This window comes from Cervus canadensis, chromosome 9, assembly GCF_019320065.1.
Source record: "Cervus canadensis isolate Bull #8, Minnesota chromosome 9, ASM1932006v1, whole genome shotgun sequence".
Taxonomy (NCBI): Eukaryota; Metazoa; Chordata; class Mammalia; order Artiodactyla; family Cervidae; genus Cervus; species Cervus canadensis.
Genome location: NC_057394.1, coordinates 26468481 through 26540569, shown reverse-complemented (window position 1 = coordinate 26540569; position 72089 = coordinate 26468481).

The window sequence follows — 72089 nt, the reverse complement described above, 5'->3', positions numbered from 1 at the left end:
CACTCAAGTCATTGACCAAATTCAGTGCCTGGAAGTGTAGGACTAAGGTCCCCATTTGTTTCTTACTGTCAGCCAGGGACTGTCCTGTATCATTTAGAAGATTCCTGTATTTCTTGGCATGTGGTCCCCTCTATCTGCTAAGCCAAATATGTTCATTCCTCTCTATCTCACTTTGCTTCAAATCTTTCTTGCTTCCTTTTTAACTACCAGTCAGGAAAATCTCTGCTTTATAAGGTTCATGTGATCAGATTAGGTCCATCTGGATACTCAAATCATGAATTGATTTCTTATGATAGGCATAATCTCTACCCACACTTAAGGAGAAGTAGGTCATGCTAGGGTAGTGAATACTCGTGACTATTAGAATTCTTCCTACCATATATCTTATGTGCAGAAATATGTATATCTGAACATATGCTCTCAAAGGGAAAAGAGACACTCATGGAGAATTTTCTTTCAATCTTCATGTTGATAGAACAATGCAGTATAGTATTGCTGTTTGGTTGCTAAGTCCTGTCCAACTCTTGGCAGCCCCATGGACTGGAGCCCTCCAGGCTCCTGCATTCAAGGGATTTTTCCAGGCAAGAATACTGGAGTGGATTGCTACTTCTTTCTCCACTATAGTATATCTAATCGAAGATAGTGGGAATAAAATCATACCTTTAGGTATTTCTCATGATAGTTATTATGTCAATGTCAACTAGTATAAAAATATAATGGGCAAGGTTCTACTCATTATTTTAATCTAGAAAGTTAATGAATTCCTGATAGACACACACATACACATACAAACTAAGGCAAATTATAGTGTAAACCAGATATATCTTTTCTCTGAAGCTGCATTAGTTCTAGCAGATTGAAATAATATATGTAACATGCTTTCCAAAAAAAAAAAAAGAAATGCCTGATGCCTTCTTTTACCTGTGTGCACTGAACTATTTTTTATATTTGGTTGGCTTAACACTGGGACAGCAGTTTCTATGGAATGTTTCTGCTTTCCTTTTCCGTTAGAAAATGCTATTGAAGTCTATACATCTGTTGTGTCACACCTGAGTTTGCTTGAGTTATGACTGAGAATATTTTTCTAAAGCAGTTCACATATGTCATATTTTATAAATCCTCAGTTCCAGAAAACTGAACGGCTTTGCACTCCATGGAACATAACATTTTATTATTAAGTCTCTTACAATACTTGAAAACAATTTTGGAATAGTATCAAGCTTGGATTTATCTTTGTTTTTCCTTATTACAAAATAATACATATTTACTTAAATATTATTACACTTTAAATATCTAGTTCGTCTCCATATAATACACTCTTTTTATATAGTATATGCCAAATTAACTCCAGTGAGTTCACTTATCATTTAGTTTTACATTCTATTTATTCATTCAAAACAATTAACTGATTCATTAATGTAAATTAAGAAAGGCTTCCTTGACAGCTCAGTTGGTAAAGAATCCACCTGCAATTCAGGAGACCCTGGTTCTGTTCCTGGTTTGGGAAGATTCCCTGGAGAAGTGATAGGTTACCCACTCCAGCATTCTTAGGCTTCCCTTGTGGCTCAGCTGGTAAAGAATATGCCTGCAATGTGGGAGACCTGGGTTTGATCCCTGGGTTGGGAAGATACCCTGGAGAAGGTAAAGGCTACCCACTCCAGTATTCTGGCCTGGAGAATATCATGGACTACTGTCCTTGGGGTTGCAAAGGGTCAGACATGACTTGAGTGACTTTCACTTCAAACTTCACTTCAATAAAGAAAAGTTGTCTTCTTTATTTTAAATATTTTCAAGGTAATTAGATATCATACTACAATATTGATTAGAAATTAGTTAATTAGAAATTAACCACAAATTTAGTAAGAATTTGTATATCAGGCTGTTTTATTTTTTAATTTTTTTCCCTAGGAAATTTTAATTTTATTGAATAGAACTGACATGCAATCAGATCACAATATACTTGTTGATAATTCAACAGCAAAACATCTAATGCTCTACTGTGTGACATATGGCCTTAAAAGTTATAGTAATGGGTAACATTCAGTGAATAATTTCTATGCACCTAGCAATTTGCTAATTAGTTTGCATAAATTATCTCTAACCTTTGTAACACTTCTGCAAAGTAGACATTTTATGTGTGTGCTCAGTTGTTCAGTTGTGTCTGACTCTTTGAGACCCCATGGACTGTAGCCTGCCTGGCTCCTCTGTCCATGGGATTCTCCAGGCAAGAATACTGGGGTGGGTTGCCGTTTTCTTCTCCAGAGAAACTTCCTGACCCGGGAGTTGGACCTGTGTCTCTTGTGTTTCCTCCATTATCAGCCCTAATTCATAACCTGGAAAAAAAATGAAGCTGAAAGTAGTTAAGGAACTTGTCCAAAGTCACATAGAGTAAGAGACAGAACCCACTGATTACAAAGCATGTTTTTTACACAGTGCTTTTTGCTAGGGCCTTTGTAAAGTAGCTAAGTACTCAATCTCTGCAAACAGAATGCCCAGTTTATTCATGGCTCCATCACTTTGTGGCCCTTGTATTTGGGCAAATAAATTACATCAGACTGCTTTAAACTCTGCAGGTCTTTGACATGGAGTGCCAGCATCTTCAGTCAGAATCTGAGGTTCTAGTCCTAGTTAGCTACTTTGTAGCTAGTTAACACTAAGTAGGAACTTAATCTAAAATGCAGTTTCATCATCAATTTAAAAATAATTTTATAAAATGGTACATAAATGTAAACTATGTTGATGATGATGATGCAATAACAATCTCACAGTCTGCAATACATGTGTGATCTGGGATTGATCAGTTCTATTCTTAGGAAACCATTCAAACAAGAAACAGAATTTTTCTTGTAGTAATACACTTTGATGAAGTGTCAAATAATACAGTCTTTGAGTACTCACAAACTCTGAACATCTGACTTATTTTTGCTTTATCTTTTTTTGCAAGCTTATTCATGTGAGGAAAATTGATGGTGATAAGATTCCAAAGCAACCTGTGTATGAAGAATTGAAGAAAACCAGTTGTGCACCAGATGGTCACAAGAACTCCTTCAAGGGCATGTTTGAAGCATGATTTGAATCAATATGATAGAGTTGTCAATATTAGAGAAGCCCAGACTTAAGTGCCCATGCAGTAATGTATGAAGGCGCGTCTCAGTCAGAACAAAATGCTCTTAGGTGGCAAAGAGACAGAACTATCAACAACAAACTGTGCAAGTGGCATCCAGTCATTAAAGCTGAGATAGTTTATATGTATAATCAAGTTGTGGAAACTTCAGTTTATTCATTAGGCCATTTGAATTTCTAGCCCAGGTTTTTGCATTGGGTGCAATTTGGTGGCGTTAAAGGAAATATGTATTCTTCAGTCACTGTTTCAAAAAGAAAAACAAAAAAAACTCTGTCATTGGGTATGTCCCTGTTAATCCTCTGAACCCCTCAAATGCAGGGAGGATATTGTGTTTGTATTGTTTTAATACTTAACATGTGTAAAAATCCTTACCAATTACTGTACAAGTAAAAAGGAATATGAAATATTTCTGAAATTTATTCTCATTCAATCACATTTTTTGAGCAACAACTATGTGCCAGACTGTGGGGATAAAAGAGCAGACAAGACACATATAGCATTTTCTTTATTGTTTTAAAAGGATAACAAGGAAAATGACAGGCAATTACACGGATGCATGGATAATGCTGTGTCAAAGTAAAGGGTGTGCTGTGCTTAGTCGCTTAGTCGTGTCTGACTCTTTGAGACCGCGTGGACTGTAGCCCACCAGGCTTCTCTGACCATGGGGATTCTTCAAGCAAGAGTACTGGAGTGGGTTGCCATGCCCTCTTCCAGGGGAAATTCCCAACCCGGGAATCAAATGCAGGTCTCCTGCAATGCAGGTGGATTCTTTACCATTTGAGTCACCTGGGAAGTCCAAGAATACTGGAATGGGTAGCCTATCCATTCAGGGGATCTTCCCAACCCAGAAATCAAACCGGGGTGTCCTACACTGCAGGTGGAGTCTTTACCAGCTGAGCTATGAGGGAAGCCCAAAATAAAGCATCAGGTCAGTTCAGTCACTCAGTCGTGTCTGACTCTTTGCAACCCCATGAATCGCAGCACACCAGGTCTCCATGTCCATCACCAACTCCCGGAGTTTACTCAAACTCATGCCCATCGAGTGGGTGATGCCATCCAGCCATCTTACCCTCTGTCGTCCCCTTCTCCTCCTACCCCCAATACCTCCCAACATCAGGGTCTTTTCTAATGAGTCAACTCTTCGATGAGGTGGCAAAAGTATTGGAGTTTCAGCTTCAGCATCAGTTCTTCCAATGAACACCCAGGACTTATCTCCTTCAGGATGGACTGGTTGGATCTCCTTGCAGTCCAAGAGACTCTCAAGAGTCTTCTCCAACACCACAGTTCAAGAGCATCAATTTTTCAGTGCTCAGTTTCCTTCACAGTCCAACTCTCACATCCATACATGACCACTGGAAAAACCACAGACTTGACTAGACAAACCTTTGTTGTCAAAGTAATGTCTCTGCTTTTTAATATGCTATCTAGGTTGGTCATAACTTTCCTTCCAAGGAGCAAGCATCTTTTAATTTCATGGCTGCAGTCACCATCTGCAGTGATTTTGGAACCCAAAAAATTTTGGAGCCCAAAAAATTAAAGCATAACATAGAGCAAATACTGGAAGACTTGAATCCAGTCTACGTGGTGTCTGGGTGTTCTACCAGAAAATATTTATCTTCCTTAGCTAGAAACCTCCCAAAACTGCTTTGTTCCTTTATTCAAAGCTTCTCAAACTGTAATCATAACTCCCTTTAGAAAGAAATAATATTATTTAAATATGCCCAGTCATAAAGCTTAGAACAAAGTTTCTCTGGTTTCAGTTCTTCTGCCACTTTAAAATAAAGCGAATCGGGACTTCCCTGGTGGTCCAATGGCTGAGACTCATGCTTTACTTTTTGAAATCTAATAATTACTCAATATTTAGGTTATCTTTCCAACTGAAGGTGATGAAGAAAGAGCAGTGGAAGAAAAGAAACAGAACAGTTAAAAATAAGCAACAACAACAACAAAAAGGCCAGGGCGCTCCTGAGGTCAATAGGAGATACAATGAACTTAAACAGCTTTACTCTCACCTTTATGTCAAGAACAAAGCTGGAGAAACAGAAAATTGACTTATCCTGAACTCATCAGAAAACTGACTTTGCAGGGCAAGCAGCTAACCTGAAAACTGTAGGGAGACAGACCTGCATTGAGAAACAGGATTCCTTATTTTCTTACCTAGGACAAAAGCTGCCAAATGCCACCTAAACAGGAAAGATTCAGTTTATTTAAAAAATGATAAAGGACAAGTGTAAGACAGAGTAAAGGTGAGCAGCCCCTTCAGATTTTAGACATGGGAGGAGGGTTGAGCCTTGCAACACGGTTTCCTTCCAAGAAATCCAGGATGAACTTACAGGGAAGATCTGGGAAAATCTCAGAAATCTTTGCTGTGGTGCTGGCTGAGGCAAAGAGCAGCCACTATACAGACTCCCTCAGCACTGCTTCTATTTCTCCTATAGAACAAAAGTCTTCATCGACCAAATATTTAAGGAAAAAGAAAGAAAAAAAAAAAACCACCTATTATGCAAAATCTCCTCTAGAAAATACACAAGGCAAGAATGGTACCCAGCTGATTTATAAGACTGCTGCTGCTGCTGCTAAGTCACTTCAGTCATGTCCAACTCTGTATGACCCCATAGATGGCAGCCCACCAGGCTCCCCCATCCCTGGGATTCTCCAGGCAAGAACACTGGAATGGGTTGCCATTTCCTTCTCCGATTTATAAGACTAGTATCACCCTAATGCCAAAACCAGACAAAAACTTCATAAGATATTATAAGAAAACTACAAGCCAACTCTGCAGTAGATAAACCTGGCAGATACCACCTTAACCCAACCCAAGGGTCAAGGCTAAGTGGAACAGGTCCTTGATGCCAGGATGAAGTCATGTATCCACTGGTGTGATGCAACTGAAGATCACTTTCCATCTGTAATATTCTTCCCCCAAAACCTTTAATCCCAAAATAATTATCAGAAAACATTAGAACAAAAGCTAGCTTTGGTTCTACAAAATTCTTGAGCAATACCCTTGAAAAATGCAAAAGTCAGTTAAAAAATAAAAGGAAAGATGGGAAACTTGTCACATCTTTGATAGGAGACCTGATGACTAAATGCAATCTTTTAACAAGCATTTGAAATTTTAATGTCTGTACTGCACTTTACTGAGGCTTCCCAGGTGGTTCAGTGGGTAAATGCAGGAGATGCAGAAGACACAGATTCAATCCCTGGGTCAGGAAGATCTCCTAGGGCAGGACATGACAACCCCCTCCAATATTCTTGCCTGGAAAATCCCATACAGGGGAGACTGGCAGGCTACAGTGCATAGGGTCGCAGAGTCAGGCATGACTGAAGTGACTGAGCATGCAAACATGAACTCTACTAGTACTGCACCATTGTTTATGCCTTAATTTTGGTACATGTGCCATGGTTATATCAATATGAAGTATTAACATTAGGAAGAGTTGGGTGAGTGGTATACAGAAAGCTATCTGTTTTATCTTTGCAACTCTATAATCTAAGTCTAAAATTATTCAACACAGGAAAGTAAAAATACAAAAAATGAGCTTATACTTCCACACACATCAACATTCAAAATAAACAACTATAAGACTTTTACATCACAAAGTGGGGTAAGAAATTATTACTAGAATTAAACCCTCACATATGGGAACTTGTGTCAATTCAGTACCTTGGGTAACAGATCCTGGGATAAACTTAGGCATTCAAAAAGTTATCGTACTTAATGTCTTCAAGGGGAAAAAAATGGAAAGGAAGCCGGTTTGCACAGGGAAAAACTTCAGAATACAATGAGGACCTGAAACCTATTAAATGAGAGATGGAAGGAAACAAGATGGGCAGATAGGTTAGTACACAGATCTGACAACTGTTTGCCACCATGATGATAAATTCTGGAAAAGTTTTTGCCCAATAAATGAGTTGTGCAGTAGACAACAGGGGTTAACCTTGGCAACCTCACTTTGTTCACTCATCACTGGGTACCGAGCAAAAAGCGTGTGGTCTCAGCACAAATGCTGGGACAGAAATTAAAGGTGCTACAATTGTAGACTGCCAGCTACCTGCCTATTTTCACAGCTGAATGCAAGTTCTTTCCTGAAGGGACATCTGAGCAGAGCAACTGAAAAAGAGTCAGGGGAGAACTAGATGATGACAGCTTGGAGAAATAATCATATAGATTCATATAGACATCCATATGGAGATATTACAGATATTTGAAAAAACAATTTTATTTCACTTTAATTTGCCCTTTACATATGATAATGTTTAATAATTTTCTTCTAAATGCCTATGAATGGTATGAACAAAATACTTTGATAAATAAAATATGTAATATAATATATACAGTATAGAATTTTGTGAAAAAGTGGAAGTAAAATGTTACTTAATGAAACAAGAAAAATATTAAATTGCTAATGTTAAAAATGTTGTATGTGATGATGGATATTATTTGGGATTCATTATATACATTTAAATTAATTGTGTAACCATTTCACATAGTAGACCAAAAATACAATGTGCTGGAAATCATATTATGTTCAAGTTTTTAACTTTACATGGAAAAACTACGATAATTTGAAAATGTACAAAGTATCATTTGTTCTTCAAAATCCATTCAAAGGTCACAGGAGCAAAAAAATTGATGATTTCTGGCAAATACTTTTATAATTCCAGTAAAAGAAAATGCTGGTAATGAATCAAAATATGCTATCTCTGGAAAAAATTAGCTTATTCTATTTCATAAAAGCTTTGATAACTTATCACTATTGACAAATATGTGTTTTTGATTCAAGTATACAATTCCATTTAAATAAATAGAAAGATGTCATAAGCTGAATTCTCTCACCGTTACTAGTCTGTTCACAGATTTCACACGTTGTATTTGTACATTATCTATCCATCCATCCATCCGTCTTCATCAGAAGACCGCATGCATTTTTTCTGATCTGAGAAATATCTAATTCAAAATGTTGGACTGAATATTGGGGATTAATTTTTTTCCTAATCAAATTTGTGCTAGTGTGAAGAGAATCACTAACTTACATGTGCTTATATGGAAAGTTGAATCCTATTATTTTCCTGAATTCTTTGTAAATGTACTTGTGTAGTTTGATTTAATGAGAAAAATTAAATAAATATGTGTACAGTGTAAGTATCCTGGCTAGGTGACTTGGAGTAAAAACCAATGCCAAGAAACCTTATAAAAGCATTAGTGCCAGAAGAGGATACAAGTAAGTCACAAGTGACCAGATAAAACTTTTTCTAAATGAATAAGCATTTACTTCTACTGGAAGCTACTAGAAATAATTTTAACTATTCCAAATTTTCAAATTTTCCATATTTCAAATTTTAATTTTTTAAACTCTGTTCAGCATATCAAAAGATAAGTTAAATATCGTATATTTTGTATTGAATTAATAAATAATGAAATGATACTGAACTTTTAAAATATGTAAGACATAAGAATTAAAGATAGCAAATTAATTTAAAAACTGTTTGTGGCCAGTTAGGAACAATCAGGTAATTGATAGCTTAAAAAAAAAAGGAAAGAAAAAAAAAAAACACAGCATTACTAACTTTGTCAGTTTATAAGGAAAATCATGAGTTTTGTATTAAGGTCCAAATTACAGGCAGAGTCAATCAATATATGTGGCAATTTTTCCTCTATTGGATTTTAGAGTAAAAGCTTAAAAGCATTCTGAATACTAAAAATTAGCATTAATTATTTATCTGGTAAATTGATGTGCTCTTCTAAGTTTAAAAATAAAGACTTTCTTGAAGAAAAAAAATAAGGTACTCTAAATGAATGCTCACAAATATAGCAAGCTGTCAAGACTCACACAGAGGCAAGTAAAGTTATAAATGATAATGATGATAGAGAAAGCATAATTGCATTTCTGAGGCTAATAAAATATGACAAACCATAAGAAGTTCTGGCAGCACATAAGAAGAGAGAGAAGTCAGACAAGACCATCTGATGAAAATAATGTTTATTTTCTCCTGTTATTTTGTATATTGACTATTTTTTAAACTTACTAAATAAATATATCAATTTAGGGTATGATCTCCAGGTTTAGTCAATATTTTGCATGATACAAAATTTGGACTGTGCTATATTAAAAGTAAAATATAAAATTTAAATAAGATTGTTTTATATAGTGGCAAAGTGAATCAAACCAATTAGCAAAAATAAGGAATTCTGTTGTTTGAAATAATCTGCCTACTGATACAGATAAAAATGCTGCTATTAGGAAAAAACAATATATTTGAATACATTAACATTTCTCCTTGGAAGCTCTAACATTTTTGTCAAAATAGGTTGTGATTTTATTTTGAAAGAACAGGAGGTTGAGATTTTGGTTCTGATATATTTATGTATAATTTTCTTTTAAGGGAAATAATATGAAATATATTACAGTCACTTAAGGTAATTTAAAGCAATATCATTTTCTGCACTAAGAAACGCACAGTTTACTTTTCTTATAGGTATTATTGACTATAGAAAAAGCCAAATTGCATTTTACACTTTGAGGTCTCTGATGGTATATTATGGACTCTCTTTAAAAAAAATAATTACTTATTTATTTGGCTGCAACAGGTCTTCTAGTTGGGCACGTGGGATCTTTGATCACTGTTGTAGCATGTAGAATCTATTATTTGTGGCATGTGGGATACAGTTCCCTGACCAGGGATTGAATTTGGACCTCTTGCATCGGGAGCTGAGTCTCAGCCAGTGAACCACCAGGGAAGTCTCTACTTTTTGTATGCTTAATCATGAGCCAAGAACTTGGCATATTGTCCATGTTGCAGGTCAATGAACACCAAGTTCATAATGACAAACTCATGTTTCATGGTCAACTGATATGTTGTGTCATTTAATATTTATAGAATCTGAAACCCATCTAAGTCACTATTTCTCAAGAGAACAGTAATTTCCTAAATAAGGGTTTACATCAAAAGCCAAGAATCTTCTATGATATTCTGCCCAAAGATAATCCAAACTGCCTTAAATGCTGCAGGTATATTAACTTAAAAATGACCCACATGAATCAAGCAGAACAGCTTATTCTGCCACCAATTAAAATTAAGAGCCTTATCTTGCTCCAGGAAACACTGGATTATGGAAACTATTTAGTATGATTGAGAAAATACACAAACTCTTTGGATATAACCATTGCCTCCAAAAGTCAAGATTACCTTAAAGCCACTGTGAAAAAATAACTGCAAATTAGTAAATAGTAGCAAACTAGTCAGAACAAGAGAATTTTCTGATTATAAAGATCAAGTTGATATTTAAGACCAGTTAATCTCTGTTCCATGATTTCCTGATCTGTAAAATAAGGATACTATTATCTAAATCATAGTTATTATGAAGAGCATGTGTCATGTGCTAAGGACTCTAGGTTGACCTTAATGATAAACAGCGCATCTGAATGTTTGGATCCAGAGAATTCATAATCAATTAGATCACCTTTGCATGAGATCTCGAGAACACAACTTGTAGTAAAGATAATTTGTAGATAGTTTATTGGACAGAATGTTCCCATCACAAAAATAATTAGGAAAAATGTAAAATAAGGTGGCATGTCATTATGCTGACCATAGTTTCTTAAAACAAACAAAACAAATATGAACGAAGCCATTTGCTTAATTCAATTCAATTCAATTCAGTCACTCAGTTGTATCAGACTCTTTGCGACCCGTGAATCGCAGCATGCCAGGCCTCCCTGTCCATCACCAACTCCCAGAGTTTACTCAAACTCATGCCCATCGAGTCCATGATGCCATCCAGCCGTCTCACCCTCTGTCGTCCTCTTCTCCTCCTGCCCCCAATACCTCCCCGCAACAGGGTCTTTTCCAATGAGTCAACTCTTCGCATGAGATGGCCAAAGTATTGGAGTTTCAGCTTCAGCATCAGTCCTTCCAATGAACACCCAGGACTGATCTCCTTTAGGATGGACTGGTTGTATCTCCTTGAAGTCCAAGGGACTCTCAAGAGTCTTCTCCAACACCACAGTTCCAAAGCATCAATTTTTTGGCACTCAGCTTTATTCACAGTCCAACTCTCACATCCATACATGGCCACTGGAAAACCCATAGCCTTGACTAGACAGACCTTTGTTGGCAAAGTAATGCCTCTGCTTTTTAATATTTTATCTAGGTTGGTCATAACTTTCCTTCCAAGGAGTAAGTGTCTTTTACTTTCATGGCTTCAGTCACCATCTGCAGTGATTTTGGAGACCAAAAAAATAAAGTCTGACACTGTTTCCACTGTTTCCCCATCTGTTTCCCATGAGGTGATGTGACCAGATGCCATGATCATAGTTTTCTGAATGTTGAGCTTTAAGCCAACTTTTTCACTCTCTTCTTTCACTTTCATCAAGAGGCTCTTTAGTTCCTCTTCACTTTCTGCCATAAGGGTGGTGTCATCTGCATATCTGAGGTTACTGATATTTCACCCAGCAATCTTGATTCCAGCTTGTGCTTCTTCCAGCCCAGCGTTTCTCATGATGTACTCTGCATATAAGTTAAATAAGCAGGGTGACAATATACAGCCTTGATGTACTCCTTTTCCTATTTGGAACCAGTCTGTTGTTCCATGTCCAGTTCTAACTGTTGCTTCCTGACCTGCATACAGGTTTCTCAAGAGGCAGGTCAGGTGATCTGGTATTCCCATCTCCTTCAGAATTTTCCACAGTTGATTGTGATACACACAGTCAAAGGCTTTGACATAGTCAATAAAGCAGAAATAGATGTCTTTCTGGAACTCTCTTGCTTTTTTGATGATCCAGCAGATGTTGGCAATTTGATCTCTGGTTCTGCTGCCTTTTCTAAAACCACCTTGAACATTTATTTGGAAGTTCTCTGTTCACGTATTGCTGAAGCCTGGCTTGGAGAATTTTGAGCATTACTTTACTAGCGTGTGAGATGAGTGCAATTGTGTGGTAGTTTGAACATTCTTTGGCATTGCCTTTCTTTGGGATTGGAATGAAAACTGACCTTTTCCAGTCCTGTGGCCACTGCTGAGTTTTTCAAATTTTCTGGCATATGGAGTGCAGCACTTTCACAGCATCATCTTTCAGGATTTGAAATAGCTCAACTGGAATTCCATCACCTCCACTAGCTTTGTTTGTAGGGATGCTTTCTAAGGCCCACTTGACTTCACATTCCAGGATGTCTGGCTCTAGGTGAGTGATCACACCATTGTGATTATCTGGGTCGTGAAGATCTTTTTTGTACAGTTCTTCTGTGTATTCTTGCACCTCTTCTTAATATCTTCTGCTTCTGTTAGGTCCATACCATTTCTGTCCTTTATCGAACCCATCTTTGCATGAAATGTTCCCTTGGTATCTCTAATTTTCTAGGAGAGATCTCTAGTCTTTCCCATTATGTTGTTTTCCTCTATTTCTTTGCATTGATCGCTGAGGAAGGCTTTCTTATCTCTCCTTGCTTTTCTTTGGAACTCTGCATTCAAATGGGAATATCTTTCCTTTTTTCATTTGCTTTTCACTTCTCTTCTTTTCACAGCTATTGGTAAGGCCTCCTCAGACAACCATTTTGCCTTTTTGCATTTCTTTTCCATGGGGATGGTCTTGATCCCTGTCTCCTGTACAATGTCACGAACCTCCATCCCTAGTTCATCAGGCTCTCTGTCTATCAGATCTAGTCCCTTATATCTATTTCTCATTTCCACTGTGTAGTTGTAAGGGATTTGATTTAGGTCATACCTGAATGGTCTAGTGGTTTTCCCTACTTTCTTCAATTTATGTCTGAATTTGGCTATAAGGAGTTCATGATCTGAGCCACAGTCAGCTCCCGGTCTTGCTTTTGCTGACTGTATAGAGCTTCTCAATCTTTGACTGCAAAGAATATAATCAATCTGATTTCGGTGTTGACTACCTGGTGATGTCCATGTGTAGAGTCTTCTCTTGTGCTGATGGAAAAGGGTGTTTGCTATGACCAGTGTGTTCTCTTGGAAAAACTCTATTAGTCTTTGCCCTGCTTCATTCTGTACTCCAAGGCCAAATTTGCCTGTTACTCCAGGTGTTTCTTTACTTCCTACTTTTGCATTCCAGTCCCCTATAATGAAAAGGACATCTTTTTTGGGTGTTAGTTCTAGAAGGTTTTGTAGGTCTTCATAGAACCGTTCAACTTCAGCTTCTTCAGCATTACTGGTTGGGGCATAGGCTTGGATTACCTTGATATTGAATGGTTTGCCTTGGAAACAAACAGAGATCATTCTGTCATTTTTGAGATTGCATCCAAGTACTGCATTTCGGAATCTTTTGTTGACCATGATGGCTACTCCCTTTCTTCTAAGGGATTCCTGCCCACAGTAGTAGATATAATGGTCATCTGAGTTAAATTCACCCATTGGCTTAAGCATTCATTAGTTCTTCTATTCTTATAGAACCACTGTGTCTCTAAACAATCTGATGGCTAGAAGGAGGAAGCATGAGAAAGAAATTTATTCCCTATCAATTTTGATATTTGTTTGTTTGTTTGTTTTTAAAATAGCAATACTATACATTTAGTCATTTTTTCCTAAGGTGTGAGAACTGCCCTCTCCTTCTGATTTAGGTCCACTGGGCTTTGTGAGCATTCACTTGGCTAACTGTATTGCTCCTCTGAGATGTGACATAATTTCTGATCCTAAAGCAATTTGATCCTTGTGTCCAGATTGACTGGAGTACCATGGTTGTTGAAGCTCTGGCTATGTTCTGCTAAGTAGAACAGAGAGATCTCTCCTCACCCCAGATATTCTAAGAGAGTGAGTGAGGAACAGAAATTAAATCGTGATGGCAGCAGGGGATGATTTTTATTGACCAACATGAGCAAACTAGAGGAGCCAAATTAATCAAGGGAGAATCATGACTCAGATCAGTGTATCCCTGGCAACACTCAGATCAATTAACATCCTTTTTATAGATTTTGGCTCTCTTCTAAGAATCTGTTAATGATATGCACACACACATTCTGCAATAGGATAAATGAAAATCTGACCCTTCAAAGAGGTGGCCAGTTACAATTTTTAAAAATGTTAAAGTGAGATAACAACTCAACCTATGGCCAACTGCTGAAAGTAATCCTAAAAGCTGTAATTGATATTCATCATTTCTTGACTTAGTCATACATTTAGAGCTTACTGACACCCAAGTAACATTTCAGATGATTTTGTGTACTTGCCTATAGGCACTGAGCCTTTGAAGTTGTGCTGTTCTGAGGCAAAGAATGCTGCAATTCATTATTCAAAATTAGAATGTAACATAAAGTGTAAAGACACCTCCCACTGAAACTCCTCAGCTTCATATATACTCTCTCCCTGTCCATTATGTAGTAGCTATTCTAGCTTCTCATGGAAGTCATGGTCAGTGTCTGTGCTGGCACGCTGATGGATCCACTGGCATTTGGAATCTGAAGTTACCAGTTTAGAATCACAGCTTTCTATCCACATCAGTGAAGTCTTAACTTTTTCCATGGACAAAAATGTCCTGCACTTCTTGAGAGATCAAGAAATATAAAATGCCAAGATCTTAGGTTTCTAGAATGCAACACAAAATGTTCATAAGTGGGTCCCTAAGCAGAATGGTGAAAGGAATAAAGCTTTCTTCAGTCTCTTCATTTCCAGATCCTATTTATTGTGGCATTTGAGGCTCAGTACTATATATTAACTGATTATTCAGGACATACATGTAGTTTGAAGAGTAGAATCTGAATCTTTCAAGGTTTTATTTTTTTTTTCCTTTCTTTCTTTAATGGGCCGTTATACAGCCCTAGGTTTAATATGCATGCTGCTTTTTTGTAATGTGATAGATGGTAAGATCAGTGACCCACATAACTAGGATCCCATTATTTTATGGCAAAATGAATCTCATGTTTTATGGTAAAATGAGTCTCTTGATCTGGATAATGTATTCTGTAAACTCTCAGACTGTACTTAAGAAGCTACTTATTTGGGGAAATAGTTCCATGCTTAAGATTCAGAAAAAGTACTGCTGATAGATTCAGCATCTACTAGTGTTACCTTTAAATAAGCCAGAATAAAATGGAGACTGTGGAAAGACAACGCATCTGTCCTCACTCCTGCTATTAAGGACAACCTCATTCGTTTGCCTATTGTGCATATATAGACTGGCTCACCTCCCTAGGTCATACTGTCCACCTGATAAAATTCCCTATGTGATGGTATCTGGTGGACATTAATGCGAGACAGTAAGATCATAAACCCTTTCCATCTCATTGTTCCACTCCCATTTCGTCCCAAGTCTCTTACCCCCAGTGCTCCAGCATCATACTGTCTAAGTCCCATGTTATCCAGAACAAACCATCAGTTCCCTCACTAGGGCAATATCGATGGTAAACCATGCATCAAGCTACTTCTCCCTCCAATTTGCATGAAACAATGAAGAATATTGCTCACAGCTCTGGCCATTGAGAATTTTTTTTTTTTTAACCAGTTTTTCAGTACTTTCACTGAATGTAATGAATTGCAACTGCTTTCCATTTTGTGCTACAGCCATTATAGTTGAGGATCCAGATGTGAACTAGGTTCAAGTCTTTCCCTTACCTACTCAGTGGATCATATATATGTTTTATATATATGCCATAGAACAATGGAGGAGAGTTGAAGGGCAGGTCTTGATACAGAAGAAATAAGTAACTTGGGAGAGTGAGTCTCATTTTTCTACATCTGCTTAAAGCTGTCTCACATGTACCACTTCTATGCTACAGTGGATTTTCAGTGCGCTTGCCTAAAATTATGGATCAGTGGATTCAATAACACTCAGTGCCTAGTTGGGAAGCTATGGTTACACAGTCAGTAGGTGCTCTGTGATCAAGTACACAATCTACAAAGTCCCAGTGACATCCTATGAGCTATTTCTAAAAAGGGCATTTATCTGTTTTCTCTAAGAGAGCATGGTCTTGCTGCAGTCCCTAGGAACCTGAGAAGCTATCCTCTCAATGGACTATGACACAAAAATCCACACAGCTTACATGTCAACAACATATACCTGTATGGCTTTGGTTCTGCTGGGTCCATGGTCCTAAAGTAAAACAACAGATTCTGCAGCCTGTTCTTGTGGCTGATAATTCTTTTGCTCGGGGTCACATTCTGAACCAGCAGAAATTCTAGTCACTAATTAAATAGGTGAGGATAATAGCCTCATGAATGAAATATACTGACTGCAAAATCAAGTATCTGTTTCTCAGTGTTAGAAGCCAATTTATTGGGAGTATAAGGAGTTGTACTTTAGTGAGGATATCTACAGTGTCCAAAATAAGTTCACTGATTTTTAGTCCTTTTAAACTTATTCAAGATCATCTTGACAATCTGGCAAGCATGTGTTTACTAGAGAATTTAGGGTTCTTGCCACTTCCAATTCATCAGATAAAAAAATCACAATAGCTTTAGCACAGACTATCAGTATTATCAGGGACCCTGCAGAATATATTATGTCCAAGAGCAAGAGAACCAACAGAGCCCTGCACCAGGACACTGAAGATACATGGCTGAATTTGCCTTGTAAAGATGAAATTTTTTTATCCTTCTTGTTGGAGTATTAGCAGCAAAAAAAAAAATTCACTAAACTAAATGCTACATACAAAATATGAGAGGCTGTATTGATCTGTTCCAGATAAAATATAACACCTGGCACTTTGGTCTGTACAATGATTAAGGTCATGGTCCTTTTCTGCTTTTCATACAGGTTCAGATAGTGAATTACAAAGAACAGTGATGGATACAAGTCTCTCTGCCTCTTTAAAATCCTGAATGTTGGTGTTTTCTGTTTAAATTTCCTAGGATATTGTTTTACTTTGGATATAGTATCATGACCAGAGGATTGGTAGTTTCAAGGACATCCTTTAGGGCTTCTTAGCACAAAGGTCCAATGTGGGACCAATGGGAGGCTTCTTTAAGCTAAGGATTTCTATCCTGAATATCTTACTTGGGGACTGTAAAAGAAACAGAGTATCCAATGACACATTAGATGTTCTATGGATAAGCATAATCACAAACCATTTATTACTTGGTGTTCATATGTTAGTCAGTCCAGAAGATTATTTTAGCATTTCATGTAACTTGGTTTCCATGTTAGGTCAGACATTATATCTGAAAATAATTTTTAAAATTCTAGAAATTTTTCTTTCTCCGGTGCATCGGCATATTACAGAAGCCACACTTGAAGGAGAATCAGGGGGCATATATAGTGGCACTGACAGAACCTTTCTCAACAGACCTCTCCCCACTTCAATCAGTGGAAAATGACTTAGGTTGGGAAGCTGTATTTACCACCAAGGTGGCTTGGATCAGCCTTCACACCTTCCAACTTACCCCTTAGAATACTGTTTCCTATTAAATGCTTTCAGGACAAAGCATGCTGATTGCCACTCCTGTCTTGATAGCCATTATAGAAATACTAGATTACCTTCAATAGTTCTGTGCTGCTTTCCAGATATCAACATTCCAGAACCCAATCACTCTCATCAACATTAAAGATTCATGCAGTATCTTATAGGGTTAGTTAAAACTTAGATAATCAACATATAACTTCTCAAAGATGATGTATTATACCATGCTTTACTGTGCATTCCTTAATATCTTAATGAAGAGAATACCTTCTTGTTTCTCCCAGAAAACATGGATTAGTGGTAAGCATCTGTTATGGAATGAAATGTGTCTCCAAAATTCATATCTTAAAGTCAATGTGTAATATCTCAGGATGTGACTGTAATCACAAACAGGATCTTTAAAGAGATAATTAAGTTAAATGAAGTGATTAGGGTAGGGCTCAATTGTTAAAGAATCTTCAATGTGGGACACACAGGTTCAATCCCTGGGTTGGGAAGATCCCTTGGACAAGGGAAAGGCAACCCCCTCCAGTATTCTTGCCTGGTGAATCCCATGGACAAGAGGAGTCTGGCGGGCTACAGTCCATGGGGGTCTCAAAGAGTCAGACACAACTGAGTCACTAACACTTTCACACATTTCTAATCCAGTATGCTTGGTTTCCTCATTAAAAAAAAAAAAAGAAAGAAATTTAGCCACTATTACAGAGGGAAAGCCAGGTAAAAAGACAGGGAGATGGTCATGTACGAACCAAGCAAAGAGGCCTTAGAAGAAACTGAGTCTGCCAACCCCTTGATCTAGGGTATCTAGTCTCTAGAAATGTGAGAAAATGAACTTCTGTTGTGTAAGCCACCAGGATTTTGGTACTTTGTTATGGCAACACTAGACTAATTCAGTAGCCATATTTTAGTTAGAAATCTATTCTAAGAGATCTGCATAAATTTCATCTATATACATTTGAGTACCAATATCTAATCACTGAAATTTCAGAATCATATACCAAAATGTAAGCTCAGTATTTACATTTGAAGGTTTACATTTTTTAAAAATTGGCATATGAAATGTTGAGCTCTTTATATATTATTAAAATGACAAAGTTATATAATCTCACTCTAAATTGTTAACAAATCAATCTTTCCAGTTGTTCAGGCAAAAATCTCTATCAAATTTGACTTTGATAGTTCAGTTTAGTTCAGTTCAGTTTAGCCACTCAGTCATGTCCAACTCTTTGTGATCCCATGGACTGCAGCACGCCAGGCTTCCCTGTCCATCACCAACTCCCGGAGTTTACTAAAACTCATGTCCATTGAATTAGTGATGCCATCCAACCATCTCATCCTCTGTCATCCCCTTCTCCTCCTGCTTTCAATCTTTCCCAGAATCAGCGTCTTTTCAAATGAGCCAATATATTGGAGTTTCAGCTTCAGCATCAGTCCTTCCAATGAATATTCAGGACTGATGTCCTTTAGGATGGACTGGTTGGATCTCCTTGCAATCCAAGGGACTCTCAAGAGTCCTCTCCAACACCATAGTTCAAAAGCATCAATTCTTTGGTGCTCAGCTTTCTTTATAGTCCAACGCTCCCATCCAAACATGACTACTGGAAAAACCATAGCTTTGACTAAACGGACCTTTGTTGGCAAAGTAATGTCTCTGCTTTTTAGTATGCTGTCTAGTTTGACTACACTATGGTAGAACTAATGAATAAGGGGGAGTAAAATAAAAGATGAAGTCATTATAAGAAGAAATAGCACAAAACCAAATTTATTGTGTAGCTTGTAGGTCACTGTAAAAACTACAGTTTGAAATGAGATGGGAAGACAGCAGATAATTACAAGCAGAGGAGTGATAAGATCTGCCTTAAATTTTAAGAGGATTATACTAGCTACTGCATTGAGAAGAAATGAAAAGGGAGCCACTTCGAAGAAGAGATATACTAAGAAGATTATCGCAAAATTACGGGGTAAATATCACAGTGTCTTGGAGCAGGGTGTTAGTATGAGGTGATGAGTGTTATCTAGATGTTTTCAGATATTTACCACCTACTTTTAACTCCTACATCAATTATTAGACATTTAACTAAAATATTTTTAAAAGGGTGACATTTAAATAGATTGGTTATATTTTCGTTTCCTTAAATTCTACAACATTCATTATCAATGTAAGCATAATTAGTACTGAGGGATAAATTATATATGTTGTATATGTTTACACTTTTGTAATAAAAAGCTAGGAGGCTATAAACGACATAGTCTACTTTCTTTAATATTAGTATATATGTAATGAAAATTCCACAGATTACATGTCCAAATGCATTTTTTCTGTTGTCTTTTTAAATGTTATTTTAAATTATATTTTGTCTATATACATGGATAGCAAAGATGTCTATATCATAATACCTATTTTTCAAGTTTTCCATAGAAAAATATTTTTAAAGTTATGAATGTCATTAATATGAAATTTGTTTAAATTTTATGGTAATTAAATACTTACTTGTCTATATATGAGTGAGTTTCTGTGAAAGAAAGATGTTTAAGATACTTGGATTATAATCAGAGAGCTCTTGAACAAATTCCTGCTTCCTTTGAGAACATATTGGAATGCACAAGTTGATTTACTTAATCTTTTTTGTCACATTTGAAATCTCCATGTTAATTTGATAGCTTTAGATTATTATATGCCCAAGTAAGTACAATAGACATTAAAATTCATTTATAAATATGCTTTTGTAAAAACCTCAATTTGCTATTTGTCCCTGTCTGCTAGTAGTCTTAGCATACACTATTCTGATGAAAGATTTTCCTTTCAATAGTCTGTAGGAAATCTTATATAAAGTTTCCAGATCTGCTAAAGAAAGCCTCTGATAGTAGAGGTGATTTAAATTAGTGCTAATTTAGAATCTTTTTCAGAATATTTGCCTGACAGCTCAGTGCTTAACATGGAACTAATTAGAGCTATTTTTCCCACAAAAGGTGTTTGTTAAGTCCAGCAACAATACACAATGAATGATTAAAGTGCCCACAGAAGCAGAAAGAGAAATGCAATTTTCATTAGAGTGTATTTTCTTTTCTGCTTTTGACCACATAGATTAGATTTTTGAAAGAATAATACCTCCTATTCAAGATATGGCACAGGGCAAAATGACTGGGTTGACTTCTAGAACTAGAATAATAAGGAATTGTGTATGTCTCTTTTAAAGATGATATATTTTATAAAGCATATTCATTTAACAAAACCATACATATTCATATTTTACTGTTAATGTATCACTGATGTTTTAAGGGGAATGAACTGATAACTACTTACTCTTTTTTTTTTTTTTTAACCACCTTGGATTTTTTTTAACTGACGTAAAATTCACATAACACAGAATGAACTATTTTACAGTGGGCTATTCAGTGGCATGTAGTACATTCACAGTGTCATACACAAACACCGTGTCTCTGTAGCTTCAAAACTTTTTCATTACTTCAGAACAATATCCAGGATCTATTAAGTAGTCTCCACTGAGACTTCCTACACTTTAAGCTGGGGCAGCTATTTCTTATTATTTGTAAGAAATGGTGAATATCCATTTGTCTAAATAAACTGCTTTTTTTTGTTGCTGTTGTTTGTTTTTTTTGTCCAGAATACAGTACAGAGATATCCCTGGAAATAAAGAACTTTGACTTTTGAAAGTGGTGACAGTGGTGAATCCATAAATTTCTCAGAGAAATAAGAAATTCTCTTATGCTGCTTCTTTCTCTGTGCAGAAGGTGTTCACTTATATGCAAAGATTTTTTTCCCCTTGAATTAAACATCTCAAGGTTTTTCCAATTTTTGTACCTCTAAAGTTAATTTTGATTAAGGAGGAATTTCAAATTGTGTTAGTTATATTTAGAGAAACTAAGTTGAGATAAAGAGCCGTATCTAATAGAAGGGTTATAGCCATCTTTCTTATTCCTACATTTGTGCCAATGCCAAGATTTGAGGGGGGCGGGTGCAGAGCAGGGGACTTCTAAATTTAGCTGTTATGTATTATCTCACTTAAAGAGTCTTTCTGGATTACATGGCAGGTTGACCCTTTCTGTCAGTTTCTCTATTTGGAATAGATTCCCACTTGATATGTACTTCCTTTCTTCTTTTTGCATTTTTTTACTTCAGTGTCCCTTTCTTAAGCTTAGCCCTGGAATGAGTATTCTTGGCTTTGAACTTCTCCTAAGTATACAACTCCTCCATTTTGTATACATTATTTTATAAGATTGAAAATGGTATCTTTTAATAACTGAATGTTTTCAATTTTACTTTAATCCAAATATGAGTAATTATTAAGTTAGTGATTTTCTGTTTTATGCAGTAAATCTTTCCCTGTATGATATCATAAAGATAATTTATTTGAACGCTGCTGTTTAAAGCAACACATTGCTAATATATTTGTCTACCTACTAAATGAGAGGCAATAGGAACGTTCACCAAAAAGCAGACTGATTTATGGTTCCTTTTTCTTTCAAGATGGGCAGATCGCATAACCTTCATTGGCCTCAGTTGACACATTTTCAAGGCAAGTATTCATAGTAGAAGCAACTTACGAATTGATTGTGGATCTCTAGTGATTTAATGTATGTAAAACACTTATAACAATAACTAGAACAATATACTCTCACTATTTTTACTAGAATGATTCAACTTATTTTTCCTAATCAGGATGACTGACTGATTTATTTTAATGGTGATTGTCTGCTTTGTTCATCTATTATATTTATTTAATTTCTACTTTTAAAAGTTTACGTATATAACTTATATAACAATGCACAACTTTATCTACTAAGATGCTTTTTTTATAGTTTTATTCTTATAACACTCAGTTTATAAATAAAATTAAATAATTTTATTTAATAACTAAAGTGCCAGGCTATACTTAGTTTCTTTTTTCTTACTCTCTGTTAGTATATATATATATATTTTAATGTAATAAAATAATTAATTTTCTTATATTAGGCTATAAGGTATTTTTAATGATTAGATTATCAATAAAAGTATTCCTAGGTTCATTGACCACTGCTATTTTTTCCTCAATATTGTCTACATTAGCATGTCTGTCTGGATGGTGGCAGACTTTATTGAGCCACAGTGAAAGTCTCAACCTCTAAAGGCAAAATGAATGGTTTAAAGATTATATTACATCCCTTATGTAATCCCTTATGTGTTCCTGTGTCCTATGTAGATATTTAATTTCTTCAACTTTGTTATCCTCATTTGGAAATTAGTGGTAATATTTTGTCCATATATTGATTGTAGGAAATGAAATACATATATGCAAAAGACAGAACATTGCTTGGTAAAATATACGTAGTAAATGCTGACTATGTGCATCTTAGTAACTCAGTCATGTCCAACTCTTTTGCAACCCCATGGAATGAAGCTCCCCAGGGTCCTCTGTCCGTGAGATTATCTAGGCAAGAATACTGGTATGGATTGCCGTTTTCTCCTCCAGCAGATCTTCCTGACCCAGGGATTGAACTCATGTCTCCTGTATCTCCTCCATTGGCAGATGTGTAGCCCATCAGATTCCTCTGTCCATGGAATTCTCCAGGCAAGAATACTGGAGTGGGTTGCCATGCCCTTCTCCAGGAAATCTTCCCGACCCAGGGATTGCACCTGGGTCTCCTGCATTGCAGGCAGATTCTCTGCCATCTGAGCCATCAGGGAAGCCCATATGATTATTATATAGGTCAAATATGATTTTCATCAAGCTTATTAAGTATATAAGTATTTTCCTCAAATATATGTTATATTTTTAAAATATTTAGCATCCTACAAGTTTTGATTTTGCTGATTCATGAATGATGGTGTTACATTGGACTTTTTCCTACTACAGATAGCCTGTTACTGGATAAAAGGAACTTGACATAATCTTTTAAAAATAGCCTTCTGTTCTAGCTTACATTGCAAAATATAACACTGGTTTGGTTATATTTCCATTGGTATTGACTTGTTCTTGAAATCAAGAATATTTTATTTGTTTTTGTGGGTTTATAATGGTGATCAGAGATGTAATCAACATATACCTAGGTGTATGTCTTAACATCATATTTCATTTTATATTTATGTTCCAACTATTTCTATTTCACTCCTTTCATCAGGGACTCCTTCATTTTGTAATTAGTTTTTTGAATTCATGTACTTCTTTGCACTTTTGGTATGGTAAGAGATACTTCTTTCATTTGATGCTTTACATCTCTATTAATTTGTTTCTTCATATTTTAATTCCTATCTTTATAGTATTTCAACTGGAACTCCTCTTAAGCTATTGTGTATTAAAATAAAATATATCCATATTGACATTTACATTGGAAATCTTGACCAGAAAATCAGTATTAAACATTGAATAATTTTTAAAAAATCTTATTTGAGATATAAATCTAACCAAGGGATTGCTATATCAAAATAACTACTAAGTACTCTGCTAACTTTGAAAATCTTCAAATATTTCCTATTTTCTATTTTTTTTCCAATTTCACTGTGGAATATTTCATGACAAGGATCATTGCTTCTAATGCCTTTTATGCATATTTGGTTCACTTATATTTTATAAATATCAGGAACATGAGAAGTGTAAAGTGATTTGTGCCATTTAAACTATTTAAATTATATAATATATATTGTATATATATATGCATGCTAAGTCACTTCAATATTGTCTGACTCTTTGCAACCCTGTGGACTGTAGCCCGCCAGGCTCCTCTCTCCATGGGTCTCTCCAAGCAAGAATACTAGAGTTAATTGCCACGCCCTCCTCCAGGGGATCTTCCTGACCCAGGGATCAAACCTACATCTCCTACGGCTCCTGCATTGCAGGCAGATTCTTTACTGCTGAGCCACCAGGAAAGCCCCATAAGTATATACATATATGTTTCCTGGTGGCTCAGACGGTAAAGAATCTGCCTGCAATGGTGAGACCTGGGTTTGATCCCTGAGTTAGAAAAATCACCTGGAGAAGGGAATGACTAATCACTCCAGTATTCATGCCTAGAGAATCCCATGGACAGAAGAGCCTGGTGGACTAATGTCCCTGGGGTGACAAAGAGCAACTAACACATGGGAGCAGAGCAACACACACACACACACACACACACACACACACACCCTAAACATACATATGAACATATATAGTATATGTATGTAGCATACATATATGTAATCAGGAGTGTGCAGCATAAAGCTTTTGTTCAGCATGAAGTCTATGTCTATGTCTAAGTCTGTGTCACTTCTTTGATAAACAACGATCATAGCTTAAGTTTGTTTTGTGAGATACAGTCTACTGATTTGCTTCATGAGGTGTAATAAAATCTTGATTGTGAGCCGAAATTAGAATACATATGATATATATATTCAAATGACGTGATTAAATTTAAGAAAACGCTTTGAGTATCCATAATCTAGCAGTTCAGTTCATTTCAGTCGCTCAGTCATGTCTGACTCTTTACGACCCCATGGACTGCAGTTAAAACAATACAGAGTGACTGATGCTGAATGAGGTTTTGTTATAATCCAAAACACAGCTATATGTTCTAACACTATTTCAGGTTTCATTAAGCATATATAATGTAACATTAACTGTCACATCTTATCAACGTAATATTTTCCTAAATACCGTTGATAGTAGAAGCATTCTTCATTGTATAATTATTGCCATTTTGGTTTTATTCTTATCCATAGTACTTTATTATGCTATTTTATTATTTAATCAAATTAAAACCAATTGCATGACTGGTAGGGAAAAATGCGTTTTTATAACTGATACAGCATGGCAGTTTCTCCATTAGAATATCTTTTATTGAAAAGATATTAATATTAAATTATAAGTATTAACATATGTTTATTTACATTTATCTATATGTACTTGGACATCACCAGATGGTCAACATCGAAATCAGATTGATTATATTCTTTGCAGCTAAAGATAGAGAAGCTCTATACAGTCATCAAAAACAAGACCGGGAGCTGACTACAGTTCATATCATGAACTCCTTATTGCCAAATTCAGACATAAATTGAAGAAATTAGGGAAAACCACTAGACCATTCAGGTATGACCTAAGTCAAATCCCTTATGAATATACAGTGGAAGTGAGAAATAGATTTAAGGGACCAGATCTGATAGACAGAGTGCCTGATGAACTATGGACGGAGGTTTGTGACATTATACAGGAGACTGGGATCAAGACCATCCCCATGGAAAAGAAATGCAAAAAGGCAAAATGGTTGTCTGAGGAGGCCTTACAAATAGCTGTGCAAAGAAAAGAAGTGAAAAGCAAAGGAGAAAAGGAAAGATATTCCCATTTGAATGCAGAGTTCCAAAGAAAAGCAAGGAGAGATAAGAAAGCCTTCCTCAGCAATCAATGCAAAGAAATAGAGGAAAACAACAGAATGGGAAAGAATAGAGATCTCTTCAAGAAAATTAAAGATATCAAGGGAACATTTCACTTTCTTAATGAAACTGAAAGAGGAGAGTGAAAAAGTTGACTTACAGCTCAACTTTTTGAAAACTAAGATCATGGCATCAGGTCCCATCACCTCATGGGAAATAGATGGGGAGTCAGTGTCAGACTTTATTTTTTTGGGCTCCAAAATCACTGCAGATGGTGACTGCAGCCATGAAATTAAAAGACGCTTGCTCCTTGGAAGGAAAGTTATGACCAAACTAGATAGCATATTAAAAAGCAGAGACATTACTTTGCCAACAAAGGTCTGTCTAGTCAAGGCAATGGTTTTTCCAGTGGTCATGTATGGATGTGAGAGTTGGACTGTGAAGAAAGCTGAGCGCCAAAAAATGGATGCTTTTGAACTGTGGTGTTGGAGAAGACTCTTGAGAGTCCCTTGAACTGCAAGGAGATCCAACTAGTCCATCCTAAGGGAGATCAGTCCTGGGTGTTCATTAGAAGGACTGATGCTGAAGCTGAAACTCCCATACTTTGGCCACCTCATCGAAGAGTTGACTCATTGGAAAAGACCCTGATGCTGGGAGGGATTGGGGGCAGGAGGAGAAGGGGACGACAGAGGATGAGATGGCTGGATGGCATCACTGACTTGATGGACATGAGTTTGAGTAAACTCTAGGAGTTGGTGATGGACAGGGAGGCCTCGTGTGCTGCGATTCATGGGGTCGCAAAGAGTCGGACATGACTGAGCAACTGAACTGAACTGACTGATAAATATTAGCAAGATTTAATAAATTTAATATTTAAAGATACAAACAATATCTTTCTAATATTAAAAAGATTTAATAAACTTCATATGCATTAATTTAGTCTTCAGTGGAGATGATGCACTATACTTCTTGATTTCAAATATCAATGTTAATGCAGTCATTCTTTTATCAATATCAACATCTATTCATTTTATATATACTTTTGACTAACTTCTATGAGTGAAGACCCGTGCTTACCTATTAGACAACACAAATCTCCAATTAGTGAAAACCTAGATGTATGTTGAAAAATACTCAAGAGGGGGTGGGAAGTTGAAGAAAATATAAAAGTAAGGAAAGACAAATTAATGTGAGTGTGGCTATAATGTGAGTGTATCTTTGGAAAAACATGGTACTTAAACCACTTTTTATATTGCTCAGAGGTGGCTCATAAAGAATCAGAAAGATGCTGAGAATCCGCCTGCAATGCAGGAGACCGGGGTTCAATCCCTCAGGTGGAAAGATCCCTGGAGAAATGAATGGCTACCAACTCCAGTATTCTTGCCTGGAGAATTCATGGACAGAGGAGCCTGGTGAGCTATAGACCATGGGTTGGCAAAGAGTCAGGCATGACTGAGTGACTAACACTTCTACTTTCACTTCAGCTAAATCTTAAGCAGAGACACTTAAAAGCAAGAAAGGAGTACTGAGAAGTGGATTGTTATATTTGTGAGTTTGTGTACATATTTTGTTGTAATTTTTGACACTGTTGTTCTTCCTTCTGGATTTCTTTCATTTGTTTGAATAAAATACTTGGTACATTGGCAATCATTTCATCTGTAAGTGATATCATTTACAAAGGGTGAGTATAATTCAGAAAAATGGGTTTCTTTATTCTGTGATGGATGTTAAGATAAACATGTGTTGATGTAAAAAGCTGATCATGATTGGAACAAGAAATTCAATTTTACTGAAGCCATTGGCACTACTAAATTATGAATTGCAAACGACTGCAAACTTTGGTCTCATTCAGTTTCTCTGTTTTAAATACTCCCACACATTTTTATGAGTTACATTTTTATACTGGCTTATTACACTTTTAAAAAAATTTTTCTATTGCTAATGAAATTTATGAAAATATATGGTTCTTGTTAAGCCAATTCATCAGTGAATTAAGATTAATAGCAAAGGATCGTGATGACAGTGGCGCCTATTTCAAGAATATTTCATTTAACTTTGTTATTCTTGGCAGGCATCTACATTTAGCATAAATGATAGAGGCTGTTTTTAGTTTATAGCCTCTTTTCATTTTGTCAGAAAGTGATTTAGGCATGAGCAAAAAATTACTTCAAATTCTGCCATTCCCTTTTTCCTTACCTCAAATTCAAAACTGAATGTCAAGCTTAAGCATAGTTTGGCACTTTGATTTTTTTTTTTAATTTGAGTTTATATTTTTAATTATTCTTAGATCTGTTTGAATATATTTACTGACTTTTAAAATTTTTTCATGATATGTAGTGTATGTTGAACTCCTAGTGTGGTAATGCATAAACTGGTGATAAAAAATACTAAATTGAGAGTATAAAAATTACTTTCCTAAATACAGCTTTTGTTGTTTCTTGTCAAATATAAAATATTAGTAAAGCAGGGCTAACATTGTGAGTTTTAACTCTCACTATGGTTTGATTATCCCTCTATAAAATGTACCTTCGTTAGATCATTTATTTCACTATTCTATTATTCATCATAGAAAATGTATTTGCTAGCTCATTTACACTCAATAAAATATTATGTTGATGGCCAACAGTATAGATTTATGCTTTAGCCTCTAAAAAAGCATATGCTTTTTCCTGATATCACTGTAAAAATAAAAATAGAAGTAGCATTCATATATAGAAAACTCACTCTTTTCTCAGTCTTTCTTTAAAACATTCTTTTTGAATATTATTAAGTGTTCATGAATATTATGAAAAAATTAATACTGTAATTTCTATTTTAAATATGGGAAAATCAAAAGATAATTGTTGAATATGCTACCTAAAGTCACATACTTAATGGAATTGAAAGTCGAACCTTGAAAATTTGATCAAAGAATTCGGGCAAGCAAGCACTAAGCTAATTACTTCCATGATAGTCACAATGATTGCCTTAGTGATTCAATTGTGTAGTTTTCTCCTATGCTGTACACTGGGGCTGGCTGTCCCCTATGATCAGTGGAATATGAGGTTAACATTAAAGTATTGAAATTTCCAGTTTGTTGCTTGAATCTCTTGCTCTGATGTTAGCTAGTTTCCATGCTGAGATGACACTTAAATAACCTTAAAGAGGTCCACATATAGAAGAAGCAAGGCTCCGAGCCAACCACCAGCACCAACTTCCCACGTACATAAAGTTACTTTTGTATGACTTCTGTGGCAATTAATCCTACATATGTATGTGTGATATAAAAAGACTACAGTCAAGATGGTACATACCACAATCTTGTGGAGGTGCCCTAGCCAGAACCTCACAATCAACCAAAATCGAAATCCCATACCCTATTAACACATAAGACAATAGATGATTTCGGTTTTTTAAGCCAACTCATTTTGATATTTGTTTCATAAGACTAAATACATAATATACTCACTTCTGAACTTTCTTCTAAAACTCATTGAATTTAAAAAGTTAAATAATAATTATGTTTCTATTGGTACAGTTGGTGTGAGAGGCTTGGAGACTAGCTTTTGTGCAATTTCTTTCCTCCCAATGATATATTTCATTCCAGTTAATAATGCATGAATAATTAGAACTTCTGAATAATTAGAAATCTATGGATTTTAGTTTCAAAGTCTCAGTTTTAACCAATTAATCTGACTAGTTTTAATAAGTTGTAAAATATAACAGGAATAAAATATGCACTAGGTGAACAATATTGCATCAGCTTCACAAACGTTACACAAAATATGATAGCTATCTATGATTTTAAGAGGTTTAAATTTAAATGCAAATCTAAGTATTATATAGAAAATCCAAAATAAATACAATAAAAACTATCAGAGAATAAAATCTTATATACACTGATTTTAGCTTAGTGGTAAGAGAAAAGAATTTTCAAATATTTGATCCATTTCTGCCAAGTGATTTACTCTGGTAAAAATTATTTTTGAGAAAAATATTATATAACTACTTAAGTGGAAAAATATAAGTAATGGATAAAAATGCTATTGAAGTTAGGATAGGAAAAAATATATTTTGGAAGTAATCAGTTTGCTCTACATAAAGTATGCTTAATTAGTGACGCCTCTTAATTGGGACTTTCCCATCTTATCAACTCGAGCCTAATGACAGGCAACTGTAAAGACAGGTGTTTAATTGGGATAGTAATTCTAGATAATTGGGGTGCCTGCGGGTGATCAAGAGTAGCTTACATCAATCTGATTTCCAGAAATTATGTCTTTGTAGGTATCTCCTGCTGTGTCTGTTTATTAGCTCTCTAAGAATGACCTCTCCACTGTTAAGAGAACAAATATCTTTTTAGCACACTACTGCTGCAATTTTTACCCACTCCAGTGTTCTTGCCTGGAGAATCCCGGGGACGGGGGAGCCTGGTGGGCTGCCGTCTATGGGGTCACACAGAGTCGGACACGACTCAAGTGACTTAGCAGCAGCAGCTGCAATTTTTGGTTCCTATCTCAGTTCTTAATCATATGATGATTCTTAAATTTTCTTTCTTCTATAAAACAACTACATTGTATATAGAATAACTTTAATATTACTTAGTGTTACCAATTGAATATTAAAGCAAATAGCACACTAGAACTCATGAAATCAAACATTATAAATTAAATTACTGTAACATACTAAATTATAAGAAGTAATAATTATCACCTCTGAATAAATTGTCATGTGTAAATAAATTACTTTGAAAATCGTTTGTCATTTCATTCTTAAAGAACTACTTAGAAGTTGTCTGAATTTCAAAATACACATTTTATTATATTTAATTATATGATTCTAATTAAATTACTACAGCAATGTAACATACAGTATTGCATTTTGTTCAGACATAATATAGAAGCATGAAAATTCACAGGATGAGGTAGAATTTTCTGCACATGAACTTCTACTTAGAGAAAAATTATTTCTTTACATCTATTATTCTTTGGAATATTTTTCAGTAGGAGTAATGCTAATATCCATACTATTTCTTTTACATTAAGATATATATTTTACAACTAAGCTTGAAACTTTTTAAGACTCATAGAAAAGTTATACTGATACACAAAAATTCTATAAAATTAAAGTTCCAGGAATCTTTGCAGATATATTTTTATTAGACTGTGTCCAAAGTAGAAATTGTAATAAATTTTCAAAGGAACATTTTAGGTAACCCATTTTTCTAGGCATGAACCAGCAGGCTAAGTTACCCAGTACCAAGTCCTTCTGCTGCAGACCCCAGGACCAGGTCATCTGCCAGCACACCTAGGAAACAGACCTGTTCAGAATCTCTAACCAGGCCTACTGGTGAAAGGTTTCTCCTGCTGAACTCAGCCTGTAAAGACTAGAAGATGTGACCACTTCATGAAACACAGAAACCAATGCAAGACTACAAGGTTTATAAAGAATCAAGGAAACATGAAGCTACTAAAGAAACAAAATAAAGTTGAGTTGTCAGTCCTAAAGGGTTTGCCTGGCAAAGCATTAAAATAATCATATTAATGAAGTTCAGAGAGGTTCACGAGAACCCATGAGGACATGTAAACATAATGAGGAAAACAATAGATAAAATGAGAAAACCAAACAGAAATTCTGGAGCTGAAGAATACAGTGACTGAACTAAAACATGGAAAGACCCTTTAACAGCAGACTTTATAAGGCAAAATAATCAGCAAACTCAAATACAGGTAATCTGAAATTATGTGGTGAGAGGAACAAAAAGATTAAAGAATGAAGGTCATCTATAGGACTTATGGGTGATCATTGAATTGACCAGTGCATTTCTTATGGTAATCCCAGAAGGAGAGGAGAAAGGAACAGAAAGCTTATTTAAAGAAAAATAGAAAACTTCACAAATCAAGGGAGAGGAATGGACAACCATATTCAAGAAAACCAAACTAATTAAATTATTCTAAATCAAATGATAAGTCAAGTGTACATTAAGATACATTATAATCACATTTGTTATTTGAAAAGATAACTAAAATTGATAAAGCACTAGCTAAACTAAGAAAAGCAAAAAGAAGACTCAACAACTGGTAAAATCAGAAATAGAAGAGATATTACAATTATGTAATGGAAATTTTAAAATTTTTTTATAAGTTTTATAAATAATTATATGCCAACACATTGAACAACCTAGAACAAATTAATAAACTCCTAGAAACATTCAACCTACAAACACTGATTCAAGAAGAAATAGAAGGCTGGGACCAACCAATAATGAGTAAGGAGATTGAAACAGTAATCAAATACCTCCCCAGAAAGAAAAACCCAGGAGCAGATGACCAGATGGCCTCACAAATCACTTCTAATAACATCTAAAGAATAATTAATTCCAGTTCTTCTTAAACTCTTCTAAGAAGCAGAAGAAACACTTCTAAACTTATTAGGAGGCCAGTATCACTCTGATAACAAAGCCAAACTAAGTCATCAAAAGAGAATTACAAACCAATATTGCTGAGGTACATGGATGAAAAATTATTAAAATATCAGCAAAATGGAAATGAATTCAATAGCTCATTAAATGGATCAGAGGCCATAATCAGGTGTTGTCCCCTGAATGCAATGGTGGTTCAATATATGCAAGTAAAATAGTGTGATATACTACATTAAAAATTAAGAATAAAAATTACACAATCATCTCAATATATGCAGAAAAAATATCTATTGGTTTTTTTGCTATTTTATATAATAATGATTAGATAAATTCAACATCCTTTCATAATAAAATTCTTAGCAAAGTAGGTATAGAAGGAATGGATCTCAACATAATAAAGACCATACATGACAAACTAACATTATACTCAAAGGTGATAAAAAGTTGAAGGCTCTTTGTCTAAGATCAGAAATAAGGCAAGGATGTCCACTTATGATTTCTATTCAACATAGCACTGAAAGTGCTAGTAGCTATAGCAATTAAGCAAGAAAAATAACTAAATACACCTGCATCAGTAAGGAAGAAGTAAAATTATCTCTGTGAATGACATTATCTTATAAGCAGAAAGTCCTAAATACCCTAAACATACATACGTCACACACATACACACACACACAACATAATAAAGAGGGCTGAAGGAAATTTTGGAAGTGATGGGTATGTTTATGACATAGGTTATGGTGATAGTTTCACTCTTATAAAAATGAATTGTTTTATATATATATATATATATATGTATGTATGTATGTATGTATGAAAAAGTATACATATATGTATATGTATGTATGTATGTGTGTGTGTATGAAAAAAGTATGTATGTATGTATATATATGTATGAAAAAAGTGAAAGTGTTAGTTCTTCAGTCCTAGGGACTCTGTGTTTCCCCACACAGTCTTTGCGACCCCATGGACTGCAGCCCACCAGCCTCTCTGTTCATGGAATTTTCCAGGCAAGAATACTGGTGTGGATAGCCATTCCCTTCTCCAGGGGATCTTCCTGACCCAAGAATCAAACCTGGGTTTCTTGCATTGCAGATGGATTCTTTACCATCTGAGCCACTAGAGAAGCTTATATACACACACACACATATATATTTATTTGTTTATTTTTGTATATGCATGTATATACACATATATTGAAAAATTTATCCTTACCAGATCCATTTTTGTTACCTATAGATTTATGTGTCATCCCCTTAAGAATAAATTTACTTTACTTAAAGTCTAGCCCAAATGTTGACTACTGTATAAATATTTTTGACTGTCATTATAATGGTTAGGTAAAACTTGTTTAGCACAATTTGATACTCAAAAGGAAGAAGGAAGAAAAGAAGGAATGAAGGAAGGTAAAAATTAGGAAGAATACAAACATGGAAACAAAAGTGAAAAAATAATTAAATTATATTGTTGTATTTTGAAGTGGTGAGATATTACAAACCATTTGATATTATTTGACATATAAGGAAGAATTTAAAGATTGCTTCATTGAATTATTAGAAATACCTGAATATTCATGTTAAGTTGCAAAATATTGTTTCAAGAACTTAAGGTGTAGAAAGATACTTCAAACAGAAAAGAAATAGCAAATATACAACAAAGATAGGAAGGTAGGAAAAAAGGGAACAATAGAAAGAAGGATAAAAAAATAGAAGGATAGGTAGATAAATGCAATATTGAATGACATACTGCAAATTTGTCTGAATATAGATGCATATAAAAATATTTGCATTTTTATTTAACCTAAGTATATGTTTCAAACAAAAGATATCTTCCATGATATCTTCTAATCACTGTTGGTCAAATGACTATTACAAATAATCACTAGTGTTTTTTATCGATCTAAAAAATATTGGCCAAAGATACAAATTTTCCAGAATGACTACTAGTAGCTTGGAGAAATTGTGGAGAGGGAGGTAAGAAGGGATAAGGATAGAGGGAGTTAAGGAGAAGAGACAGAGGGAGAAAGAGAATGAATGGGAATGAGAGAGATTACTGATCAGCTGCGACTGTTACACCAGGCCAGCCCAGGCACCAGATATTTGCATGAAGAAAGCATATTGTATATCAGACTGAATTGTACCTTCAGGTGACTTTTGACTGGTAATGTATGAGAGATATCTGAGAGAGAAATCAGCTGTAAATAGTCAATGATTTAAGCACTATCTTCGGGGGCAATTTTTTCTCTATTAGACATCCAGAACAATCTGAGAAGGAATGCCTGAAACTGGAAAACCATAATATTGGAATTTCTCAGCAAATACTTGTCATTTTCATTAATAATGATAAGTAACTACAAAGAAAGCAGATACAGTCTTCATGTTATATGTGCAAAAGAAAAACACTAAGAAAAATGTTTCAAAAAGAAATTTTAAAGTGGCTAATATATTAACATTTTAGGTGAAAGTCATTAAGTTAGTTACTCAATGTAATAGGCAAGTAAAAAGTACATTAATCATTTAAGTATTTGTAGTATAAAAATAATTATGGATTGAAAATGAGGGTAGATAATTTTTAAATTATATAAACTGTTATTTTTGCATGTTAAATTAATTGCTCATAAATTAAAATATATTTAAGGTCATATAGTCATTTTAAACCTAGTATCACAAATACTATAGATTTGTATATTTCTAACACTGGTTCCAAATAGGAAAAGGAGTACGTCAAGGATGTATATTGTCACCCTGTTTATTTAACTTATATGCAGAGTACATCATGAGAAATGCTGGGCTGGAAGAAGCACAAGCTGGAATCAAGATTGCTGGGTGAAATATCAATAACCTCAGATATGCAGATGACACCACCCTTATGGCAGAAAGTGAAGAGGAACTAAAAAGCCTCCTGATGAAAGTGAAAGAGGAGAGTGAAAAAGTTGGCTTAAAGCTCAACATTCAGAAAACTAAGATCATGGCATCTGGTCCCATCACCTCATGGGAAATAGATGGGGAGACCGTGGAAACAGTGTCAGACTTGATTTTTTTGGGCTCCAAAATCACTGCAGATGGTGACTGAAGCCATGAAAGTAAAAGACACTTACTCCTTGGAAGGAAAGTTATGACCAACCTAGATAGCATATTAAAAAGCAGAGACATTACTTTGCCAGCAAAGGTCCATCTGGTCAAGGCTATGGTTTTTCCAGTGGTCATGTATGGATGTGAGAGTTGGACTGTGAAGAAAGCTGAGCACTGAAAAGTTGATGCTTTGGAACTGTGGTGTTGGAGAAGACTCTTGAGAGTCCCTTGGACTGCAAGGAGATCCAACCAGTCCATCCTGAAGGAGATCAGTCCTGAGTGTTCATTGGAAGGACTGATGCTGAAGCTGAAACTCCAGTACTTTGGCCACCTCCTGCAAAGAGTTGACTCATTGGAAAAGACCCTGATGCTGGGAGGGATTGGGGGGCAGGAAGAGGAGGGGATGACAGAGGATGAGATGGCTGGATGTCATCACGGACTCGATGGGCATGAGTTTGAGTAAACTCTGGGATTTGGTGATGGACAGGGAGGCCTGGCGTGTTGAGATTCATGGGGTCGCAAAGAGTCTGACACGACTGAGCAACTGAACTGAACTGAACTGAACTGAACACCCAGTTTAAAAAAGATAATGGTTAATCAAGTTATTTTACTTATAATTAAAGAATAATATAACTTCAAATATATGGACTTTAGTAATAAAACGTTGAGGTTATGTAAATACATAAACGCTTTTGGATATTTTTGAATTTAAAAAATTAGATTAAAATAGTGAGCATTGAATATTTTAATACTTATTTAGTTTTCTACAATGTTTGAACAGTTTTCAAATATAATACTTAAACAATTTAATATTTTTAAAATAATATAATATTTTTGAAATCACAGTGAAAAGCTTAGTGGAAATAAAACTGTCAACAATACACAATATTTTATTAAGTAGATTTTTACTATTGTAAAATGTCTTTTTATTGACAGCTTTCATGGATGTGTAAGTCATCAAAATCTTTAAAATAGATTTAGCATTTCACCATGCATATTTATATCTCTTTTAATAATCTACTAATTTGGGTAATAGTGACTCACTTTCATGCCTTAATCAATTTTTTCAGATTGGTTCATGTGACTTGCAACATGTCAAATCTTATTCTCACTTTTTCCTCAAATAAAAAAAGTAGCAGCTGCTAAGGATGCATTAATAATTCCTTGGGTGGGAGTTTAACAATCATATATGCAAAATCTGTTTCAGTATGTTTGTGCATACTGACTTGAAAAACTCCTTGACACTTACATTTTTCTATTGACACTACCTGAATTACATGCACATAAAAGTGATTACATACAACAGTAACAATTTTTATTTAAAAAGTACATCCTAACCAATAGAAGAAAGCCTGATGTATCATTTTACATTCCAATGAGCATCTCATTCTAAGGTTTTGCATACCTAGGAATTTAATAATGGCAAAGGTATTACAATTTTACAAGTTAATCTATAGATTGCTGAATTAGAAGAAATTAGTCTTACAGTTTTTTCAATCAAATTTCTACATAACTATGAAGTCGTCTTGGTTTTATAATGCTTATTATTAACACAGAATTTCCTTAATACCTATTGAATACATGACAGATTCTTACTTAATCCTTACAAAAACATAGTACATGTTACTGATACCAGGATAATTCTGCCCCCCCCGCTCCTCCCCCACCTCATTTTTTGTTCATAGTTTCTCAAGATAAAATGTGCAAACACTGAACTTACCTTTGTAAGTTATAACTACCATTAGTCACACAACTTCACAATGCTATCGGAGTCAGGAAATCTGCTGGTTCAAATTAGACAGCAAGATATAAACTTTTATAACAACTCTTAAGCTATCTTCCTATTATAGTATCTAATTCTACAAAACTCCCATTAGTGTTAAAATGCATATAAGTGTTAGGTATAGGAAAAAGGGATAGGATTAGGAAAAAGGAGTCCAAAGTACAAAGAAAGGAAAAGCCTGCAAAAATGGAGCAAAGAAAATCCAAAGACTGGAGTAAGAACATGAGGTGAAACAAACAGCCCTCCTAGCTAACCCAATTTATATAGGGCAGGCTCAGGGGGAGGAGGAAAAACATATAAAGAGAGGGGCCAAAGTTGAGCCAAATTGAGCCCCTCTTTTCTTTTGGGTTGGTCTGCCCTCACGCCTGGAGGATGTATTTTCATTTGCTTGCCAAATAAAATTGATCTGTAACTGAGCTGTAACACTGGTCTGCCATTTCTAATTTTTGCTGCAGCGAGACAGAACCGAGGTAATTACACACTCCCTTGACATATCTGGTGTCATTTCTCAGATTTAACCTGGCTGAAACAACCTCCACTCGGCCCCCATGAGGCAGAGGCCAAACACAGCAGAAGCCCAACTCAGCAAAAGCTCACACAGTGGAAGATGAATGCAAAGCAAATCCAGCTCAGTGGAAATGACAAGAAGCCCAGCGTGCTGGAAACTGGGACAGCAAAAATAAACTCAGCAGAAAGCTCATGCAGCTCAGTCTCAGATGCCAGAAGACCTCTGATTAAGTTAGGAGGTATTCATCCCATGTGTGGTTAGTTTTTGTGAGCTGGGTGATTTCATATGCTATTGAATGGGAGGATCATTCTAACAGTTGGGGAACCACCCATTCCTAGGTCTTTTGATAGTGCCTTGGAAATGTCATGGCACCTCTGGCCGTGTCATTTAGCTTGCAGATTGAGGATCAAGGTTTAGTTGAATTTGACTTGTCTGTCATCTTGGACAGGTTTGATTTTAATGGATTTATGTTTTGTCCTTGGGCTATGTCATTCTTTCAAAAGTTGTGCCTTACCCCTTCCCTCCTGTTTCATGCTCTTTTCCTGAGCCCTGTCCAGGCCCATAGTGTTGCCTCTACAGTCTTCTGGAGGGACAACCAGAAAATAGCTGGCTCTTGGAAGGGAAATACTGTAAAATATCAAATTACTCTAGATATTCAGGCCTTCATCTTCCATATTTCCTACAACATATGTAACAGCATCTTTCAGTGAACCCGCTAGGGCAGGTGACAGGCACAGAACGTCTGGTAGATGTCCATCTGTTGGTGGCATTCCTTTCAAGGGCAATTGGGCTTCAGGGGATAATGTTTGCCACTTTGGGAGTTAGCCCTGCAGGCCGTTTGACCCCAAACCTTTACCACCCTTCACCTAAAGTTACAAACATACCCCTGGATCAAATCTCTACTCCATTTTTATGGAACATCTGGTCTGTTGCCTCTTATCAATTTGTTTTCAAGCTACTTACTAACTCCTACAACCAGGACCCTGCCCCCTTGTAGGCAACATTGTCCCACCTTACTTATTACTAAAATACTCTTAAAGCCCCTAACACTCCTTTGTCATTACTTCTGTTATTACCTAAAGTGGGTCTATGGCAATGAAATATTTACCATTGGAAACACCCTAAGCTGCTCTTATGGAGGGCTAGGGGAGGAAATCAGTGACTTACATTCCTTCAGAGCAATAAGAAGATAAGGCTTATGCTATTTCGCCAGGCTCCCAGTCTCAGGGCACAGGATTGGATTGCTTTACATCGTGGTATCTAATCCCGTCCATGGTGGACAAACCAGCAATGAGTTAAGATTGCAACCCCTTAATCCTACCCAGCACTGGTCATGCTGGAGACCTTTGGGATGCCCAACTCCAGCCTGGGGTTCCCAGGAGGTTGACCAGCCTCGACCTGCCTAGGGATCCAGTCCCCAGGAGGTTGTCACACCTCAACCTGCTCAGGGATCCACTAGTCTGACAGTCCCAGGATGTCAACGTGCCTTGATATGCCTAGGGATCTTGTCCTTGAAAGGTTGTCACGCCCCAACCTGCTCAGAGATCCACCAGTCCAGGGGTCCCAGGAGGCCAAAGTGCCGCGACCTGCCTGGGGATTTGAAGTCCAGGAGGCTGCCACACCTCAACTTGCCTGGGGATCTGCACCCTCACCCGGGGATGCCTGGCTCTCAGGTTGCAGCAGTACTGTGTAGGATAAGCTTCAGAAAGACTCACCCTAAGGAAGTCCACACATGGAAATAAAAAGAACCCTATTAGTTGTGGGACTGTGCCAGGTCTCAACAATAACTCAGTAGTCCAACGAGAACCCTATCGCCTTTCTGGAAAGTCTAAAAGAGGCCCTCCAAAAGTTTACCAATCTGGACTTAGACTCTTACAAGGGACAAGTCATTTCAAAGTAAAGATTCCTGTCCCAACAGGACAGTAGCAGGATCCTGCTGCCTCTTTAGTTGATATGGTCCAAACAGCCACCGATACCTATTATAACAGAACAGGAGAGGGAAGACAAGCCCCAGGAAAGGGAGAAAAGGGAAGACATAAGGCATGCCCAGATGCTGTCCCCCCTCCAGGGAAGCCCTATAGCAAACCCTGAGTCCTTGAAGGACAAGGAACAAGGCAAATGCCTAATCTATAGACAGATGGGACAACAGGCCAAAGAGTGTCCAAACAGTGGCAAGTCTCCTAAAATGACTTGCTACAAATGTCATCAATTGGGACAATGGGTGGCAGTCTGCCTTTGGGACCCAAGAGCCTCAAGGTCAAGCACCAAGCCTTCACTCATGATGGTTCAACAGGACTGAAGCAGCCCACTCCAGCCAACCTGCCTCTCACGGATAACCATCACGGGGCTGGAGCCAAAGGTGCAACTGGATATGGCAGGTAGGTCCTAGAATTTCTTGGTTGACACAGGGGCTGCCTACTCTGTCCTGACCTCCTACTCTGGAGCCTTCTCCTCCCAAACCTGTACCATTTTGGGTGCTACAGGAAAAAAATTACAAAGCAATTCACCTAAGCACTTCTTTGTTGCTGGGATAGCCAAATATTTTCCAACCAGTTTCTGGTGGTCCCTGAGTATCTGACTCCCTTATCAGGAAGAGATTTTCCCTGCTTTTGAAATCTTTCAACTATTGCAGTCCTGATAGAAGATGCTTTAAAACTCTCTATTGGGGGCAATCTATTTTTACCAGCCACCAAGTGGAACAACTCCTGAATGAGAGAGGCCATTTATGGATGTCTGATCAAAGGATCCTCAGATATCAAGTAGTGCTGATGGAAAATCCAGGCCTCATTATATCCCCTTGTGAGGTTCTTAACCCAGCTATGCTCCTGCCTACCCCCAAGGGGTCTCTACCATTTTACTCTTGCTTAGAAACTTTGGACCACTGGACAAAACCCCAAGAGGGATTGTCAGAAGATCCTCTGACCAATCCTGAGGAAATCTGGTAAACTGATAGAAGCAGCTTTCTCTTGGTAGGAAAAAGAAGAGCCAGATATGCAGTAGTATCCAATTTTGAGACCATAGAAGCTAAACCTTTGCCACCAGGTACTTCAGCCCAATTAGCTGAGCTCATAGATTTGACTCAAGTTTTAGAGATGGGAAAAGGAAAAATAGCCATTTACACTGACTCCAAGTATGCCTTTCTGGTGCTACATGCACATGCTGCTATTTGGAAAGAAAGAGGCCACTTGAACACCCGAGGGTCCCCAGTCAAATATGGTGATCAAATCCTTAGGCTCTTGGAGGCAGTCCATCTGCCTGCTGAAGTTTCAGTCTCCCACTGTAGAGGACACCAAAAAGGGAGCATAGAAGTAGCATGAGGGAACCAACCAGCTGATAAGGCAGCTAAGAGAGCAGCATTACAGACCAATGACCTAATAAGGGTTGCCACCTTGGCTCTGAAGACTAATTTGCCAGAAATCCCTTCATATTCTGATGGAGAAGGAAATGGCAACCCACTCCAGTACTCTTGCCTGGAAAATCCTATGGACGGAGGAGCCTGGTAGGCTACAGTCCCTGGGGTCGTGAAGAGTCAGACACGACTGAGCAACTTCACTTTCACGCATTGGAGAAGGAAATGGCAACCCACTCCAGTGTTCTTGCCTGGAGAATCCTGGGGACGGAGGAGCCTGGTGGGCTGCCGTCTATGGGGTTGCACAGAGTCGGACACGACTGAAGCGACTTAGCAGCAGCAGCAGCCTTCATATACTGAAGGTGAGATTCTTAAAGCTAAGAATGAGGGCTTTCAAGAAGATCATATGGGGTGGTTGCAAAAGGATGGACTCCTCTTTCTGCCTGGAAACCTCAAGTGGAAGTTGGTTAACTCCTAACATGCCAGCATTCATTTAGGGGAGAAGGCCCTCCAAAGATTACTAGAAAAGCCCTTCAGAGGATCAGGCCTCCAAACAACCATAAGGCATGTGGTCTCCTCTTGTCCCACTTGCCAATTAAACAACCCCCAAGGAGTTTGAAGACCCCAGCTGGCCCAGCCTGTCCTCCTGTGCTACCTACCCAGGAAAGGATTGGCAGATGGACTTCACCCACATGCCAGTTTCTCAAGGGTATAAATACCTACTAGTCATGATAGATATATTTACAGGATGGACTGAAAGCTTTCCCACCCAGACTGAGAAGGCTGAGGAGGTGGTAAAAAACTGCTCCATGAAATCATTCTGAGATTTGGTCTCCCTAGGTCATTACAAAGTGACAATGGGATATCATTTACTTCTAAGGTTATCCAAGGGGCCTCTAAAGCATAGGGCATTACTTATTATCTCCATTGTGCCTGGAGGTCTCAGTCTTCAGGAAAAGTAGAAAGAGTCATCTTGCATTCTTAAAATCAGCGATAAAAAATATAACCTATGAGACCTCCCTGGGATGGAAGGAGGCTTTACCAATAGCTCTCCTCCGCACCCGTATTGCCCCTAAGGAACAGGTTGGTCTTAGTCCTTATGAGATACTATATGGGGGACCTTTTGCTTATGTCAGTGACCTCTTCCTGTATCCAGAGGCTCAGACCCTCCAGTCTTATACCATGGCCATTGGGCAATTCCAACAAGATATATGCAGGTGGGGTGTCAACCAGGACCCAAAAGATTCTAAAGAGCCACCCCTATATGCTCCAGGGACTCAAGTCCTAATTAAAGTCTGGAAATATGGATTCCCAACTACTCAACTCCAGCCTGCATGTAAGGGTCCCTACCCTGTAATACTTTCTACCTCCACAGCAGTCAAGGTACCAGGACATGACTCCTAGATTCACTACTCATGAGTCAAGTCATGGAAGAAAACAGAAGAGGACACTCAATACACATGTGAGCCCCTGGGAGATCTATTCAGGACTACAAATTAGTGCCATTCTAATGAACACCCCCCAAATTAAGTTTCTGGGGATAAGATTTCTCAGGACAGCTCTAAAGAGCCAAAACAGTTTGGCAAGGGTTGTACTCCAAAATAGACCAGAGATAAATCTCCTGACCCCTGAACAAGGAGGGGCTTGAGCCATCTTGAATGAGACGTGTTGTTTCTGGATAAATGCCTCTAGCTAAGTTAAAGAAAGTCTCACAGTCCTCAAGAAAAACATTCAGATCCTATGGGATCTCAAAGAATAATCTGGAGAGTCCTCAGGGTGGCTACAATCTCTCTGAGGGATCCTTCTCCTGGCAAGGGGGACTTTGGAGTTGGCTAATGCCCTTACTAATCCCTGTTATCACCATATTGATGCTGCTTATGGTTACTCCATGTATTATCAATTGTCTAACCCATTTTATCTCTGTCCAGGTCAACATGCAGTGCCAGTTCAACAACGATATATAAAACTACATGGAAAATATCACTCACCCTTAAATCAACACAGTGATAAGGACTCTGAGGCTTGAGACTAGCAAGAGGTGGAGGCCCAATGCCCCTCACCATCCCAGCTCAGCAGGAAGTAGCCAGAGAGACCTCAATGCCCCTCCTCCCAAAGAATTGGTCCTCCCATCTCTAGAGGTGGGAATGTTAGGTAGTTAGAATAGGAAAAAAGAGCCCAAAATGGCAGTGGCTAAAAGACAAAGAAAGGAAAAGCCTGCAAAAATAGAACAAAAGAAAAGCCGAGGACCAGAGTGAGACCCTCAGGTGAAACAAACAACTATCCTGGCTAGCCCAATTTACATAGGGCAGGCTCAGGGGGAGGAGAAAAAGCATATGTAAAGAGGAGCCAAAATTGAGCCCCTCTCTTCTTTTGGGTTGGCCGGCCCTCACTTCTCGTGGATGTATTTCCCTTTATTTGCTGAATAAAACTGAGCTGGAATCGAGATGTAACACTGGTCCGCCATTTCAAATTTTTGCTGCAGCAAGACAGAACCAAGGTAATTACACGCCCCCCCCTCAACATATCCAAAAGGCAAGAGAGATAGATTCAAATATTCTTGCTAATTTGAGTTCATTCAAATTATTTTGAGTATTAAGTATACCTACAGTAATTTATATCTGGCCTCCATAGGTTTAAATTATTACTTATAATAATTTTTATTTGGCCTCTGTAGGCAGCTGAGTCCTAGTGGCTCAGATAGTAAAGAATCTGCCTGCAATGCAGGAGACCCAGGTTCTATCCCTGGTGTGAAAGATGCCCTGGAGAAGGGAATGGCAACACACTCCAGTATTCTTGCCTGGAGAATTCCATGGGCAGAGGAGCCTGACGGGCTACAGTCCATGCAGTTGCAAAGAGTCAAACATGACTGAGCAACTAACACTTTCTGTAATTTTAGGGTGCAGGAATTTAAATATTATTTCTTTCCATCTCTAAGAATTAGTTTGAAAACTATAAAAAAGTGAAATCTGCATTCATTTTTAATTTTCCTTTTTTTTTAGTGTGCCAGTTTTTATTTTTTTTAATTTATTTATTTCAATTGGAGGCTAGTTACTTTACAATATTGTAGTGATTTTTGCCATACATTGACATGAATTTAAGCTCCACTGTATTCACTGAAGTTAAAAAATTGTTTTTGATGTCATGTTATGGAGTGATATTTATGTTAAACATATGCTTTGGGTATGTAAAAAACTAAAACCACATAAATTGACCCCCAAACCAGGGTAAGTGTTCTTAGCATGTTTAATATGGGCTAGTCTAAGCTAAGATGTTCAGTAGATTGGGTATATTAAATTTATCTTTGACCTACAATATTTTCAACTTGCAAAGAGCTTATTGAGATACAACTCCATGGTAGATTTCAGTTCAGTTCAACTGCTCAGTTGTGTCCACTCTTTGCAACCCCATGGGCTGCAGGATGCCAGGATTCCCTGTTTATCATGAACTTCCAGAGCTTACTCAAACTCATGTCCATCAAGCTGGTGATGCCATCCAACCATCTCAATCTCTGTTGTCCCCTTCTCCTCAGGCCTTCAATCTTTCCTAGTATCAGGGTTTTTTCTAGCGAGTCAGTTATTTGCATCAGGTGGCCAAAGTATTGGAGTTTCAGCTTCAGCATCAGTCCTTCCAATGAATATCCAGGATTGATTTTCTTTAGGATAGACTGGTTGGATCTTCTTGCAGTCCAAGGGACTCACAAGAGTCTTCTCCAACACCACAGTTCAAAAGCGTCAATTCTTCAGCACTCAGCTTTATAGTCCAACTCTCACAGCCATACATGACTACTGGAAAAACCATAAATTTGACTAGACGGAAATTTGTTGGCAAAGTAATGTCTCTGCTTTCTAATATGCTGTCTAGGTTGATCATAGCTTTCCTTCCAAGGAGCAAGTGTCTTTAAATTTCATGGTAAATTTAGGTGATCTATAGTCACTCAATCAACAAAATACATTGAATACAGATTATATAATCTGCTTTTGTTTCATGTTAATGAAGTCATGAACTAGCTTTAGAATGTTAAATTCCAGAGGCAGAGATAATTGAGTAGTTGAATACATTATATGCAGACAACAATGTGTGAGAATAACTCCCATTTGAATAAATAATTACGCTATTGGAAGTTAGAGGAGGAAAAAATTACAATCCTTGATTGGGAGCATTTAGAGATGGCTTGATAAACCTGGCTTTATTTGAACTTTGATGAAGTCTGCAGTTTTGTTTTTTCTTCTCTCTCCTTTTTTCTTAAATTTGTAATAGAAGGGTATTGTACAACTGCTTTTATTAATTTGTTTCACTTTTATATAATTTACTTATTTTAATAGCTATTGCAGGTAATAAATCCATAGATTATTTATTAATGCATAAGTTAGTCTCCCAATATGCACTGAAAACAAAAGCTTGAAATAGGAAAAAAAAAAAACTGACCTGCAAATATACATGTATTTAAATAGCAAGTGGACAGCTATATTTTGCTATATAAACCATCGGGTTTCCTAGGTGATCCATTGGTAAAGAATCTGCCTGCCAATGCAGGAGACACAAGACATGGATTAGATCCTTGGGTAGGGGAGATCCCCTGGAGGAAGAAATGGCAGAGTAGAACACTGCTGAGCACTCAGGCATATAAACCATTAGCTGCTCCTTCCTTTCATTTTGCAAAGCAAAGTTAGCCCAGATTACTGAGTGCAAGCACCTGAGCTCATGGATTATTGCACTCTAGTTTGAAAACTGGCCCATAAACAAGGGGAATGAGAAGCCAAAGAAAGAGGCAGACCAGTCCAGACCAGTAGCTGGCGGTTTTAATAAGCAAGGGAACTTACATGCAAGACTTGGGAGGCCATAGGAGAAGTAGATCACTGTGTTCAACTTTCAGAATCTTAACAGTTTATACAGAGGCCTTAACTGGGTTCAGTCATGTACACCAGAGGTCCCCAACCTTTTGGGCACCAGGGACGGGTTTCATGGGATACGAGTTTTCTGCAGATATGGGTGGCGATGGTTTTGGTTTGGTTCAAGCACATTACATTTATTGTGCACTTTATTTCTATTAGTGTTACATCAGCTCCACCTCAGATCATCAGGCATTAGATCCTAGAGGTTGGGACCCCTGATGTATACAATCCAGATGGTCTCTATAACACATTGTCCTTGGAACAGCTCCTATTGTGGGAGTGATGGGCGGAGTGTATATTTCAAGGTCAGGGGAGGCCTGAGGAGCCTCTGACTTGAGTATATCACACAGGTGAACTCACAGTCACATCCTCTTGATGACCTCCTCCAACTTACCACATCTCTTTCATAATAAATGGTCATACACTCACAAAGCATGTATACATATTATTTCTTTTAATGGTGGCATCTTCACAGTTTCCTCTGTATTTTAGTTTTCAGAGTAAAATTAATCACTGCTTACATAACATGTGAAATGTTCTCCAAAAAGTAATTATTTTATATATGTATATTTTCAAGCATCATAGCGATGACTGTATGAGTTTCCCAGAGGTGGTGTAGAAAACTGTAGTAAATATTTGTGGCTGCAAACAACAGAAACTTAAGTGTCTCACATTTCTGGAGGCTAGAATTCAAAAATCAAGTTGTTGGCAGGTTCATACTCCTCTCTTGCCTTTTCCAGATTGCTGGTGGTTGCTGGCAATCCTTGGTGTTCTTTGATTTGTAACTACAACTCATTTCAAACCACTGTAGTCATCAAACATGATATGAATACATATGATAAGTTAATTTAAAATTATGCAAAAGGGCCAAAATCTCTGTAAAATTTTACATATATCACATTATTTCATTCTAATATGTGTATATTATCTAATTATTATCTTACATTAAAGATTATTTTTCTAAAGTGCCAAATTTCTTGGTAAACATAAAAGTATGTTAAGATGTATTACCTTTCTTCTTCTCCTTTTTTTAAAAAATATTTTTAGCCTCTCTGGGTTGCTGTTTGGATGAATTTTTTTCTGTATATATTGGGTATTTCTGTGATATAACATTTATATGTGAAATATATCAACTTTTAAAATAAACTATTTGTAAATTGAGTTTTTTGATAATTTTAAAATAATACTATATGTATGAGATTAATACTTAGTAAAAGACACAAAGCACAAGAACTCAATGATCATAAAAACAGCATATTTTTTGGTGATCTAAAAAAGCCTAGAGCAATATCCTGGCATATTTTTGGTGTCACAGTTTATTTCACATGAAAGCTGTTATCAGCAACCTAAAGAGAAAGCTAAGGAACAGTGAGTGCCTAAAATCACAGGTTTTTAAGGAGGGGATTTTAGTGTAAAGAGAGATCATCTCTTGACTGAGTATTTTGTTGCAAATGCAGCAGTCTACAAAACAAATGAATCAAAGCTGTAATTCTCCTGGGTCATTCAACCTTATTCATGATTGCATCATAGAAATGATGCTCTCTTTAGCCTCTGAAATCTTGAAAGTTATTATAAAGTAAAATTATAGATAAGTGGAGTAGTTTCATCATCAAGTTCAATTCTACGAAGAGGAAAGGCAAAGGCAAAACCTGTTTCTGCCATCAGCAGGACTTACAAATGTGTCAGGGGAAGGTTCCAAAACAACATCTTTTCTTTGTGAATGTGTTATAACAATACTAGTATAGCAGAGGACAAACATGCTTCTGTAAAATAAGATGTTTGATGTCCTATATATTTATTTTTTGATACAACAGTCTTCTTAGTGTATTTATGAATTGCACACAATTTATTGCACCAGAAATCCATTGCATCCACCTTCACTCTTTACCACTCTCTCCACGTCAATCATAAAAACATTTATGCTGTGAAGACACTTATAGACTATAATTGAAGCAGTGCTATAAATGTCTGCATTGGCAATACTCTGCTGTACTTGAACCTATATTTGAAGAGCAGTCTCATAAACTGAAAATATTTTATTTTGGAAAAAAATGTTGGACATATTTCCCCAACTTTTATCTTTTGTTGAATGCTTCTGTTAACTCTGCCTATCAATTTTCCATCTCTTCCTTTAAAGAAAGTGACTTCCCTTTCCAATCCGCTTCCCTATTTCAACCATAAGTTTCTAACAGTAGCTTTACATTATATTGCTAGGAATTTCTGCCTATATTTATTTGTTCCAGAAATATACAACAAAGCCACTGTTTCTAAGAACTACACAAGTCTATGTTCAAATCACATGAAATAGCTTGTCTGAAAAACACAGAAAGAAAAGTGGAATTGAAAGGTAGATTACTGACAACATTCAGTTGCTGGTGCCAAATGTTTCAGAAACGCAGGCACGTATTACAAACTCATAACTAAATGAAATTCACCATATATTTTACTCTTTGTCTAAGATACTTCAGGATGTATTTCTTATATTTCTTTCATTTTTCTTACTAACTTACTTCTATTTGTATCACAAGAGAAATAAAGATATTTATCATGAAAAATTAAAAAAAAGGCAAACTAAATCATTATTAATAGCATCCTCTATTGGAGGAAGTGATTAAGGTATTCTTAAAATATTGCTTAGGTTAACAGGCAACAGATGACAAACATAATGACAGGGATTTGAAAGTAATCCTATTAGAAGTAGTTTTCTAACTAACTGCTACTTTATCTTTCCATAAACATATTAATTATTAATCAATGTTTCTTACTTCATAGTGTAAACATGTTGATGGGATGATGGGTTTTGATATTATAAATATGAAAATAAATTAAAGATCATTGGTTATTTATAAACAATTTGTTTTCCTTAAGCAACTATTTGTGTTTTTAACCAAAAGACTTGTAAAGAAAAATCAATCATTTAAGAACATTTTATAGTATGTCTACCTTTTTGCTTGCTTCATTAATCAGTACATAAAGTATTTAATGGTTATTTTGGAAAAAAGCCAGGGAAATTAATATACTAGTGTCTCTCTCCCCACATTTTCTAATGTGCCCCAGTGCTTTCCATTGGTTGACATCAAAGTGAAGTCAAAGGTATGGGAACACATCAATATGTGTCATAGAAGTCATTCTTCTCAGGAAGAGAGCAGGAATGAGGCAACAAGAGTCCATATGGAATGTCAAATAGAAAATATTTGTTAAAAGCACTCTTTTCCCTTTATCATAAATTCTATTTTTAGTTCAGGTAAATATAAGGTGCTCTCAATGAGCAGAATTCACACAGATCCACCATCATAAATCTTCTTATTGATATGTGAATTACACATAAGTCTTACTCCAATCTAACACCTAACATATCAGCCATTATTGTGTTCTTTCTAGGGTTGCAAAAATAAATAAGTAAATAAACACATGAATAAATAAATAAATAAAGGTATGTGGGTGATTAACAATCTTATGAACATAAATGTCACATGTCCCGCTTAAAGTTTGTCACAACTCTTTGTTGGTAATCTCCCTTGACCGCTATCATCTATTTTATATTCTCCTGTCTCCTATTAGCACATCAGTTACAAGGGGAGAAATTCAGTTACTTATTGCTTTGGGATCTGAGGGCTTACTAATGTTGTCTTTATCCTATCTCCCTAGTTTTCATTTCCCTGAATTATTGCAGTACTTAAACAAAAAACCTGAGAAAATTTCAGAAAAACATAGTCCTCCCTATTCTGATTGTATTTCAGCAAAGCAACGTTGGTATAGGGATTAGTCATTTCATCTACAACAGCCACATCCTTAGCTGCTTGATATCCCAGCTGCATGCTGAAAATGCAAGTGAAGTTGTTCAGTTGCGTGTCTCTTTACCACCCTAAGTACTGTAGCCCACCATGCCCCTCTGTCCATGGGATTTTCCAGGCAAGAATACTGGAATGGGTTTTTGTTTCCTTCTCCAGAGGATCTTCCCGACCAAGGGACTGATCCCACGTTTCCTGCATTTCAGGCAGACTCTTTACTGTGTGACCCACCAGAGAATCTGCATGCTAAACCCAAGATAATTCATGAAGTAGTCTTGACATCTAGTTCATGAAAACTCTAATGATGTTTCTTAGATGCTTTCCATGTGGCACTAGTGATAAAGAACCCTCCTGCCAATGCCGGTAGACATGAGATGCAGATGCAATCCCTGGACTGGGAAGATCCCCTGGAGGAGGGCATGGCAACCCAGTCCAGTATTTTTGCCTGGAGAATCTCATGGACAGAGGAGCCTGGTGAGCTATGGTCCATAGGGTTGCAAAGAGTCAGACATGACTGAAGTGACTTAGCACACAGCATTTTGTTTCTTAGGGAATCATTTGTCCTAGAATATCCAAATATCTTGAGCCTAAAATATTGGCTATGAAAGGTAAAAATATTTTCAATGGATTATTACTTTGGCAATGAGTAAGGAATTTTGTCAGCCAAGGACTGGAAGTGCTACCGGAAACACTATAAACTAAGAAAGCAATCCAAGACAGTCAGCGCACTTCCAACCAGGTAAACAAACATCCTGTGGCATGGTGCCGTATCCCCAGCACAGGATTTGTCTCTGCTGTTGGCTGGTGGAACACACAGCTGTGACAAAAGCCCAGCTTGCTTTGTTGAGGGAAAGAGAAGGTCTATAAATTCATGCCTTTCACTATGGCCAGTTTTGTGTGGGCCCAGTGATCAAGGATGGGATGGCTGGGGAAGAAGCTGTATAAATCCACAAGGGAGGTAATTTGGGAAGATCCAGAGGGATCGGGTAGAGAGGGGGTGGGAGGGGGGATAGGGATGGGGAATACATGTAACTCCATGGCTGATTCGTGTCGATGTGTGACGGGAACCACTACAGTATTGTGGAGTAATTGGCCTCCAACTAGTAGAAGTAAATGAAAAAAAAAAAAAAAATTTGCCTACTTAAGTATTTAGGATCTATGCTGACACAGATGAAAATTTTTACGCATTTACTTTAAATGGAGCCTCCTCGTATTTTGTGTCCACTCTGACAGCCTCTTCCCAAAACTTCTCATAAAAAGTACTGATGATGTTTTTCTTTTTTCAAATATATTTTTTTCTTTCTTTCTTTCTTTATTTATTTATTTTTATTAGTTGGAGGCTAGTTACTTCACAACATTTCAGTGGGTTTTGTCATACATTGATATGAATCAGCCATAGATTTACACGTATTCCCCATCCCGGTCCCCCCTCCCACCTCCCTCTCCACCCGATTCCTCTGGGTCTTCCCAGTGCACCCACCAGGCCCGAGCACTTGTCTCATGCATCCCAAATTGGAGGATAATTGTATTACAGTGTCATGTTAATTGCTGCCATACAACAACATGAATCAGCTTAAGTATACATATGTCCCTTCCCTCTTCAGCCTCCCTCCCACCCCACCTCCCCTTCTCCCCTGATAAGTCATCACAGAGCACCAGGCCAAACTCCCTGTGCTATAGAGGAACTTCCCACCAGCTATCTATTTTATGCATTGTAAAGTATACATTTCAATGTTACTCTCTCATTTGTCCTACCCTGTCCTTCCCTCACTCTGTCCATTTTCTACATCTATGTCTCTATTTCCGCCCTGAAAATAGGTACATCAGTACCATGTTTTAAAATTCCATATATGTGCATTCAGTTCAGTTCAGTCACTCAGTCGTGTCCAACTCTTTGTAACCCCATGGACTGCAGCACACCAGGCTTCCCTATCCATCACCAACTCCTGGAGCTTGCACAAATGCATGACCATTGAGTCAGTGACGCCATCCAACCATTTCATCCTCTGCCATCCCCTTCTCCTCCTGCCATCCAACCATTTCATCCTCTGCCATCCCCTTCTCCTCCTGCTTTCAATCTTTCCCAGCATTAGGGTGTTTTCCTAATGAGTCAGTTCTTCCCATCAGGTGGCCAAAGTGTTGGAGCTTCAGCCTCATCATCAGTCCTTCCAATGGATATTCAGGACTGATTTCCTTTAGGATTGGCTGGTTTGATCTCCTTGCAGTCCTAGGGACTCACAAGAATCTTCTCCAACACCACAGTTCAAAAGTATCAATTCTTCGGTGCTCAGCCTTCTTTATGGTCCAGTTCTCACATTCATGCATGACTACTGGAAAAACTATAACTGACTAGATGGCCCTTTGCTGATAATGTCTGTGCTTTTTCACATGCTGTCTAGGTTGGTCATAGCTTTCCTTCCAAGAAACAAGCCTCTTTTAATTTCAAGGCAGCAGTCACCATCTGCAGTGATTTTGGAGCCAAAATAATAATAACAATAATAATAATAAAGTCTGTCAGTTTCCATTGTTTCCTCATCTATTTGCCATGAATTGATGGAACTGGATGCCATGATCTTAGTTTTTTAATGTTGAGTTTTAAAATAAATTTTCAATCTCCTCTTTCACCTTCATCAAAGGGCTCTTTAGTTCCTTTTCATTTTCTGCTATGAAGATGGTCATCTGCATATCTGAGGGTTATTGATATTTCTCCCAGCAATCTTGATTCCAGCTTGTGCTTCATCCATCCCAGTGTTTTGCATGATGTACTCAGCATATAAGTTAAATAAGCAGGGTGGCAGTATACAGCCTTGATGTACTCCTTTCCCCGTATGGAACTAGTTCATTGTGCCATGTCCGGTTCTAACTATTGTTTCTTGACCTGAATACAGGTTTTGCAGGAGGCAGGTATGATGTTCTGGTATTCCCTTCTTTTGAAGAATTTTCCACATGTTGTGATCCACATAGTCAAAGGCTCTAGCATAGTCAATGAAGAAGATATTTTTCTGGAATATTCTTGCTTTTTCTATGATTCAACAGATGTTGGTAATTTGATCTCTGGTTCCCCTACTTTTTCTGAATCCAGCTTGAACATCTGGAAGTTCTCAGTTCACACACTGCTGAAGCCTTGCTTGCGGAATTTTGAGTGTTACTTTGCTAGCTTGTGAGGCAAGCCAGGCAAGTCTGGCTCAGTCTCTTGTGGGGTCACTGCTCCTTTCTCCTGTGTCCTGTTGCACACACAGTTTTCCCCAGTCCTGTGGAAGTTCTGTAATCAAGTCCCCCTGGTCTTCAAAGTCAAATTCCTTGGAGTTTCTCAGTCCCTCTGCCAGATCCCAGGTTGGAAAATCTGTTGTGGGCCCTAGAATTTTGCAACAGAGAGAAAACTTCTTTGGTATAATTGTTCTCCGGTTTGTGGGTCGTCTGCTCAGTGGCTCTACGGTGGGGCTGATGGCAACCTCCTCCAAGAGGACTTACATAACATGCCATGCCTCCCTGGTCTGCTGAAGCCAGAGCCTCTGTCCCTGCAGCAAGCCACAGCTGACCCATGCCACTGCAGAAGACACTCAAACATTCAAGTGTAGGTCTGGCTCCGTCTCTTGTGTGGTACCTGGGTCCTGGTGTACACAAGGTTTTGTTTGAGCCCTCCAAGCATCTCTGGCAGGTATGGGGTTTGATTCTAAACACTGTTTCACCCCTCTTACCATCTTGTTGGGGCTTCTCCTTTGCCCCTAGACATGGGATATCTTTTTCTGGTGGGATCCAGCATTTCCCTGTCTATGGTTGTTCACTGTTTAGTTGAAATTTGTAATTCTTGCAGGAGAAGATTAGAGTTAATATGTGCATTAATATATGATATTTGAAGCTTTCATCTTTTTTGGTCTCTGATGACTCAGCTAACCCACCAATCAGTCCCATAATTCCAGGTAGATCCTAAATTCAGATCATTTCTCTTTTCATGCAACGTAAAGGACCAGAAAAGCAAGTCAAATATCTGCTATTTGGGGAATTTCTTATTGAGGCTCATTTTAGGAACATTACTGAGATGAGTGTTAGTTTGGTGGCTATCAACTACAGACTTCTAACCAGCATACTCCTTTGATCCATCTTGGGACCAGGATCATGAATTTTCCTTATGCTTTACATGTTTGTAGGGCACTGCCCCTCAAGTCAAATATTTTGATTATGGGAAAAGTGGAGAATCAACAGAAAAAAAATGTAAGGGACTCAGCCAAGCCCAGAATCCTACTCAGGTGTTCTATTTCCAAGCTATTTCTAGTATTAGTAATTTCAGTGCTTAGGATCCCCCCTACCCACTCAAAAATAGATTGAATACTTGAAAAAAGGAAAGTTTAGTATAGCTTATTTAAAACAAGTAATCTACAAAAATGTGGGGATAGGTATTTCAGAGACAGGATTATAACTCCAGAGATTGGTAGCTTGAGAGTTGTTATGACCTCTAGAACCCGAAATGACAAGGGGAGGGAGGGAAATTTTCTGAAGAACCAAAGGAACTTATTTGGACAACTTGAGAAGAGCCATAACTCACCCAATTTACATCAACATCTCATGGGTCATGCTGAGAGGGACCTGCAAGTATAAACAGCCTATTTTTATTCTTCTACTACTTCTAATTTCCTGCTACTTCTTGCCACTATCAAGGGAAAGCACAGCAAACAAGAAGTCACTGATTTGGTTTCATAAAGGCTGTACTAAATGTCAATACTTTAAATATATACATCTATACACACAGAGGGCTTCCTAGGTCGTGCTAGTGGTAAAGAACCCACCTTCTAATGCAAGAGACATAAGAGATATGGGTTTTGATCCCTGGATTGGGAAGATCCCCTGGAAGAAGTCATGACAACCCATTTCAGTATTCTTGCCTGAAGAATTCCATGGACAGAGGGGCCTGGCAGGCTACAGTACCTAATATCACAAAGAGTCAGACATGAGTGAAGCAACTTAGCATGCACACACATACAAAGAAACTTAAACAGTCAATAAATATCACACATACACATACTAAAAAGCTTCATTTATAGGGCTAATCCCAAAAATGAGATTGTTAGTAAATTGCAGTAAGTTTTAGTCCTAAGAAAACTTTTCAAATATCTCATTCACAACTTCTAAATCAAAACTTTTGTAGCAACAAAGCTTTTTCTGTCCAAAAGCTACAATTCAATTCTTTTACTATTATCAAACATTTTCTAAGTAAATAGATCATATACTAAATAGACTTGATTAAATAATCAATTAATTATCTAGAAATAAAAATACCAAGTGATTATATTTACTAGTGTCTTTTTTTTTTACTTTTTCCCTAGTCTTTAGAATTATGCATCTATTGTTGTACATAATCAGTGTTCTTAAATCAGGATAAGTACAGTTACACAGTGATTTGATTATTACAATATTTCAGATATATACTTAATCAATGATATCATATTATAGCTTTAGTAATTGCAACCAGGTATCAGAAAAATTATCACTTACTGAAATACTTCCCCATCCCCATCAAAATGTGAGATTGGAAATTGAAATATCATAGTTAAAATTGTGTTATGTGGAGGAGTGAATATTAACCATGTATTTATGGTTGCTTTGAATTCCCTATTCAGTAACATGTGATGTCACTCAATGGGTTCAGACTTTATTATAAGCTATTCACTTAGTCACTGATCTAGTTTTTCACATTGTTCATAGGTATACATTTTGAATAATCAATTATACTGTTTTTAGGGGTTTTACATTTTTATTGAAAAATATGGATATTTTATATTAATCTATACATATTACTCCATATTGCTACTTAATGTAAATTTAAATAGTTTTATAAAGTAATTTTTCACATGCATTTTTCAATATACTTAGTGAGTGATATACTGATTGAATAATTAATGGATATTGTGACATTGAACTTCATATTCAGAAATTTACCTTTCTGCTTCATAGAATACAAGGTTTATAAAGTATTATTAGATTTGTGTGTAGTTAATGCTAGATAAAATATTTTGTGTTATTTTTTCTGTTTTAATTTAAATGCTAGAAAATTCTTTTCTTAAAATATGTAGTGTGAACTTATTTGTCATCTATTTTCTGTGATTATCTGAACCTAGACTTTCTGGAATTACTGAATCATCTGATATTTGACACATTTCTGGCAATTTAATAAACTTTTCATTTTTTGTTCCTATATCTGTTCTTATACTCACTTCTCTGTTCATAACATTTTCCTCCTGGAAATCAACACCTCAACAATTTTATTTAACAATTCGCCATGGAATTTTCTTTAGTTTGTTTTTATAAATTTTTGTAATTATTTTCCTATCCATGCTTATATTCTCACTGAACTACTGAGGTTGAATCCCAAAGCTCTTAAAATTTTCAAGTCCAATTCAGGAGATATATTTTAACAAACATTTTTATTGCTCTTATTTTTAAATTGGCATTTTATTTATTTATTTGGCTTCATGGATCTCAGTTGCAGCACTCAGGATCTTTATTGCAGCAGCAGACTCTCTAGACGTGCCTTGCAGCCTCAGCAGTCACAGTGCACAGGCTTAACGCTCTACTACATGTGGGATCTTAGTTTCCCAACCAGGGCTCGAACCTGTGTCTCCTCCATTGCAAGGTGAATTCTTAACCACTGGATCACCAGGGAAGTCCCAATTTTAGACTAAACATTTATGACACTGTGAACAAAGAATGTTATCTGCCATCCCAGTAAACAACAAATTTACCCATCATTACGCTATCAACCAGTAAAGCTGCCTCCAACAATTGTGTCTTGAAGATAATTCAGCATGGAGAAAAACAGGATACTAAGCTCTGGATAGTTAAAACACATACTAAGGGATAATTTCAAGAAGTCTGTCCCCCCCCACTCAGTTGAAAACTCCTAGATATCCTGGCTTCTTCTTTACCTCAGGGATATTTATCTGAGAGGCTATCTCTACAAGCTGTAGTCTTCAGTTAGGTCCACAGATGAAATATAATTCACAACTTTTAGGTTGCATGTTTATCACCAGTTAATAACAATATATTTTAGAGTATATTTCCTACTTGGAAAAGAGAATGGATGAGAACATTGGAGAAATATCAAGCTGAGTAAGTATATGGTTTCTGTTGTGGACTACACTGAATTACCCATGTCCTTAAAACTTATAATTAATCAAAATTCATTTTGTGCATTGTTTATCTTATAGAAAATATGTTAAACAGAAAAATAAGTATAAAACTTGTTATTAATCCAAATTCCATCTCAACGGTTACTACATCAGATACTTGTTCTCAGTATGAGAGATTTTTAAGAGACAACAAAGGGTCTTAAAATACACTACATTTCTCTTTTAGCCATACCAGTTATATTTTTACAGATATTTTTTGTGTTCATTGACATATAAAGTTCTTAATAAAAATATTTCCAGTTTCAATGCAATTATATTTTATCTTTCTTTATAAAACATGTCTAGCAAGTAAATTCATTTTTAACACATGGGAGAGCACAGATCCTGTCTACTGCATGTAACAAGTACTTTTCTGTATGAATATATGTATGAATTTGCCACCACTCAAGATTGAAGTTTTTCTCTTGAACTATTGCTGGAAACTAGAAAACTGTGTAAGAATTAAGGAATAAATGTGCTTGTTTTATTCATTTTCACATAAGTTATGTGCTAATGTTATCTTCCCAAATGTACTCATTTCCTACTTTATCTCTCAATTTTTAGTCCCATCTATATTTATGCTTTTGTTGTTTTAATGCAAATAGATAGTTATACAGGTAATAATAAGAGAAATGAGAAATAAAGTAGCAGTTGTAAAAACTGTTATTGAGAAGAATGAATATTTTTTCACAATAGTCAGGTTTTAATGTTGCACAAAAAATAAAAATTGATTCAGAGTATTTTTATTTTAGCAATATTAGGCTTTATATTTTAAAATTATTTCTGGAAGAAAAATATTAACTATCCTCTTTGCATAGGATCTGTAACAGTTTTTCAATAACCATATTAATCATACCAACATTTTCCAAATTGTCTACTATGGATACTAGTTCTCTTAAAAAAAAAATCTCTGAGCTAATGTTTATATTAAAAAATAGACATTTAGCTTGTAATAACTACTTGCTTGAAATTAAACCTATACAAGGTATATCATAACCAAGACAGGCTTAATGTCCTCCTCAGCTTAACTAAACTTAAAACAGATTCTTCCTGGCTCTAGGCTCCTGACAGAGAGCTCTTTTCTTAGAGCCTTTACTTCAGAGAATTTTTAACTTACCATTGTCCCTTTAGGTTTAAATCTTCTCCCAGCCTCTTTCTAGTTTTACACCTCAGGAATAACTTCTTAAGGATCTTGGAACCCTCTCTTTGAAACACATGCATGAAGAAAGACAGGGCTCCCATTTCCCACCTCTGTGAGAAAACAGGAGTATAAATTGATGAGCCAATTAGCAAAGACAAAAGTCTAATCACATTGGCCAACATGTCCTCTCCCGTGATGCTCTTCATTACTTTTTCACTGTTCACCTCTGTTTTCAAATCTTTCTGTTATCCTTCTGTTTCAGAGGAATTAAATTCAGTCTTTCCCTTCTATTGCAATAGTTTGATCCTATTGAAACAAACTTGAATATAGTCCTCTTTACCTATTTATCTGGTCCGCTACAATTTTTACCTGATATTGATGTGGTATTTGGAAAGAACTATAAAAAGTACATCTGTTTAAAGTCATATCTCTCAAAACATTATAGCTTTGACAAAGCAAGCTTTGTGAAGTATCATTTAAAATTTAGATTGATATAAATTATATCTAATATGTAACTATATCACTACATTGATATAGCACTGTCTATGGGTAAAACCAAATTAATAGTATTGGAGTGGTGCAAAAATAAACATGATGTTATATCTACCACAAATTGTTGCTCATTAGAAATTGAGATAAATATCTACATTGAAAATTATGAAGCAAGGCATAAATATATGCTTTCTGAAACTTACAAAACATGTCCAAATGAAATATTCTAATAATTCTCTGGTAAAAAATCTGCAGAGATTCCAGAAACACCATTTTGTCTCTTTATCCCATCAGGTAATATGTCTTTGTCAAAGTTAGATATACAAAAGCAGTTCCCATACTTGCTAAGTAGCTGTTCTTAGGGGGGATCCTGTGAACACATAGAAACACTATGATAGAATTTTGTTATTGGAAAAATCACATTCCAACTTCTGAAAAAAAAAAGGATGCACAAATATTTTTTTAGTAACTGACTATTCTGAAGACAGAATTGAGAAAAAGATCTTGCCAAAGTAGACATGTGATACTGATGCTAATGGATATAAAAAGCATTGTTACCTAATGAGGAAATGGATTATGTTCACTTTCATATCTGTTCAACCAATGGAGGTATTATCTTCCTAGCTTTCCACAAAAACAATGTCTACCAAGCTTCATTTATTTTTTCTGTTTATGGAGCTTGTGGAAAGGACATCAGATCACTTTGTGAGGGTTTGAGGTTGCCCTTTTGAGTTCTCTTTTCCCTGACTTGAGCAGCCTTATCTCTATCAACTTTACTTGGATTTGTTATTAGAGTTAAATTAGGTACTCCCTTTTTCCCAAGAAGAATACTAGTTTTCTGCTCAAGTCTGAGTGCTTAAAGTATAATATGGCTTGGGAACTCCTAATCTAGAACCATACACTATTGTACAAATCGATGAAATGGAAAAATATCAGTAACATCTATAGTTCATCATTCTGAAAATAGAATTTGAAAAAATAGCCTTGGATCTGTGGCAAAGACTTCCCTCCCACAATAATTATTGAATTGAGATGAATTAATATGCTGTTTCTGTTGTTTGTTTATTATTGGTTGTCTTTCTTTTTTGATGGAGGTAGGAGGAGTTTACCCAGCAAGGATATAGGAAACAAATTTTATGGAAAAAGTGATAAAATTTAGGAATATTTCTTTAGACCAAATTGTCAAATTTGGTTGTGGCTAAGAATTCCTCAGGGATCTTTGTGTGGCTGTCCATTTTTAAAAGCCTGGTTTTGGTTTTCCCATTCCCTTCCCCTGTAAGCAATGTTCCCCAAAGCTGTCTTTAAGGCAGTCTAATGTACTAGCTTGAATTTGAATTGTGAGAGAACACTGAATCAGCCTTTGGGGCTTATCAAACCAACATTATAAGAACTATCTTTATCCCTCTCCAAAATTATTAACGTCTGCTCCTGCCCTGGTGTGTGTTGTGTGTATCTGTAACTTCAGGAAACAGTAAAAGTATAGTAAAATAAATCTTTGAAAATGGAGGACAGGCCTAAAGTTAAGAACATTTCCTTTTAAAGAAATACTCTCAACCTCTATTATTTTTTGCAAAGTTTGCATAAACTTGATTGCTAAAACAAACTAGAACAGTATATGTAAAAGGAAACTAAAAAATGAAACAATTACACTATAGATATTCATGTAAAAATCTTAAACACATCTCAGAACAAGCAAACCAGATCTTACAGGGTTAAAATTCATCATGAAAAATTAATTCCAAATATTCATACATATTTTGATTTAAAATTTCCATGAACATTGTTCAACACTTTAAAAGCTTCATCTGCCAAGTACATATTTAGTATTGACTATATTCTCTGTATTGAAATGAGTTGAAGTGCAATTGATTAACAAATTACAGATAAATGATTATGAAATTATAGAGAATGATATTAAAAGACAATGAAAATGCTCAACAAACAAGAATAGAAAATAATTACACATTTCATTGAATGCAATTATCCCAATGGATATCAATAATCAGAATAATCAAGCAGAATAGTTATATCTATGAAATCTTCAATATATAAAGTTTTATACAAAGCAGTTTTGTTAAGCAATGAAAAATATTTAAAATTAACCAAAATAAAGAAAATAAAAATGTCATAGACATAGGGAAAGAAAAATATTAGACGGTGCTCTACAGAAAAGTAAATTCATACAGCAAATGTTGTAATATAATTGAGATCTGTTAGGCTGCATCACACAGGCCTCCAAGGTCTGTGAGTTCCCAGTCTCAAGACTAAAGGAAGAGACCAAAGTCAGCAACATAAACATCAAGGTTTAATGAATGGAGGAGCTTAAATATTTGAAGACAAGTCCTGGAACCACACCCCACCATGGGCGCACACAGTGGGCAGGACATGGCAGCAGTCTTCACTTCCAAGGGGAGAGGGAGATTGCCAGTTATAGGGGGAATTGCATCAGGTTGATACAACAGTTACCAGGGAAACCAGTAGAGAGGCAGGCCCCTCACCACCCCTTTGATAAGCTATCACTCACCGGGTCAGGGGCAAGCATGTAGGAAGGTCAGTCATGTGAGGATGGTGTAGGTGAAACAGGTCCCAATCAGGCAGGGGGCATACAGAGACCAAGAGAACAACCATCCTGAGTGGTGTTTCCATGTAAGACCATGAAGAGAGAAACTATGATGACATTACCTTGCAAAGAGAAGAGGAGAGACCCCAGCTCACAGATCCTAACATTGTGAGGAGAACTTTAATTCTAATTGAGAGAGGTTTAGTTTTACAGAAAAGAAGCCATAGCAGGTTGACTTTTAAAAGAAAAGAGATTGAATTTGCTATGGAAAAACCATTCCAGCCACTTGCACATGCGTCTGTTCTATAAACCTCTACATTTTCTAACAACGTGTCTTATGTCTGTAGACTTGAAAATATCATTTTTGAAATAATCATTGTTTTTATCATTATATTTCATTTTTCCTCTTATATAATCAGAAATTTTATTTTAATTTTAGCTGTCTATTCAAAAATGGATAAGCTACACTGTCCAATAATGCTAAGCAACTGCAGCCATCAGATGAAACAAGCAACATAAGCCAGTACATTAGAGAGCTGATTACACATTTTTGTTTGTTAAATATATGACTCCAGGGATCTAAGCATCACCGTTACTTGACACATTAGTCATCTGGAGTTGTCATGAGTTAACAAAACAAAAATTCCCAGAGTAAATTTTACAAGCTTCAATAGTTTGGAAAGTCTTGTCTTGTCATAATTTTTTTATAGCTTTAGCATTTAACACAGAATACAGTTATAATTATTTATTTATTCAGGCAAACTAGAACCTTAGGTAAATACAACAGCTATGACCTGTATAATTAAGAAAAGGTGAGTGTTTTGAATAAATAGACATGAGAGTTTGATTTGCCCCAATATTCACAGAGAATTCTTTAATCCATAAACAACAAAGAACATGCTAATTTTTCAATTGCTACCCAGAAAAAATAACAAAGACTACATATAGTAAAATCTAAAACAGATGAGTATAGCTAAATTTAAACTTATAATGTATAATGTTAATAATGTTTCATGTAAAACTTGTGAGAGTTGTTAAAAATTAAGGTACATTTATTTTTATCTTTTTACTAGGCAGTAGAAAATATAAATTCATATCAGGTGCATATGACATGCAAAACTATAGGGACAAAACACAACCTCAATCTCTGTCTTATCACCCCTCTTCCCTTCATCTTTCCCTCCCTCTCTCTGTTGATTTGCTATCTTTAGAAAAATATTCAGTTGAATCTCAGGAATGAGTGAAAACCTATACGACAAATGTAACAAATGAAGTGCGTGGAGAATAGGCACTGACATTAGTAACTTTAAAAACAAGTGGAGTAAGAATAGTAGCAGAAGAATTGCACTACACATAAGCACAGAAATTAGTTGATATAGATACTTTCTACAGGGATATAAGATAATAATTCTGATATGGCCATACACACACACTAGAAATGAATGATCTTGTAATTGGATAGTAGTTCGCAGGAGCGAGGTTTCTTCCTGTTGGTGTCAATGAGTGGAAGACAGAATAATCCATGTTATCATAAACTAAAGCTTGATGCACTTCATACATCACATGTTTATTTCATCCCTGTGTTATATGAGAGCCTAAGATGAAAATACAATAGCAAGGATCACATATAGTACCCTGATCTTATGTTTTAACACCATTCCCCTTTTGACCAACTGAAAGGGGTCACAGAACAAAAGCTAAAAGTATTGAAGTACAATGTTAAAAGTATTGGATTCTATCCCAAAGTATAACCTATACAACAAAGTATAGAATAAAAAACATGGTATCACTCACATTGATATACTAGATGCATGTCTCACATTCTACTAGTGCTATCTTTCCCCTTATTTCAAATGCATGTGTGTTTGTGAGGAAAAGGTTAATACAATTAAGATTAATAATAATTTAAAAGGTAAAATAGCACTATCAGAACTGGGAAGTAAAAGAACTAACCAAATGGCTTCATATCTAAGTAATAAGACCATTTAAAAAATAAATCGCTATCAATAAGTTTTTGAAACAAAAATTATTCTCACAATTTTCTTCATATTCGATGTAATATACTTACTGAAATGGAGTCCTCAAAGGTGCCTTAAATTATGTTAAGTTTAAACATTCTTCCAGATGTTATAAGAAATTAAATATTTATTTCAGATTAATATTTGTTATGAATATTCCTGATTCATTATAATTGAAAGAATTACAGAATTATAAGAATTTTATATTTAAAAAATAGACAAAGAATTTCATTTAAAAAATAAATTAAAAAATTCTTACTAATTCAGTGTAGTAACTGAGGCATTTAGCTTTAACTATTTAAATATTTTATCTAAATAAAAAGCATATAAAATTTCAATTTTGTTTTCAAAAGTTGTGGCATTCTTATTTGATAAAATTAAAATATTGAAAAAAAAAGTTACTTCAAAGTAGAATCTTGAAGAAACAGAAGAAAATACTGTTTTTGAAATTTTTCATTGCTGAATATCTACTCCACTACAATAGCTAGATCATCCTGAAAGCTGAGGAAAAAAATTGAGAGCTCAAAAACACTTAAGTTTCAAGCAACATATTCCCACAAAGAGAAACAATTTACACTTGTCTAGGATTCAAGAGCTGAAGTTGTATCAAATATTTATGTCTAAGAGAATACCACAATAAGACCAAAAATGATATCTGTACACATTTTAAAGTATAGAAATTGTAGCATCCAGCAAAGCTCCACTCCTATTAGCATTGCTTGCTATGTTTTTCTCGAGGATATATTGAAATGGTAGACCACATTTTCTTTCCTTTTTTAAAAAAATTTATTAAGTGAAGTATAGTTAGTTTCCAATGTTGTGCTAATTTCTATTGTACAGCAAAGTGATTCAGTTATACATATGTATTATATATAGTATATATATATGTATATATATAATATGTGTGTGTATGTTTGTGTGTGTGTTTGTGTGCGTAGGGCTTCCCTGGTGGCTCAGATGATAAAGAATCTGCCTGCACTGAAGGAGACCCGAGTTCAACCTCTGGGTTGGGAAGATACCCTAGAAAAATGAATGGCTACACTCTCCAATAGTCTTGCTTGGAAAAGTTTCATGGTCAAGGAGCCAGATGGGCTACAGTCCATGGGGTCACAAAAAGTTGCACGTGAGTGAAGCACTCAGCACATGCATACACACACACACACACACACACACACACACACACACACACACACACACGCACACACACACACACACACACATATATTCCTTTTCATATTCTTTTCCGTTATGATTTATCACAGGATATTGAATGTAGTTTCCTGTACTATACAGTAGGGCTTAGTTACTTATGTATTCTGTATCTAATAGTTTGCGTCTGCTAATCTCAAACTCCTAATCTATCCCTCTTCCACTTCTCCCTCTCCCTTAGGAAACACAAGTCTGTTCTCTCTGCCTGTCTGTTTATTTCATAGATAAGTTCTTTTGTGTCATATTTTAGATTCCACACGTAAGTGATGTTATACGGTATTTGTCCTTCTCTTTCTGATTTACCTCACTTAGTATGCTAATCTCTCAGACCACCCATCTTGCTGCAAATGGCATTATTTCATTCATTTTTATGGCTGAGTATGCTTACTCCTCAGAATTCTAGCAGAGCTATTTCAAATCCTAAAAGATGATGCTATTAAAGTGCTAAACTCAACATGTCAGCACATTTGGAAAACCCAGAAGTGGTCACAGGACTGAAAAAAATCAATCTCTATCCCATTCCCAAGAAGGATAGCACTAAAGAATGTTCAAACCACTGGACAAGTGCACTCATCTCCCATGTTGTTGCTTCCTTCATAGCCCAGTTGGTAAAGAATCTGCCTGCAATGCAGGAGACCCCAGTATGATTCCTGGGTCAGGAAGATCCACTGGAGAAGGGATTGACTACGCTCTCCAATGTTCTTGGGCTTCCCTTGTGGCTCAGCTGAAAAAGAATCCACCTGCAATGCGGGAGACCTGGGTTCAATCCCTGGGCTGGGAAGATCCCCTGGAGAAGGGAAAGTCCACCCATTCCAGTATTCTGGCCTGGAGAATTCCATGGACTATATAGTCCATGGGGTCGCAAAGAGTTGGACACGACTGAGTGAATTTCATTCACTCACCCACTCTCATGCTATTGAGGTTATGCTCAAAATCCTCCAAACTAGGCTTCAACATTATGAGAACTGAGAAGACTCTCCAGAGTCCAGGGGATATCAAACTAGTTAATTCTAAAGGAAATTAATCCTGAATATTTATTAGAAGGACTGATGCTGAAATTGAAGCTCTAACATTTTGGCCACCTGATGTTGACAGCCATCTCATTGGAAAAGACCCTGATGCTGGGAAAGAGTGAGGGCAGGAGGAGAAGGGGGTAACAGAGGATAAGATGGTTGAATGGCATCATCAACTCAATGGACATGAGTTTGAGCAAATCCCAGGAGATGTTGAAGGACAAGTAAGCCTGTCATGTTGCAGTCCATGGGGTTGCAGAGTTGTACACAACTTAGTTACTGAACAACAGCAGTATTCCACTGTAAATATGTTGGTTTTTCTTTTTATCATTTTCAAGTTTAAATGTAGTAAATGAAGAGATCAATCATGACAAAATAAGACTAGGAAAAAGAGAAATAATTAAATATTAGTTTTAAATCACTGACTTTCACAATAATGTAGATTCTACTCTTTGAGTAAAGTTGATGCAGATTTACACTATTAAACAGAATAAATGGTTAAATACCATAGATGTTTGAGATTGTGCTTTGCTTGAGGAATTTGAAATATCTGATCAGTGTGTTTACATTATCCAAAATGCATATGTATTGTACTATTAAAAATAACCATTCAGTAAAATATTTAAAACTGACAACCCCTGTTATTGATGGCATTAATCAAGCTCAGATCTTTCCCCATCCAGTGGATAGTTTTTAAAAATGTAATTTAATTATTCAACAGAAAACTACAGAGAAATGAATATGAATAAGAGGCAACTTCAAATAAACAATAAGATATTGCCATACATTCTACCAAAAAAAAATACAGAAAACATTACTTGCCATATAGCTTCATCTATCACAAACGCACATTTTTGCAAGAAAAGTACTTGCAAAGTATTAATAGTAGCAATAGTACTAATTGCTAAACTGTAGATATGCCAATGTATCCCAGACTGATTTTTAGGATATCTGTTAATGCAATTTAGTTCTAAGAAATATTTGTGGAAAGCGAAGGTCCAGTCTAATATTTACATGAAAATGCAAAGGATAGTGATAGCCATAAATATTATCAAGTTGAATAATTTAGAATGTTTTATACCAATGTATAATTTCAGGGGAAAAAAGCTTAGTTATTATGATACAGAAATTAAGGCTTTGGCAAATTAACCAATGGGAATGATGAAAGGGTAAAAGAACTTTTGAAGTTTGTCCTAGAAAACAGAGAGGAAATTAAGAAAAAAAAACTATCAAATAAACTCTGTTGGGTCTATTGTGTTATTCATATTAGGAAACAGGGCAACATGACTCCTGTCATCCCATAAATAAAATAAACTCCAGATAATTTGTATAGCCAGTGTTTAAGGTAAAATAATAAGAATCCTAGAAGCTAATATAGGAAAATATCTTCCTTAGTTTTCTATCTAGTGATATTGCCTAAAATGGCCATATAAATAGTAAGTATAAAAGAAAATGCTTGTTCATTAATAGATGCCATTAAAATAGTGACAATGCAAACTATAATGTGTCTGAGATATCTTCAACATATGTAAATAGCTGTTAAGAAAATATAAGATAATTCTAAGATAAAAATACAAGCTTACAGGAAAATGAAAGGGGGCTTAAAGTGGTACTAAAATTTAAAATATTCACACAAAGTGGTTTGTAGATCTAAATGTAACTGCTAAAACTACAAAATTGTTAGAAGAAAATCTTTGTAATCTTGATCTGGCAAAACTTTACTAATTTTGACTCCAGAGAATATGGTACAAATGAAAAAAGATAAGTTGGACTACCTTAAAAATTTGCAAAGGTTTTGCTTTAAAGGGTATTATCAAGGAAGTAAAAAGACAATTCATAGTAAGAAAAATAGCTTTAAATTGTGTATTGTGATTCTTATGTTGACTATATGAAGAACTCTTACAACTCAATAATAAACAATATTTAATATTGTCAAAGTATCTGAACTGAAATTTCCATAAAGAATATATGTAAGTCAGTAAGTATATTAAAAGATGTTCAACATCTTTGACTGTTAGAGAAATGCATATTGAAATCATGACATATTACACCCACTAGGATAAGTGTTGTTGGAAAATGGAAAGTGATTGCTAGGAAGTATGGGATATTTTTTGAGGTGATGAATGTTCTAAAATTGATCGTGGTGATGATTACACCACTCTGTATATACTAAAAAGCCTGGAATGATATAATTTATATCTCACTAAAGTTTTGTGGCAAATGTTTCAGTATGGTAAGAATGAGATATAACACAGAGAATCTAATAATGTCTTAAGGAAATTAAGTATAGATAAAGGTAATTTCAAAAATCCAAGGTTGATTAATAGTTATAAGTTCATAATTAAAACGCATTAGGCATCTACTCCTCCTGGCCAAGAGGGGAAAGCCAGAATGATTTGGAATGTAAAAGAGTGGATCCATAGGAGACAAATTTGCAAATCTCTCACACCAGAGGTCTGTATTTAATTTCCAAATGTTGTTTATCATTGAAACATCCTTTTCCTCAGGTTACCAGCAGTCTATGTTTAGGAAGTCCTGACTGTGAAGAAACAGACTATTAATGAAACTTTGTCTCCTGATAACCCTCTCACACACACATACTTACACACAAAAACATTCATATAGTAACATAAAATACAGCTGATATATGGAGAAAAATATGTCAGTACACACCTATAAGAGTATCTAAATTAAAAACAAAAAGAAGCAAAAATGAAAGTAGGCAATTATGTAGGACAATGAAAACTCTTATCATAGAGGCCTTGTATTGCCTATATCAGTTGTTCAGTAGCCAAGTAATTCTGACTCTTTGTGACCCTATGGACAGCAGCACACCAGGCCTCCCTGTCCCTCACCATAACTCCCCCGAGTTTGCCCAAGTTCATGTCCATGGCTATATTGGTGATTGGTTTCAAATGGAATGGTGGAGAGGTTCTTATTAAAGAAGGTTACATTTTTTGTGCTATTGTGATGATTTGCAATTCAATCATAATTTACAATTACAGACATAACTAGAAATAAATTTCTTAAGCTCATAGATTTAATGCCAATAAAACATAATGTTTGTTTACAAGAATATCCCACATAAACATAAAAAATAACAATAAAATTAAAATTAGCATCCCTTTAGTGTGACAGATGTTGTTTTGCTTAAATTAATCACATCCCCAAAGTAAAATATATTTCTATTGGTGAATTTCAATTGCAAATTATCACTCCAAAAAAGAGTTCTGTCTTCCTAAATGGTAAAATATTTCAACCTGACAACAGTAGCAGATGATTTTAATAGTGATCAGTTTGTTTTAATGAAATTAAGACATTCCAACTTAATTCTGCTGCATATATATTTCCAAACATGAGCATAATATTCTTTGTTTTTTGTTTTTGTGTGTGGCCACACTATGAAGCTTGTGGGCCACATAGTTCCTTAGTTTCTGGCCAGGAATCCAACCCAGGCCCTTGGCAGGGAGAGTGTGGAGTCCTAACCACTGGACCATCAGGGAATTCCAGCACTATATTCTTATACCTTTTATTATTATTATTATTACTCACTAACAAGTCAAACAATTCAATAGAGACTGACACATCACAAATTAGAAGCTCAACGTGTTTGTATTTTAGATAGTTAAATATGTTTGCATACAGCTTTTTTCTTAATGAGAATAAAAGAATATGTATACCAAAGTATGAAACTGTTAGTCGCTCAGCTGTGTCTGGCTCTTTGCGACCCCATAGACTGTTGCAAAGCCCCATAGCCCCATCAGGTTCCTTTGTGGAATTCTCCAGCCTAGAATACTCAAGTGGGTTGTCATTCCCTTCTCCAAGGGATCTTCCCAACCCAGGGATCGAAACTGGAGCTCCCAAATTGCAGGCAGATTCGTTATCACAAGAACCAGCAGGGAAGCCCATGTATATCAAAAAGAAACTTAAAAACTTGTAAATATCCAGTGGTTATTGGAAAATTTCAACCTAACCATTTAGCAAGGAAGTGAAGGGCTGGTTTAGCCTTCGTGATACTAAGCTGACTAGACAATTATTTAGGACCTCATAGGGAATTGACCTTCCTATTACTGGGGCACCAATCTGAAAAGAGCTTCTCCCACAGGTGAGGGGTCCCAGCCTAGTTCATGTCAATGTTCTCTTCCTGGAAAATACTGGTCAGGTACACCCTGTACTCGTTCATGTTCAACAGTCACTCTGACTTAGGAGGTCTTCTCTGAAGATTGTCCCAATCATCCTTGATTTATAATAGACAAAAATAAATACACAATAATTCTCTATAAAAAATAAACAGACAAGGATGCTCTTACCTTAATTATGGATTCTCAGTCCCTATGGCGTAAAGTTGATTTAGCAAATTGTTATAAATTTATGTTTACAATTCTTCTTCTGAAATTAGTTGTTTTAACATCAATTCTATTTCAGATTTTTGTTTATATATTTGTTTTTAGTTAGGAAGTTAAGACTTGAACATATTATTTCAAAAGAGGCCCCTATGAGTCAGATCTATGTAGGCAAGAATTACAAATTAGAACTACTAAGCAACAAAATTATACAAGTAGAAATTCCTTTTAGATAATTTCCCAATGGCATTTTAAGTTATTTCCCAATTCTACCAATTGATCACATCTATTCTTCACTGAGTTCTCTTGGGCTCAGTTGCTAAGCCATGTCCAACTCTTTGCAACCCCATGGACTGTCACCTACCAGGCTCAGAATTTGTCCATAGGATTTCTTAGGCAAGAATACTGGAATGGAATTCTCTTAGCTATTGTTTTTTAAAAGCTTACTACATTTATCACTCAACTTAATGCTATAAACATATGAAAGATGTTTCTTTTCCTTATTTTTTCTAACTGCTACTCCTTGTTTGAAATTTCTTTATCTTAATCTTTCTTATCATCATTTCTCAAACATTTTTGCTGTGCTTTGAATATAACATGCCCTGATTAAAAATTTTTCTCTCACTTTTTTTTCCTGTTATGCAACCACTTTTGCTCTCAGAGTAAGAGGAGACAAATACTTTTTCCAGAGAATATAATAGCTTATTGGAGAAAATACTACTTAATTACAGTGTCAACAAGCAAACAGATGAACAAAATAATGAATACATTTCAAATGCTTTCTGAAAAATTATTCTTCTCTAGCACTGTTAGGTTATGAAAATGAAAATGCGATTTTACCCTCTATTTCTGAAATATGAATGTTACTGAATGTCAACAATTTGTGACAATGTCAGTGTTTTAGTTTGCTAAGTTTCCCGTAAAACAGACAGTGTAACTTAACCCACAGAAATATAGTTCTGAAGGCTAGATGTCCAAGCAACCCATCAGCAAGTTTTTTTCTCCTGAGATCTCTCTCCTTGGCTTGCAGACGACTGCCTTCTGGCTATGCCCTTATGCAGTCTTTCCTTTATTCATACACATGTGTGCCTTAGTCTTTTTCATCAGGGTACCAGCTATATTGAATTAAAGTCCACCCATAGGACCTCGTTTTATATTAATTACCTCTTTAAAGGCCCTGTATCCAAGTACAGTCACCTTCTGAGGAACTACTAGTTAGGACTTCAGCTCTGGAACTTTGGTGATACACAATTCAGTCCACAGTGGACAGCTATTAAATGTAGCATAATTACTGGCCTAGTTCTTGTTGCATATTCATATTTATAGAGCTGGAGATTAGCATATGTCATGAAAGCAATAATTTAACAAGATGATAACCAAGTGAAGTAATATCACCTCTCAGCTTTTCAATGGCTAACATGTTGAGCATTTTAATTTTTCAACCTCTGTAATTCTTTCGCTGATAAGTACTGACACAAAAGATACACAAGGGAAATCAAAAATTCCTCTCCGGCCCTAATGGTAGCACCAATGCCAGATTATCCAAAAAAGCCCTGTCTGATTTAATCAGTTAGGACTAGTGCAGGTAAAAGCAAATTTAAAAAGAAAATATTTATATTCATATGAAGATGGAAAGTATGTGTATATATATATTCATGCATATTTGCGCACACACACACACACATAACATATATGATGTTTTTCTTTCAAGTACAGCCCCACAATGTGATTTCTACCTATGATGACCTGTCTCATCTCTCCACCATCTTTAGCATGCTATTACTGATATAAGAAGGTTTCTGTAACTAGCATTTTTGCCTATGTTCCAATGAGAAGGAAAATTTGAAATACTTGAAAAAGATACACTTTTCATCTGAAGAAATCTCTTAGAATGACCACATGAATGTGTTGCTTAGTCAGTTTATAACTTGACCATATGGATCAAAATAGGTTTGAGAAATATAGTGTTTTATCTAGATAATTGTTTTGAAATTAATTGTGTCCCTGAAATTCATTTCTTGACGTCTTAAGCCCCAGTGTCTGAGTGTGACTGCATTTGAATATAGAATCTTGAAAGAAGAAATTAAGTTATAAAGAAGTCACTAGGGTAGGACCTAATCTAATATGACTGGTGCTCTTGTGCCAAGAGGCAATGTGGGCACAGACATACTCAGAGGGAAGACTATATGAGAGGACATGGAGAAGACTGCCATCTACATGTCATGGAATAAGGCCTCAGAAGAAACCAACCTTGCTAACACTTTGATCTCAGACTTCTAGCTCCAGAACTGTGAGAAAATAAATTTCTGCTGCTTAAGCCACCCAGTCCATTATGGAAGCCCCAACAAATAAATACAGCAAGATACTTTATCCAGCAGAACTGCCACTTCTTGAAAGTTGACTGAATTTATCGCTGTGTAAAGACCTAATATCAGGTCTGTGGTATGAGAGCAACTGATGAGGTTTTATGAATATTTTTTCACATATAAAAAGATTTTGAATGGCCAGAATTCAGTGTCATGATAGAAGAAAAGAATCCTGG